General features: G+C 38.7%; 2 protein-coding genes across 8 annotated transcripts; one reads left to right on the top strand and one right to left on the bottom strand.

The window, feature by feature from the left end:
- Positions 1-4851: 4851 nt before the first annotated feature.
- On the bottom strand, positions 4852-17775 carry RNF4 (ring finger protein 4). Of its 4 annotated transcripts, none has more exons than XR_015748919.1 (3): positions 17512-17649; positions 7095-8682; positions 5082-6173 (listed from the first exon to the last, which is right to left on the bottom strand). XR_015748919.1 is itself a non-coding variant. In XM_026692169.2 (2 exons), exon 2 carries the CDS (start codon positions 8633-8635, stop codon positions 7778-7780), a length of 858 nt encoding a protein of 285 aa, XP_026547954.1. In that variant the 5' UTR covers positions 8636-8682; positions 17033-17187; the 3' UTR covers positions 4852-7777. The 4 variants fall into 4 exon arrangements, 2 of the variants coding, with proteins under 2 accessions (XP_026547954.1, XP_026547962.1); XR_015748918.1 differs by lacking the exon at positions 17512-17649 and adding an exon at positions 17033-17187; XM_026692169.2 differs by lacking the exon at positions 17512-17649 and adding an exon at positions 17033-17187 and having other exon boundaries at positions 4852-8682.
- On the top strand, positions 17392-40232 carry YTHDF3 (YTH N6-methyladenosine RNA binding protein F3). Of its 4 annotated transcripts, none has more exons than XM_087961784.1 (6): positions 17392-17686; positions 18863-18887; positions 21747-21778; positions 24346-24431; positions 27448-29052; positions 39070-40232. In XM_087961784.1, the coding sequence occupies exons 3-6, from the start codon at positions 21760-21762 to the stop codon at positions 39091-39093; spliced, it is 1734 nt and encodes a 577-aa protein (XP_087817910.1). In that variant the 5' UTR covers positions 17392-17686; positions 18863-18887; positions 21747-21759; the 3' UTR covers positions 39094-40232. The 4 variants fall into 4 exon arrangements, with proteins under 4 accessions (XP_087817910.1, XP_087817911.1, XP_026547936.1 ...); XM_087961785.1 differs by having other exon boundaries at positions 17392-17464; XM_026692151.2 differs by lacking the exon at positions 21747-21778.
- The last annotated feature ends 31857 nt before the right edge of the window (positions 40233-72089 follow it).

The raw sequence follows: 72089 nt of genomic DNA on the forward strand, positions 1-72089 counted from the left end.
TGAATTTAAGATTATAATGAAAAGTATAGAACCAAACTTGTTGAAGAGTCAGCCACAAGCCCACTTGCTGAACTTACTCAAAAATCAAAAGACTGTTCATCAAGGGTCTTCAAACTTGGCAAGTTTAAGATTTGTGGACTTCAACTCCCAAAATTCTGAGCTAACATGACTGGAGGAGGAATTCTTGAAGTCCACAAGTCTTAAAGCTGTCAAGTTTGAAGACCCCTGTTCTACATGTATGAAAATTGTCAGGGATGAGGTATTTGTGCAGGGACACAGTATTCTGTTCCAGACTGCTATCAATCCTCTTAATGGAGGTAGGTGTTGTGGACTGCCAGCGGCCTGCGGAGCTGGCAGCAAAGTTGGACAGTGGGGAGGAAAATGGGCCAGTTCTGGAGTCTGGGGAGGGCTCGGACGAGGGATCTGCGTCTGACACAGAGATGGGGCCAGGGCCATCTGAGAGTTACGTGCTGACTCCAGAGCCTCCAGAATCTGACATCAGTGAAGGCAGAGGAACAGGGGGACCTGTTCCCAGTGCGCACTTGTGCAGACTTGCCAGAAGGCAAAAACAGTTAAGACATAAGGGGCTTAGAGATGATTGGCCCCTCCCATAAGACATAAAGGAAGAGCAAAGGGACATGAGCCTTTGCAGGAAGCAACTTTGTTCTTTTTTCGGTTTAAAATCTGAAGCTTTGTGTTGACTTTGTGCTCCGTTTGGCCTTGTACAGCTAATTGGCAATTTAGTCGTTGGCAGCATTTCATGGGACATATGGATGGATGCTTATCAGCCTTATCCTGAAAGACTGTGGCAGACGTCTGTTGGACTATTCAAAAACAGTTTGGGACTCATTATGGGATGTGAATGGATATAATTCACAGCTGTTGAAATAATTAAAAAAAAAGGTTTTTGGGAAGAGTGTGTGATTGTTACTGTCTCAGGAAGCCTTGGTCAGAACAGTAGGTGGCACAAGAGGCAAGGTACTACACTCCTAAGTCTTCAGTGCAGAATATTAGTTAATGTCAATCCCCAGCTTCCCAGGGACATGAAAGAATTTTGGCTTTTAGGCATTATGCACTGCCCTCAATATTTTTTCAACTTAAAAAATACTTTATAAGGGTTTTCAAATTCTATGTGTGCTTCTATGTGTGTTTCACAATAGCAATGCACAAGCTCTGCTAAATTCTGGGAGGAGAGCCAAGCCTGCAAGGGAGGATGGCATAAGTCCCAGAGTTCATAATCTCAGTCAGCAATTTCCTACACCGCAGCTCCACCAACTCCAAATTCAGGCCCAGATAAGCACAGGAGATACAACACCTTCAATTTAATTAAAGGGAAGATACATCAGTCAACCTATGAAGAACTAGCTCAGTTGTTTGGAACACAAACTCGAAACAGTTAAATCAATGCTGTGGTCCATGACTGCTGCAACTGAGTTGTCTCTCAACATGTCATCACTGCCCTCCAGTTGTCCTCCTGTTGAAATGCTACATTTTCTGAGTGCTTAACAGCCTCCAAAACAGTAACAAAATATAAGGTTTTCCAATGTAAATTTATTCAAATGAATCAGTTCAATGTAATGCAATCTTTTTTATAACCTTCTAGATGATCAGTTCACAGGAGACAAGCCCTTACAACCGGATTCTCAAGAACCGACTAATCAAAGTGCAGGTCCATTCCCACTGACTTCCCCCTGAATAAATCTTGATTTTATTCATCCAATGACTGCCCCTTTATAATTTGATATTCCTCCTTGCAAGATAATTCTTTCCATAGGACCACTGAACATGGTCAGCTCTCTGAACTCTGACCCCTTATTTGCTCTATCCATGAAACTTATATGGAATTACTCCAGCTTCAGGACACCACCCACCTAAATTGGCAAAAGGAAGCCTAAACTCTCGTCCCCTTCAACAATTTCTTCAAGCCAAGTGTTTTTCCTTCTGAACAATTATTTAGCATCCGAGAAAGCTAGCAAATTGAAACTACATCTTGTTAATGATCTTTCTGCCCTCACTTGGAAAGTATCTGGTTAGGCCCTGAAACAAGTAGACTTTCTATATATATGCAATCCCATCACAGGTCACCCAGACTTGAAACCAGGTTGATATCTTTCTTACTTTTCATTACGTTTCCAGGTACATGTATATTAATAGGTGGGGATTTCAATGCAATAATAGCTTATGATAAAGGTCTTATGAAATGCCTGACTCTCTGAAAAACTGAGCCACCATTTATAAGGAAAGAACAAATAAAAATTCAAATGGATTGCACGGCTGTTTGTTATTTTTTTAAAAAAACCCCTATATCTGTATATTTTCTGCTACTCTAGGACTATGTGCTGAATTTGGCAGTCCTTAGTCTACTCTATAACCTTAAGGATCATACTCAAAATTCTTTGTGTTTTTTTGCAACACTCAGGTTTTTGTTGTTGTTGTTGTTGTATAAGCTGCACCATGTTGACAATATAGATATTAACAGAACTTGGAAGAAAATGATAACATAAATACTGATTTTTGTTTTAAAGATAGTATTGTTCAGTATGTTAATGTGCATATTCTGTTGTAAAAAAACAGCAGCAGAGAAAAAACAGCAAGTAGGTTCATTCCTATGAGCACTGTCAAAATAACATGTTGATTGGATCTCTTCTGGAAATTTTTAACTAGATTGGTAATGTTGGTAAATATAGGTTCATTTGTTTGCTTAACTGAAAAAAGTATTTTAACTATAGCCCATTCTAATCTAAGGTTGGGTTTACAAATATGAAGTCATGATAATTTATGAAATTTTGCACTCAAAACCAAGCAGAACATAATTTATAGCAATTGATGCATTCTGAACTTTGGTTATTAGCCCTTTTCCCAATACTCAATGTTTATAGAAGGGGTGATAGAAGAAGGTAACAACTATTTCAGAAAGTAGGGGATAAAATATTTACTTGGCAAAACTGCATGCATGCACCAGAACACCAGGGATTAAGTTCTAGTTTTCATACCAAACTCCACTATTTTTAAGATATAACAATTGCCTGAAAACCCACCAATTTTAATGGTCTGGCTGAATATTGGGGAGGCCAATTTTATATTCCTTTTATTTATAACAACCTTGTTTTAGTCCTTTCAGATAACTACCTAGAATTCTTTACAATTCTTTGTCCTTTCTCACAAAATTATTCATAGCTTTAACAAGTCTTTTTTATAAATCGAAAATAGCAAAATTATCGAGGTCTTTCTTGGTGTATCATTTGTATTGCCCTTTTAATTAAGCTATCAACTAGTTCCATTTGTATGTCTAGTGTAGCTACTTTTTCTGTATCATTCTTGTAACCTTTCAAGTCCACTTTCAAATCAGTCCGATCTTGTTCCTCTTTCATAACATTTTTGAAACAGTCTATAGACACTCTTAACTTCCAAATGACTTGTTAAGAAGTATCTTTTAATATATTGTGTTAATTTTTTTCCTTCATTCTGAATTAGTACAATTTAAATGCTACCCTTTGCAATCTTTATAGGGAGTCCTTGCCTTATTACCATAATTGGAACTGGAACTTTAGATGCTAAGCTTGAGTTACACCCTATTTTACTCTTTTGCCAAGATATTCATTGGCTAATGGAGTCATAGTGGCAGTGTGTTTAAAATGCAGTATTGCAGGCTAATTCACTGCCAGTAGCTTGATTCTGACTGGCTCAAGGTTGACTCAGACTTCGATCCTTCTGAGGTTGGTAAAATGAGGACCCAGATTGTTTGGGGGGGCAATTTGTTGAGTCTGTAAACCGCTTAGAGACTGAAAAGAACAATGAAGCGATATATAAGTAAGTGAAATTACTAATAACTACTGAAATTCACTTAACAGTGGAAATGCGGAGTGCTTTACATGACATTTGTATTATCTGGACAATACCAAATTGGAGAAAACTAAAGGGTGGACCATTAAATAAACAATTATATTTCAGATGGCACTTGCCCATATCCTTGATTTAGAAGTTATGATAGATTGAGTAGAAATTGAATAGAACTTGAACTTTTTTTTTTAAAAAAAGTCTTTTAGTAGTTATGCACTTTCAATCCCCAGCTTGTACTGCATGGATACTGAATCAATGGTGTAATCCAACAGACAGCTATGGTGACATGAGGAAGGATGCTTCTGGCTAAATAGCTTGTATCTAGATGGGAGAAAACTCCAGAATTCAGTGGGGTTGCGTGTTTACACTCATACAGAATTGCTTTATATCAAGTAACCTTTGCAGTGAACACACTTGAGTAATAAATACAGATGGTCTTTAATTTACAATCACAATTAGGATCTCAACTCCCAATACTAAAATTAAATGAGGCATCATGTGACTGTGCCCAATTTTATAACTTTTTGTTGCAGTTAAGTGGATATGACTTTCCCCATTGATTTTGCTTACTGAAAGCTGTTTGGAAAAGTCACAAGTGGCAACACTGCAACCATCAGAAATACATGACCTTGGGGATGCTGCAACAGTCATGTGTGCATGAACTTGTCATAATCCATTTTTTATGCTGATCCATTATTCTATATATTATAACCAGGTTTAGCAACTTCTTGGAATTGTGAAAGTGACCAAACACTTATTACAGTGATTTTTAAACCTTTACAATCTTCTCAGCTGAAAACTTAACATATTCAAACACCTGCCCTTCTGATGTAGTTTGATGTGGCACCTTATTTTACTGTTTTTGAACTTTGCTTATTTAATTTATAGTCATCATGTACAAAGAAGTCTTTAGTTCTTGATTTGTATCTTTGAAAATTAAACCTTGTCTAAAGACCTGTCAAAGAAACTGGCCGAGTTCTTATTAAAATGTATTCCTCAATCAGCCAAGACTCTTTTTGTGGTGTGCATTTATTCAAATTATGGTGCTTAGTACAATAATTGATTACATGACAGCATTCTTACCATTTTTTTTAATAAATAGCACCTGTTTCATTAAATATTCAGACTCTCCCTATATATGTTCTTGCATAATAAATGTGTGAACGAGTCAAGTATGTAAAAAGCTTTACTTTTATCTATTATAAAATTTGTCTAATATGCTAACACAAACATGATATAGATACATATAAATAAATAAAAAGTATGGATTCTAATATTTAGAGAAGGTATACAGGTATTTGCCATTTTTTAAAATTATGCATATTTGTATAAATCAATATCACCTTGAAAACAAATTCAGAATGGTGTTTAGCTTTTATTTTGAAAATGCTAAAAAGCATAGGCTATAATGTTATGTTTAACCATTTTTTTTGCACTTTCCCTTCCCTAGCAAAAAGACTGATTTTGGGGGAAAAATAGAAGCGAAAGCCTTCAATATAGATTTTAATTGAGAAAGAAATAACACATTCTCTGAGGCTCATGTATGAACTACTGAACAATTGTCTAATATTACATTATAGTTCAAACCTATTTAACAACTGCAACAGTTGATGTGCTTGCTAACTAGAACTTTCAAAAGCTAGCAATAAAAAAATCACTCTAGACCAAGCAGACTTGAATGACAAATTATAATAGAACAATTAACAAATTGTACTGCTTTTTTGTTAGACTAGATTAATTGGTTTGAATTCTGATTGTAACATATTTAATCAAAAGGAATCTGCTGTTTAAAAGCAATGGGTAGAATTCAACCTAACTTTCTTAAAGGGCCTAGATTTTTAATTAGCATTCTAGATTCACCAATATGTGAGCTGAAATATAGGAAACTTTAAAAAGTGCTCCTAGGATAGTGAAATTTTTTACAAGTAAAACTGGATCCGACTAATATAAAAACTTATTTTTATATTAAGTTTCAGCAAATAGCTCTTATTGCATCTAAATGAGCCAATTACATGGATTCAGTTGATTATATAGCAACCTCTAAGCATGTGGGAATTGCTCGTGGATTAGCAGGCCTCTCAACTCCCAAAGGAAATTCCCAATAAGGTTTCATATTTTATGTAAATCATTCTGAAATGGTTGGTCCAAAATGTGTGTCTCTAAACTGAGACACACATTTTATTTGCTGTATACCAAAGAAATGGAGCTACTCCATTTCAAGCAGAAGTGGTTTCAGGAGTGAATATCAGTAGCTGAGAGAAAATAGTGAAAGAAGGTGCCAGGAAGTTTAGGGCGCAGGTCGGCAACGTTTGCTGGATCATCAGCAGTGGTGACTGAAAGGAAGGAGGGAAGAGGAAAGCAGGACATTAGGGCATGTCATTCTGGAATATCAGTAAAGCTGCTGAGAGGGGGGAAAATACAGACTTTTATTTATTCTTTACTGGGAGCTGCAGTGTAGAAACAGAGAAAGGGGCGATATGTACTAATCTTACCCTATTCAGGATTAATCCAAAACCTAGAATAAATAAAGCTAAAGCTGAACTATGAAGGACCTAAGAAAGTTTGCCGGAACCTCCAAAATGAAATGGTTTAATTCTGTGTTGGAAACAAAATATTCTTTCTGATTTATACACATCTCTAATTTTTACTGCCCTAATATAAACAGATAGGGAAATCCATATCATTTTTAACATTTAAAAATGGAAAAATATTCAATTGTATATTGAAATTCCTAATACTGAGATAGATTGTTTCTATGCTGTTTATTTGTAATAATTTATAAATATAACTTTCATTTAGAAGGTAGCTGCTAAGAAACCCTTCATGATTATACAATAAGCAAACATCAGTAATATAGTAATCTATCCAAACTGCATGGCTCACTTCCTTCTACCTATGCAGAAACTATATGGTCTACACTTTTCATCAGTGTAGCATACAGCAAAAATATGAAACTCCAAACTAAAATTCTTAATAACTTACTATTTCATTTTTCATGCTATATCATTCTAATTGTTAATGGGAACCAGGTTAATAAGGGCTTTCTTAGTATTTTCAAAATGCACATATTTAGTTCAATAATGACAGTATAGGGATTAAAAATGTTGTCTGCACTTTATGACTATATGAAGAGAATTGAAAGAACCATTATGACTTCAATACAACAATATGAAAATGTATTTACTGAAAGACAGCATTCATTATCTTCACTCTGTCAAATATTTGATCTATAAGCTTCTTACGCCAGAACTCACATTTCTTTTTGCCTTGTTCTGTGATGGTGATGAAGTAGGTTTCAATTTATTCTTCTGTTAAGTTAGGTGCATGGAGGAAATATTTCTTTATGATTATACTTTAGAGTCAAACCTTTTCTAGTTATGGTCTTACTACTGTCTTCCAGTACTTGCCTCCAAATAAAAGATTTAAACATTTAATGTTAGAAATGTGGTGCACCTTGGCTACAAAATATAGTCTCCTTGGAAATGCAGAAGTTCACGCAAAAGGTAGAATTTAATCAGGAAACAAACATGGGTTCAATTTTTTTGAGAATGAAATGCAAAAAGAAAAATGTAGGCTGTAGACCTACATTATCATAAGCATGACTTGTATCTTCGGCAAATTAAACAGATTTTCATCCTGTCATTTGAAGTAAAAAAAATGTTATCTTGAAGAGGTGTCATTTTTCAAAAAGAGCATGGCAATACCATTTTGCTTTCATTGTAGCTAACTGTCCTTGAAACATCTACATACTTTGGTGGACTATAAAGCCAACTTCATACAATTAACCTTTAAAAAAAAAGAAAGCTAATAAAAGTACATAATGGTCTGCACATTAATTGTTGCATCTGGGAAATAGTATTCTATTGTTGCTGAAAATATAGGTATATGAAGCATTCAGAAGAGTACAGTTTAGATTTTTTATAGAAGGATCTAAGTTTCATATATAAATTGGATGATACTGTTTGTAGCCAAGTTTCTTCCTACAAGTTGGGCAAGAATTAGAATTTCTTAGTGAATCCCGGAGACACTGGCTACAGAAGACATGACCACATTTCGTTGATACAATGAGCCGTCCATTCCGAATAATCTCTGAATAGCCATCCATGCAAATTGGGCAACTCACAGTACCTGAACGGTGTGAACTTGGAACATCATCTTCTAATAATTCCAATTCTTTAGTTAGTGTACTAGTTAAAATCACTTCATCTCTTGGTTCATCATCATCACTGCTTAATATACAGCTGTCAGGGAGTTGATTTCTAAATTCTTGATTTTGTGGTTGACAAACATTTTCTTCAACGATCACAACTGAATCATTGTGTGTCAGATCAACTACTACTGGTTCTGAAGATTCACAAGTCAGGTCAACTACTTCTTCACATGTGTTAACTTCAACGTCAATTGGTTCTTGGGAAGTTGTTTCAGGACCCGTGTTACTAACTGTGTTTCTTTTACAAGTTTGTCTAGAATTAATTGTTCCTCCACAGCGCTTTTTCTGAAACTCGGCCTTCTTCATTCTTTCACTAGGAATCAAGTTGGGAGCTGTGGCAGCTACTGCCAGAAGCCCATTTTCAGTGCTAGAAGAAGCTGTGTTGGTACTGGGAGACTGCAGGAAGGCTACGGTAGAAGTAGATGGGGTTGAGGAGGAGCAAGAGGAGCAGGAAGGGGCAATATTGGAAGATGGTCCTATAGATTTGACCTCAAAGACTCCAGCTAGGTTTGATGGGCTAAGGCCACCTCCTTTTTTATTTTTCCGACGCTTGGTCCCACAGCGCTTGGCATCAGCTGGGCTCATGGTTGGCTATAGGCAGGGAAAACCAAACTTCCAAATAAACAAGTAGTCTAGGAGTAAAAAAAAACATATGAGTAAAACACATGAAAGTAAAAGTCCACTGCATGTGCTTCCAACTGATGAACCACAGAACAAGGAAGAGTGCTAACCACACTGTACTATGCACATTCTTTTTAAACAACACTGATTTTCTTTGGATAATTGTCATAAATTTTATTTTTGTTGTATCTGAAATACACCTTTTGACCAGGAGCAAAGATACTATGTATTGCATGCCCTCCCCCATTTTTCCCCACAATAACAAACTTCTGAGGTAGGCTGAGCCGAGAGATAATGACTGAACCAAAGTTACCCAGTGAGTATTTAAGGCTAAAGTTGGATCTTAACCACCACACTACTGGCTCTAAATTTAGTCAGCTTCTAGTCTATGTTATAGCTAGAAGAGCAGTTCCTATTATTTCCTGGAATGTAAATTGCAGAATACATTTGTTGCCTTAGTGCTTACCTAAATAAGCTTATGTTTAAAGTAGGCTTATTTTCTCAGTGAGTTAACAGTAAGTAAAGTTGAACTCTGCAGATTTATCAACATAAAACTGTGTAAGTCGCCAATTGATCTATATTTAACAAGAACCAGAGAAGACAGGAGGAGTTCCGGTTTACAGGGCTTCGGAGGCAGGCAGGAATCCGCGATCGTGCACGGTTTCTGCCTGGGCTCGCTGCTGGAGCGTCCCGAGCCACTCGGCTTCGGGGCTAAGCCACCCCGTAGAGGTGTGCGAAGAGGGGGGAGATCCCAGCAGGGTCGAGGGAAGCCGCATCTTTCCTCCCCAGCTGGCTAAACTCCCTTTCCCGAAGGCGGTAAGAGCGGCGGTCAGAAATGGCCGCCTCAAAGAAGCACTCATCCGGAAAAGAAAGTGCAGGAGGAAGTTAAGAAGTGAAAGTTTTGGCTGGCCGGGATAAGAAGCAACAACTGAGGTATCCTGGAATTTAAATCTTATAAAAGATACATCGCTCCCAAAGAAGATTCGGAAGCAGCGAATGAAAGTGAAAAGGGAAAGGTTTTTTTGGATTTGGAAATACAGCATTCCCACCACTAAAGAAGTGCAAGACAATCAGCTAGATGAGGGGTCGCCAACCTTTTGGACCTCAGGGACCACCAAACTCATAATTTTAAATCCCAGGGACCACTAACCGGTTCTGTGGGCATGGCCTAATTTGTGGGTGTGTCTTGGTGGTCCTGTGACTCGCTGGGCATGGCTTGTATGTAAATATTATAAATATTTATATAAATATTGATTTTTTTATAAAAAAAGAGCAACTTTTACCCAAAATCATGCAAAGCAGGCAGGCAGATTAAGTTGCTCACAGAATCATTCAGTGATCTATATCTATCTGCCAATGGCTAGCTTAGTCTGTCACATAAAATTTGCTAGCTGTGAGTCTTCACTGAATAATAGAACTTTCAGTCCTAAGGGAAGTTCGACAGTGCTTAAAAGCAGAGACAAGATCTAAAGATTAGCTAGAAAGCAAGAAATCCAACCATTTCCTGCTTCCTAGCTAATCTAAATCTCCCAGCACAGCAGAACAACTGATGGTTGGAAAAAGGAAAAATAGCAACTTAGCAGGCAAGTTTGCCCGGTAAGGAATGAGTGGGCAGGGAAGGTTCCCGTGGGCCATGTGGGCGGTGTAGCCTTGTGTTTCTGCGCAGCCTGGATTAATTGCTTTGGGGGATGCTCTGGGGGTGAGATTTCTCTGCGGCCCACCAAAATTTTCTCGCAGCCCACCAGTTGGTGAACGCTGAGCTAGATGCCATAACAACTAGCACATGAAACTGGACATTCTTTATAATCTTTATAATTCTATACACTAATTTATCAAAACTAAAGTATATTTTCAGTAAGTTCTCCTTTGATAGCAGATTTATCCATCAGATGTCCCAAAGGAAAAATGAAAGTAGAGGCATATTCTCTATCAGATACAATTTTTGCAGCAGTTAGAAAAGAATATGATGCAGGTCTAGATAGATCAGTGGTCAACCTTTTCTTCACCATGGACTCTTCCTTTAAATAACCCAAGACTTAAGATTTACATTATTTATTTAAGCCTTTGTGGATTCCCTGTGATGACATCGCAGTCCCACAGCCGGAATCCACAGACCACAGGTTGAGAACCATTGAGATAGACTATTGATAGAGATCATTAGAAATATTTGCAGTGTGAAGAGAAATTGGCAATTTTGAATATACACTACTCAAAAAAATAAAGGGAACACAAAAATAAGACATCCTAGATCTGAATGAATAAAATATTCTTATTAAATACTTTGTTCATTACATAGTTGAATGTGCTGACAACAAACTCACACAAAAATTATCAATAGAAATCAAATTGAGCAACCCATGGAGGTCTGGATTTGGAGTTACACTCAAAATTAAAGTGGAAAAAAACACTACAGGCTGATCCAACTTTGATGCAATGTCCTTAAAACAAGTCAAAATGAGGCTCAGTAGTGTGTGTGGCCTCGATGTGCCTGTATAACCTCCCTACAATGCCTGGGCATGCTCCTGATGAGGTGGCGGATGGTCTCCTGAGGGATCTCCTCCCACACCTGGACTAAAGCATCTCCCAACTCCTGGACAGTCTGTGGTGCAATGTGGCATTGGTGGATGGAGTGAGACATGATGTCCCAGATGTGCTCAATTGGATTCAGGTCTGGGGAACGGACGGGCCAGTCCATAGCATCAATGCCTTCATCTTGCAGGAACCGTTGACACACTCCAGCCACATGAGGTCTAGCATTGTCTTGCATTAGGAGGAACCCAGGGCCAACCGCACCAACATATGGTCTCACAAGGGGTCTGAGGACCTCATCTCGGTACCTAATGGCAGTCAGGTTACCTCTGGCGAGCACATGGAGGGCTGTGCGGCCCCCTAAAGAAATGCCACCCCACAACATTACTGATCCACTGCCAAACCGGTCATGCTGGAGGATGTTGCAGGCAGCAGAACGTTCCCCACGGCATCTCCAGACCCTGTCACGTCTGTCACATGTGCTCAGTGTGAACCTGCTTTCATCTGTGAAGAGCACAGGGCGCCAATGGCGAATTTGCCAATCTTGGTGTTCTCTGGCAAATGGAGTCTGTTTCTGACCGTTTGAGCAGCCACATGCACATTTGTGGCCAGCTGGAGGTCATTTTGCAGGGCTCTGGCAGTGCTCCTCCTGTCCCTCCTTGCACAAAGGCGGAGGTAGTGGTCCTGATGCTGGGTTGTTGCCCTCCTACAGCCTCCTCCACGTCTCCTGATGTACTGGCCTGTCTCCTGGTAGTGCCTCCATGCTCTGGACACTACGCTGACAGACACCGCAAACCTTCTTGCCATGGTTCGCATTGATGTGCCATCCTGGATGAGCTGCACTACCTGAGCCACTTGTGTGGGTTGTAGACTCCGTCTCATGCTACCACAAGAGTGAAAGTACCCCCAGCATTCAAAAGTGACCAAACCATCAGCCAGAAAGTATAGGAACTGAGAAGTGGTCTATGGTCACCACCTGCAGAACCACTCCTTTATTGGGGATGTCTTGCTAACTGCCTATGCTTTCCACCTGTTGTCTATTCCATTTGCACAATAGCATGTGAAATTGATTGTCAATCAGTGTTGCTACCTAAGTGGACAGTTTGATTTCACAGAAGTGTGATTGACTTGGAGTTACGTTGTGTTGTTTAAGTGTTCCCTTTATTTTTTTGAGCAGTGTATAATTGTCATCTATTCATTATTATCATGAGCATATGAAATAAAAATTACTAAACATTAAACTGGCAAACAAAAAATAGGTTCAATAATACTATTACCAAAATGATTATATAACCATCCTTAGAAAAACAACATACCTGTTTAAAAAAACCAAGATACTTTAATGGCTGTATTTTACAAAACAGCATAGCATCCAATAGGAATAACAAATCCATATAAAAATTTAAATTATTATTGTTAAAATATCAGCACATTTTTTTACTCTAAGAATACTTTCATTTTCTGTTTGTGACAATAAAATCACCTAAAAAGGCAATTGTAAAACACCTAAAGGCAATTGTGAGCTACTCACAATGTAAGACAGCTGCCTCAGAAACAGAAACAAACACTAATTTGCTGTATCTGCTATCTCTATGACTGTTTTCAGTTACTGCCAAATGGTGGTGTCCTGATTTGAGTATACCATAATGTTTCCCCACCACCACATCCAATTTTGTTGTCTTCATTAACCAATAGGCAAAATATCCGTAACAGTTTGCAGAAGGAATCAGGTGGGAGAAGAGGGTAGATTATGGTTTTATAATCCTACATGGATTTTTTTAGGCTAAAAAGTCTTCCCTTCCTAGTATATCTTATTTGCACAGTATAAAAATTAAAATAGAAATATATTGGAAGACACAAGGATAGAACAGCTCCAGAAATGAGGGAGGCAGATTTAGCCATGATGATAATTAGTCATGGAGAATTAAACATGCAAGGTACCTTGCTTGAGAATTAGATCTCTTGCTTAGAATGTGAGAGTAGCAGGATGAGAAGAACAAAATAGACCACAGAAATCCCTTGGGGGGGCAGAAAACTGAAAACAGGAGAAAATGTTTATTAGGCTACAGACCAAAATACAATAGAAATGAAATAATTGCTTTGGCAAATGAAGGGGCTAATAAATTAACTAAACAAGTAAATAAATAATTTATATCTATAATTTACTATAGACTTTAAAAAAAATTAATCTCAGTCATGGTGATTTTTCCCTCAACCAAATTCTTTACTATAAAAACTGGAGGTAGGCCAGGGGTGTCAAACTCATAGCTCATGGGCTGGATGCATCACACGCTGGCCATGCCCAAGCCGTTTAGGAAGAGGGAAAAAAGTTGCGATACATCACATGATGTGACACCATGAGTTTGACACCCCTGAGCTAGGGGCTCCTTTTTGTTGCTATCAATAATCTACATTGGTTTTAATTTTATATCATCCTGTTAATATATATTGAACCAAATCCAATGAATAGGAATAGTAGGAAATTTTCATTTCTTTAACACATACCCTACCAGGGTTTAAAAGAGGGGGGGAGGGTGAAATTTAATATGAAGGTTAGCTGAAGTTAGTTAATAAATCTGTATGTGTTCCTTGTAATCAATCTATGTTAACTTGGTTTGCAGTAGTGAATGCAGAAAGGTATTGTGGTATTCATAACATTTGTAAAAAATGTGATTTTTCTCAGCCTACTTATATAAGAAATTCTAACATCTACCTTTAACTTAATTGAAATAATTTTCTCTTGAGATAATTGAGAAACATTTTAAAGCTAGCGTAAGGTCTTATTTACCGATTAGTTCTGAAGCTACCCAAGAACTGAGCCGGTGACATAAGATATATAATTGATAATAGTTATATTATTTTTCTTCTATTCAATTGTATCCAACTCTCAGATTCTGCCTAGACAAGTCCCTGAGTTTTCTTGGCAAGGTTTTTCAGAAGGGGTCTGCCATTGTCTCCTTCCTAGGGATGAGACAAAATGACTGGCTCAAGATCATCCAACTGCTTTATTCCTCGTGTAGAATTAGAACTGTGTCTCTGATGTCTTAACGTCTACATCAAACTGGCTTTCATATCCCTATATGCAAATTCTTCAGGACAGCAGCCATTGATCTACTCCTTTTAGTTTATTTTACTGGAGATTTTGCTTTGCTAGCATGTCTCTTAAGCTATTTATTGCTTTGTATTTTATGCCTGCTATACTTAACATTTTATCTTAATGGCAGACTCCAGGTCAAAATGAGAAAGTAAGCCACAAGGGATAAAGTCTTATCCTGAAAAATGTTATCTAAAATCTGTGCAGCTATCCTCAGGAACACCTGGGGCAAGTATGCTTTTTCTTGGTCTAAAACAGCACAGCAGTCATTTTGTTTTTTAAACCAACATAAAAACAGCAGAATTGTTGCCTAAAGATCCTTCCCCTTTACTATTGCTAGTATTTAAGTGGGGTTCAGTGGTTAGAATGCAATATTGCAGGCTAATTCTCAGCCTGCAATACTAATTCTGCTGACTGATTCTCATGCTCTCAAGATTGACTCAGCCTTTTCAGGTCAGTAAAATGAGGATCCAGACAGTTGAAGGTAATATGCTGAGTCAGTAAACTGCTTAGAGGGTTGTAAAGCACTGTGTAGCAGTATATAAGTCTAAGTACTAAGTACTATTTTTCTACCTAAAGAATCATTCAATTTGGTGGGAGAGAGTATATTCATTAAAAATTGTTATTCTTTGGAATAAGTAATTAGAATGTGATTCTATGTATTTCTTCAATTGGTTATCTCTCCCATCAATATATTATTTAGTTGTATATTTTGTTCCAGCTTTCAGACTATTTTCTTCAAAAACTTGGTGCAAATTATTAAAAAGCATTTCTAGTTTATCAGTCTGCTTCCAGTTAATTGTACTGTCAACAATTTACTGTGCAGTAACCTTGGAAAATGTAAGATCATGATTTTATCTTGGAATGGCATTTGGCATTCTTCTATGATGTCTAGATGGTTAATATATCTGACCTTTTCCTTTCTGTTTAGTACAAGTCCTCAACTTAAGATCACAACTGAGCCCAAAGCAAGAGTTAGCTTTGCCCCTTTTTACCACTTCCTTGCCACAATTAAGTGAATCACTGCAGCTGTTAAGTTAGTAACACGTTCTTAATTGAATCTGGCTTTCCCATTAACTTTGCTTGTCAGAAGGTCACAAAAAATAATCACATGGCCCTGGGACACTGCAACCGTCATAAATACATGCCAGTTGTCAAGCATCCAAATTCTGATCACATGTGGGTATGCTGCAACAGTTGTATGAAAGAAAACCGGCCATAAGTCACTCTTTTCAATACACTTATAATTCTGAATGGCCACTAAACAAATTGTTGTCAATTGAGGACTACCTTCATTACCGGTAGGCAAAGCAGCATTCAAAATGGAAAAAAGTGGAATTATTTCATTTATATATGGAGATTCATTTTTTAAAACTGTTTTGTTCCGCTAATGAACATTCATAGACTAGGAGTTATTTTGTGATAATTTTTAACTTTTCTACCGTTTCAAATGTCTGGTTCCTATGTTTAAAATTGCTGGCCATTTTAAAAAGTAATTTAAAGGATGTGTCCCATTCTTCTTGGTTGATTGCTTATGAGTGTTCTGGAATAGTAAAAATAATTATTTTAAAAATAAAATAGCAACAATCTGGTAATTTCAGAATACATTAATAGAGCTATTAACCAGTCTTCTCTCCTAAATACTTTAGTAAAGCTGTCCTCTTCTCTAAGCTGTAGAAAGCCTGGAGATGTTGGTGCTAAACAAGAAAGGGGGGTGGAGGTGGAGGAAGAAATGAGTGAAAAAAACAGAATTCGGAAAAACAAAGTGCTGATGAGAGTAAAGGATGAGATTAGTTGGTGATCAGGGAGGAGTTGGCTGGCCATATAAATATATAATCAATTAATAAATACAGATGTTTGCCTCCCAAAATCCAAAACATCTTCAATCGCTCCAACAGTTCATCTGACTTCGGCTCTAAAATAACAAGTAGTAAAGCAAAACAAATTTAACATATCCTGAAGCAATGGTGAGCTTAAGGAGGAAAATAAAACTTGTATAGGGGGGGCCAAGGACAGATATTCTCAGAAAAAAAGATTAAAAATGCAAATGGAAACAGAGCCAACCTTGTTTTTTTCATGCCATGTCATAGTTCAGCAATAAAAAATGAATCCCCAAATAAATGACTCGTGAAATTCAGTTCTCCATTAATCTATGAATAACTAATAATGCTAGTATGAAGGTGAAGACCATATATATGCAAATATTCCCTAACCACTTCCTGCCCCTCCTGAACTACAGCGAGTACCTCCCTTTCATTAAGCCTAAATTAGAGGACCTCCAGACAAAGCCTATTTTTAAGATCCTGGCTATCCGCCCTAATCCCAACTCCATCGTCAATCGGTCCAAATGCCTCTTTTGTCACAGAATCAGTTTTGGGAAGAAGCCTCTGCAGGCTCTCCTGTTCTTACTGTAGGCATGTTGTCCGTACCTCGCTCGCATCCAAGCTCTTTCGTCCGATCTCCTTTCAACAATGGGAGACGGGCCAGAAAAGGCTCGGAATACAAAGCAAGGGCACACCTTCCTTTCCCACCTTCTTTGTCCCACTTCGGCCTTGCCCTGAAGGGCCGCTTCGAAGTCCACAGCCAGACGAGTCACAATCACAACCAGGACAATGTTAGTCCCCAACCCGAACACGCACCCTTTTCTCAAAGGCGACCCCCCCCCCCACCGGCCAGGAAGCTGTACGGCTCCAACCCTTCAACCACACCCTGAAAAAGAGCCCTTGTTCTGTACGTACAGGCGGCTGGCGAACTGAAGGCCGCAGGTGACCCTTCTTCCCAACAGCCTCCCTTCGAAAAGCAACTGCCCAGCTCCTGCCAGCCTCGCAGACGGCTCAAAACCCGAAACGCAAGCCTCACTTCCTCTTCAGTCCAGCCAGCTCTTACTGCGCCTGCGCCAGCGGCCCATTTTCCCCCCCACCCCTAAAGAGGCGCTTCCTCTATACGGGACCTCGAGCGCGCCTTTGACGCACGCGCGAAAATCCGTTCCCTGTTACTTTTCCCCCCCTCACGTGACTTGAAGCGGAAAAGGAAAGGGAAAGGTCAGGCGTCAACGTCGTCAGCAGTGGGGGGGGGGGGGAGGGAAGAACGGAAGGTCAGGGTGCCGCGGAGCGGAAGTAGGAGCCGGAGCGCGTCCGCCATTGTGGGAAAGCCCGGAGCCCGGAGTAGAGGTGGGAAGTCGTGCTGCGACCGGCGGGTGGCTTTGGGAGGCACTGACCAGGACAGGAGGGTCCGGGCTGCGGAGACAATCAGCCAGCGGCGGAGGGGAGAGTAGAGGAGGCGGAAAACAGCGACCACGACGACCTGAGGGAGAGAAGGAGGAGGCCCAAGCGGAGCGGGGTGAGGGGGATTGCGGCTCCCCGTGAAGAATGTCAGCCACCAGCGTCGACCAGGTACCGCCTTCTTGCGGCTTCGTGGTTCCCGAGTGGAGGATCCCCTCGTCCCGCCTTCCTTCCGTTGGTCATAGCGGGGATCCGAGCCCGCTACATCCGAGACCGTGGGACTCCTCCCCTGCTCCCAGGACCGCCCCTTCTGCAGGCCTGGAGGCCGCTTGGCCTGGGGCCTTCCTACCGAGGCTCAACGGTTCCATTGCTTGTGTTCACGGGAGGGCAGCTTATTCGTTAGTCTCCTAACATCTACGAGCTCCGGTCCTTTCCTTGTTCGGCCTGGCCTCTGGCCAAATATTCTGCCCTCCCTGACTGTAGTTGGACGTGGCTCTGAGGAATTCTTAATAGTCGTTGCCGTTTGCTCTCCATTATACAGTATTATCTGCTGACCTTTTGTTGCCCCTCTTCTTTTCTTCTCTCTCTGCCCCCCCCCTCCCCTATTTATTTTTCTTGCTCATTTGTCGCCTTAGGGTGATACCGCTATTTTTGTAGATAGTATGGCTTTGTTTAATAACGGTGCTATGTTTTTCATAACACTGTTTCTTGTTTATTTTTTTTCCTTTCCTAATTTTGTTGTTTTCACTCATATGCTTTTAACATTCCACCTTTTATCTTTATCTTCTTGGGCTGTTCTTCCCATTGTGCTCCTTGCAACCATTTAATGGACTTCTCTCTCCCTCTGTGTACACATTACCTTTTAAAAAAATAATTGATAGTGGAGGTCTGTAATGAATAGCCAATTTAATAGACATCAAAACCAGGCACTCTCAGATTCTGCATTGATTATTTTGCTTCACCAATATAAGAAAATGATTACAATTCCAAAGTCACTAAGTTTAATGGGATAGAGGAGAAAACAGGAATAACATACAGTGGAGTGTTTATAGTCATATTATAGTGGAATGTTAATTTTTAGCTATGCTTTAATGATAAATTTAGCACTTAAATAAAGTTCTAATATGTTTATGTCTTATTGCTTATGCTGCTAATAATGTACGTTTTCTTTTATGTTTAAATATTAAACTGTTATCTTTTAAAGTGTGTAGTTCTTGTGATATTCCACGAACTAACCTGTTTAGAATTCATTAGATGCTTAGGTCTTTGTATTTACCTGTTTTAAAATAAGATGGCTTATTTTATACATTTAATTCATCTATTGTTATTTTATTTCATTGCTAACAGAGACCTAAAGGACAGGGAAATAAAGGTAAGATGATTTTTCTTTTCTTATAATCCCAGTTAAGCAGAGTATAATTAATTAATCTGAAAAAAGACTATAGGGACTGAGGATATTCATTTGTTTGACAACTTTTATTATATAGTATATGATTCATTAGACTACAATGAAATTCTGCAATTTTGTTTGCATTTCTAATAAAATTGAATTACCTGAATATTTTGCCATTTTCTTTATTTCTGCCATCAGAACAAATAGGACTAATCAACTGTTCAAATGACATAGGTTCTTTATTATTTTCTTTTGCTTATTGATTTTCCAGTTCAGATATTAAGTGTCTCAAGTACCATTCAACTTTAATTATATTTGCTATAAATACATATTTTTGCAGTTCATTTTAGCATCTAAAAGTTTATCTTAGATGCTAAAATGGATTAATTTAAGGAAATTCATAAAAAAATATTTTCATTTCCTTTTCATTCCATTCCTTGAAAGCTCAGGAGGAAGGCCTTTAGATTTGAGGTAGAGTTTTTAAATTTCAAAAGAAGTGGGGAAAGTAGCCTGGATACATAGGCTGGATTTCTGCTTGGCTTGGACAATTTTTCTCCAGCATCCCCTTTATTCATTTCACATTGATCAGGATATATCTAAATATGGGTGTTTTGAGGAAAAATGATGGAGTTTTTGTAATGGGAAAGCTGTTTAAATCTATTTTTAAGCTAACTTACAATTAAAAACTTTTGTTTTTAAAAATAGCATTCCAAAGACTTCTCTGGTGATTTGGTACAGTTGTCAATTTTCTCCCTGATAGCTTCTTAAGTAAGCCATTTTTGTTCTTTTTATTTGTTTGCGAATGACCACTGTCAGCTTTTATACCTGGATTCCAGTAACTAAAGCCTGTGCATGGTTTGGCCTTGTGTAGATAAAAAGGAAGGTGTACAAGGCTTGCAAAACCTTGCATCAACATGTAAGATTATATTCACAGTGTACTGTGTTAACAAAAACTGTGTGATATCAGTATCCACATCATTGAAATGATAAATCCAACAGAGTTTGTTATTTGTGACAATTCTTACAGTTCTTTGCCAATAGTTCTTTAGAACAGGGGTCCCCAACCACCGGTCTGTGGACCGGTACCGGTCCGTGGAACAAGTCCTACCGGGCAGCTGGCTTGCTGGGCGCCGCCATCTTGTTTTGATGAAAAAGTGCTTCCGGTGAGCTTTTCCGGGTAGAAAGCTCACCGGAAGCACTTTTCATCAAAACAAGATGGCGGCGCCAGCTGATGTCGGTACCGGGCCGCGCCATAAAAAAGGTTGGGGATACCGGGCCGCGGCGTAAAAAAGGTTGGGGATCACTGCTTTAGAACTATTAAAATTGATAGCATCCATAACAATGAACACTTTCAAGTTTGAAGGATGAAATGAGGAAATGACTGCGATACCTTTTTTCTGGAATATACTCAGTCATCTCAGTTTGGCTTATTTCTCAGCAAAAGGATATATAAATGTATTGTTTAAACATTTCCACATCTGAGAAATATACAGAAATAATTTCTATAAATGCCCTACAGTCCATACTTCTTGTTTTAAAGATTATTCCCCAGAGGATTTACATGTTTAAAAAGCACCATAAAATGTAAAAAAAAACATCATTAAAATAACATCAAATAGTAAGAAAGATGTGATGCCTAAAAGTGTTACAAAACAGACAGTTGAAAGATTTATGAATTTATTTATGCAAAAGATACATATGCTGATAGTATTTTAGGGAATATTTTGGATATGGATTAAACTACAGGGATAGAGGCAATGAGCTGAAAGCAAAGCTGTATTTTCTTTTCAGACGCTGGTCTGAACTTAATAAAGTTAACTTAATAACTTAATAAATTAAAACACTGGTAGTAATATGGTTATACACAGTTCATAATATAAATTAAGATGGCAAATAGTAATGTTCTAGTTTTAATCATTCATGGCTTATGACAAGATCTTGGCAGTTTATTATTATTATGGCTCTAAATGTATGTGTTCAGCTCATTTACAAGTAAAAGATCTAAATATATTAAAATGAGTTACTAGTTTCATTATACTTTATATAATTATTAGTATTTAATAATTGATAAAAATGTATCTATAGAATAAATGTCAGATTGCTCATATTAGAATTCTCAATAAAATCCAAAAGTGTTACTCTGATATTGCATTGCACAGAACATTTTATTTTAATTTTTAAAATAAATTGTTAATAGAAGTAAAGCCCATTATTTATTTAGTATTTATTCAGTTTATAAGCCACTTCAATTATTGAGGTAACTATGGTTGATTACAATATATTAAAGCAATAAATCAAGGAAAAAACAAGATTTTTTAAAAATTATATTTTAATATATGGAAAGAAATACCAAGAACTAAGGAATACACTGTTTTTATTTGTATTTGTAATTCTTTTAAATTATTTTTAAATAGCTATGACCGAACTTCATGATGATAGTTAAAATGTCCTTCAATGAAACAGAGTACCAATCCTTTAAATTCTATATATATTCATTTTTAACCACTGAATATTGAATTAATAGTAATTGTGGTTTCTACTTTGTGGTTTAGATTTATAACAGCTACATTTCAGTTAGGGAGTAAATTAATCTTTTGTTCAAAATTTGTTCTGAGACATAACTGTTATTGATTTGATATTTTTTAAAAATATGTTTTAGTTCTTATGAGCTAGTAGCATATGTTTATGGTCCTGTTCGATGGCATAGTTGATTTCTTGTAAGGTGAATCACAGGATAAACTGCTGTTGTCTTTTTCTGAAATACTTGGTAGAGAATTTTGCCTTTCTCTAAAAATTGTATCGCACATTTACATCTTTTTCTTTTGCTTACTCTGTCAGATATTCTATTAGAATGAATTGTACCAATTTTGGTATGTACTTGTTTTGAATATTATTAATTTTAAAGTTAGTGTTTGCATTTGCAATATTATATGACTTATATTTTTGGCTTGTGGTTTTTAACAAGCCCATTTCTCCCCCCCCCCTCAGTATAGGAGTTGTGCAAAGGGATGTAAATCGTGATAGAAGATTCAATGCTTTGAGCAGAGAAAAAGCTTTTAAAAAGCCTGTAGTTTACAAAAATGTGTGTAGAAAGAATTCAAGAAAAAAGTCCAATGAAGAAAAGATGAAATTGAAAGTATGTTAGAAATAGAATTTTAAAGAAACCAATGAAATGAAAATGTCATTCTTGAGCGTCATATAGGACTGCAATAGAGCTTATTGTGGAATCTTTGGTGCTGTCTGAACTTGGTTGTTTGTTTCATTGCCCAATTGGGTAACACCATCAATGCACTAGGTCAGTGATCCCCAACCTTTTTTACGCCGCGGCCCGGTACCGGCATCAGCTGGGCGCCGCGACCGGTGCCGGCATCAGCTGGGCACCACCATCTTTTTGATGAAAAAGTGCTTCCGGTGACCTCACCGGAAGCACGTTTCATCAAAAAAGATAGCGCAGCGCTCGGTGAGCTTTTCCAGGTAGAAATGGCTTTCTACCGGAAAAGCTCACGAGCTTGCGCCGCTCATCTTTTGATGAAAGCGTGCTTCCGGTGAGCTTTCTACCGGAAAAGCTCACCGGAAGCACTTTTTCATCAAAAAGATGGCGGCGCTTAACAAGCCAGCGGACCGGTAGGAGTTGTTCCGCGGCCCGGTACCGGTCCGCAGACCGGTGGTTGGGGACCCCTGCACTAGGTACTGACACTGATAATGTTGCCTAATTGGTTAATGAAACATCTGCAAACAAACAACCAAGCTCAGAGAGCATTAAAGACTGCAGTTCAACCCTGAGCTACATATATTCTCTTGATATCTGTATTTATATCTATTTTGCAACCCGGATTTTTGGCAAATTTTTCTCTTCTCCAAAATTGACTATTTGTGGCAAAAAGAAAATACTTATCACTGATGTATATTAAATGTTTGAGTAACTATTACAGACCAAAAAGCTTATCAGAACAAAAGGTGAGATACTTTGGATATATAGCTGAACAATCTGCTTTCAATTAGAACAGAGTCTAAATCTCAGCATAATCATTGTAATATAGGGACGCAATACCTAATATGAAAACTAGATGCTCAGTGGAGTTAGAGTTATATATTTGTGAGTTGTTTTATTAGCAAGTTAAATTATAAAGCTTAATATCCATTCTAGTTACCAGGAATGCACCAAGCACTACCCTTTGAAAACATTTATTCCCCCCCCCTTTTTTTTTTTAATTTTAAGATTGGAATTAAAACTTTTTATAAGGATTTGGCAGGTTGCTATCTAATCCCTATCTATACCTTTAGGGTGCATCCAGTGTAATTTCACTTCTTACAAAATTCATTGCTGCTTGTTGCTAGAAGTGGAAACCAAGTAGATCACTTGGAAATATTGTGAATATATGATATATTTGTCTTGAAATTCTTGCTTATGCATTGTGATATCTTTGTAGAGAACAGACAGACATGGAACAATACACAGGCAGATTATAAAAGCCACATTTGTAGGACCAGTTCCTTTTATATTATGGTTTTTATTGGTTGAAATTGGTATTGGCTTTAAAAAAATAATTTTTGTCAGACCCCTGAATCAGGTTAAAAAGCTACATTTGACATAATATGTAGGAGATCTGGCCATTTGTCCATAGGTCAATATTATATCACTGAATTTCAGTTGGAAATTTTTACTAAGTATATTTACATAGTGATTGTGTGATTGAGTCTGAGATTCCTTACATATAAAACAAATAGAAATAACTACTTTTATTTAATACAAGCATTTGCAGATTTCGTTTTTTAAATAAAGCTATTGTAGATATATGTTGGGATGTCACTGTACCAGAAAGAGAATTATAACAGCAAAGCTGGGGTTTTTGCTGTTATTCAATCTGTTTCAGTATAGAAAAATTAAATTGGCCACTTCCAGTAAGCCATTCATCTATTCTCTCTCATGAACTTAAGGGAAAAATTTCTTGTCATGGAATACTATACAAGGTAATTAGATAACTTAGTATACATATAAGGTGCTGTATAACGCTAATAACACTTTAACTGTTTAAAGACAGATCAGTGCTGTATTTGCAGTTCTGTATGAATCCGTTGAAGTTCTCTTGTTCTGATGTACATACTTCTCCAAATTAGTTTGTTTTCATTAGGACCTTCCTACAAATAATGTTTCAGGCTTACCTGTTTTTTTTCTTGCTTTATATTCTAATCTGTGGCCATAGAATGTATAAAGCTCACCCTTCACCTATTTATGTAATATTTTCCCATTTTCATCTCTTTTCTGGATGATCCTTCAAATACAGAGTGCCAATCCTTTGCGGCTTTTTGATTTAAGGATTCCACAATACATGCATGTTACCTATTATGATTTACCTTAAAATGTTATGATTTCCATTAGATGTTCAGAGTCATGCACAATGCTTTTATGTTATTTCTAATTTTAGTTGCATTTCAGTTTCAGTGCAAAACGGTTCGATTCATCAAAAGGATGCAGTAAATGATGATGATTTTGAGCCATATCTGAGTAGCCAGACAAATCAGGCAAGTATTTACAAAGTTATTACATGTTTTTGGTACTCTGTAATAAGTAATAAAATAAATTGCTTTAATTATCCAATAACAAAATACAACCTTTCAAAGATTTCATATCCCATTTACTTATAAAACATTGCTGCCTTTGGAACATGCCAGTGAGTTAACTTTATTTTTCTTAAATTCTTTTGCTTAGGATCTAAATACCAAGGGTATTCACCTTGCAGTGGATATGGATGGGAAATGTTAGCTAACAAGCTTAGTTAATACACATTTCTTGTGGTCATTTTCATTCATTTAATGCTAAGCAGAAGATGTATTTTTAAAGTTATACATTCTCTTTTCAAAGAGCATAATTAAATTAGTTTTTTTAATGAGAAATAAAAACAATGGCAGGGAGGGAAGTTTGAAGCCTTGGTTAATCCTTGCCTGAATTATTAACTAGAGCTGTCTAGCTAGTCTTAATTAATCTCATGGGATGCTTCTGTTCTCTTCTTGCTCTACAATGGTGGCTATTTAACAAAGGCCATAGGCAAAGTTAAGGATAATGAACCAGGATTTGCATATTTATCTCTGTTTAGTTATTCTATTCTAGCTCAACCCTATTGTCAGAAGTTTGGCTGATACAGATTTTTTTTTTCTCAAGCAGCTGCAACAAATTAATTTAAGGCCTTGTTTTTCCCTGAAAAAGTCTTAATTTGCTTCTACTGGGGTTCTGGATGTTTCAATGTGGCAGAAGTCAAGGAAGTTTTTTTCATCCAGGTTTGCTTAAGCAGAGTAGGAGCAAAACTATATGTGTACAATAGAGAATTTGATGGCATTATCCTCTGGATGTCTTCTCCAATTGAGTGGCCTTGGAACTACCAAGATAATTGTGAATGATACACCATTGCTGTGATTGCCTCCACTGCCTTCTGTAGTTTCCAGCTTGGGGTTGCAGTTTGATTGCTTATTATTGCTAGTTGAGCATCATAACAAGCAGAATATATACAATTATTATAGTGACTTTTGAAACTAAACAAGTGCCAAATTAAATGTTATTTAATATGATAGAATATTTCGATAATTCTGACAAACAGAATTAGAATTTTCATCTGATGATGTGATATGTGGGCACTCTTTAAATTGCAGCCAAGTTTTCTGTCAGTAGTTTTTGTATCCAACTTCACCAGGACTTATAGCATGGTATCAGTAATACAGATAGTCCTTACATTTGGGATTGGCAATTTCGTTGCTAAGCAACATGTCATTCAGTGAGACATCACATGACCATGTCTTGCGACTTTACTATTGGTGTCTCTTTTAACTCTGGTTGTCAGAAGCCAGCTGTAAAGCCCCCAAATGGTGATCACATAATTACTGCAATGCTGGTAAACAGCCATTGGTTGTGAAGAACCCATGGTGATCAGATGACCACAGGGATGCTGCAGTGGTCAACTGTAAAGTTAATTTTCAGTGTTGTCGAGATCTATTGGACACAGTTCCCCTCCTCCATTTTTAAATGATACTAGAAATCATACCTGGAATCTTGTGCAACAATGCTGCTATCTCACAAGGGTTTGGTATAACAGCATTTCAGACATTGTGGGAACTTCACATGTCTTGTTGTATGTGATTAACTTTTGGCTTAATGTCTTCCTGGTGAAAGTCATAGTTAAGCTGAAAAATGTTGGAATGTTAAAATATAATGTTGAATTTTTTCAATGCAAAAAAGTTCTTTTGATGTGCGCTTGTGACAAGAGACAACTATATGTGTGTTTCTGCTCAGGGAGTGGGTGATTTTCACGTCGTATTTGCACTAGAAAACAAGATACATAAATTCACTATGATAGTTTTTAATATATAGCAATAGCACTTTAACTTATATACCGCTTTATAGTGCTTTACTGCCCTCTCTAAGCGGTTTACAGAGTCAGCATATTGTCCCCAACAATCTGGGTCCTCATTTTACCCACCTCAGAAGGATGGAAGGCTGAGTCAATCTTGAGCCTGGTGGGATTTGAACTGCCAAACTGTAGGCAGCTGGCTATAGATGTAGCTTGCAGTACTGCACTCTAACCACTGCGCCACAGAAGCTAGCTGTCTGTCTATATATGATAGTTTGAGTAGTCCAATAAAATGGCCTTACATATTATTTCCAATTGAACAAGAATAGTCTAGGCCTGAAATTGCTCCTTCCATCCTAAGATAGATAGCAAGCTAGCTGTGTATAGGTGAGATTATTTATTATTTATACTTCAGTCAATGTTGATTTAGCAAATTTTTAGTTTATACAAATCCCTGCCATATGGGTTCAAAAATGTCTGATTAACACAAATATTACCTTTCCCAATTTGTTTTCCTGTAAGTTGGTAAATATTGAAAATAAAACAGGTAAAATAAACGATTGTGCTTGTTTTATACTTTGTGCCATTCTACAATAAAATATTTAGGTTGAATGAACAGAACAGGGTACATACATTCAGAAGTTTGTGGGTCAATGAAGCTTGAAAAAAATTCTGTCCTGCCTATGCATTTTACTGATGTATGTTCTTGGAGTCTCAAATTTTGTTTCTCCTCAGGATAAGAAATAAACGGTGTTCCATACCTTGATCTCTTATTGCTGTCTTTCCGTAGTGAACTTAGTAGTATCTTGATTCTTGTGTATAGCCTGATTTAAGATGAAGAAAACCACAGGAAGAAGGCAGGAGCCCAGTTAGGAGGAATAAAATAAAATGGCATCTGGAATATTTTTAGATGATTTGAGGCGCATCAGTGTCAGAAGATATGCAAGTTCTTTCTTTAGAAAGCCATCTATGTGTAATTAAAATTGTGCCACTGTGGAGCAGTTTTAAACTATTCAGTGATTATATTAACCACTATTATTTATTTGGTTTTATTCCAGGTCTTTTAATGTTAAAATATTTTTTCTATATTTAAATTTTTGGACATGAATAGTATTAAATATTCTTAAATTTAGATTTGTAACAAATGATTATTATAAATGCAGCATTAAAAGTTAATTATTATTTTTCTTCTTCTGCAGAGTAATAGCTATCCACCAATGTCAGACCCATACATGCCTAGTTATTATGCTCCCTCCATTGGTTTTCCATATTCTCTGGGTGAAGCAGCATGGTCCACAGCTGGAGATCCTCCAATGCCATACTTGACAACTTATGGGCAGATGAGCAATGGTGAACACCACTATATCCCCGATGGTGTATTCAGTCAACCTGGGGCTTTAGGGAATACTCCTCCATTTCTTGGTCAGCACGGATTTAATTTTTTTCCTGGGAATGCAGATTTCTCTACATGGGGGACAAGTGGATCTCAGGGGCAATCAACCCAAAGCTCTGCTTATAGCAGCAGCTATGGCTACCCACCCAGCTCTCTCGGTAGAGCTATAGCCGATGGACAGGCTGGATTTGGCAATGATACTTTAAGCAAGGTACCTGGAATTAGCAGCATTGAACAAGGCATGACTGGATTGAAAATTGGTGGTGAAATGACAGTTGCTGTAACAAAAACAGTTGGATCAGCTCTAACCAGTACAGGTATGACGAGCATTGCAGCAAATAATGTCCCTGCAGTTAGCAGTTCAGCACCTAAACCAACCTCATGGGCTGCCATTGCAAGAAAGCCTGCTAAGCCTCAGCCAAAACTTAAACCTAAAGGTAATGTGGGAATTGGGGGCCCTGCGGTACCACCACCACCTATAAAACATAACATGAATATTGGCACTTGGGATGACAAAGGGTCGGTGGTAAAAGCTCCTCCAACCCAACCAGTACTGCCTCCTCAGACTATAATTCAACAGCCTCAGCCTTTAATTCAGCCACCTCCTATGGTGCAAAGCCAGCTGCCTCAGCAACAGCAGCAACAGCAGCCGCCGCCACAGTCACAACAGCCTCAAGGACCTCAGCAACAGGCTCAGCCTCATCAGCTGCAGCAGCAGCAACAACTGCAAAATCGCTGGGTGGCTCCTCGCAATAGAGGTGTAGGCTTCAATCAGAGCAATGGAGCTGGAAATGAAAACTATGGTATAGGTGTTATACCAGTTAGCTCTTCACCATCTGGTGTAGAAGTACACCCAGTTTTGGAGAAATTAAAGGCCATAAACAACTATAATCCCAAAGACTTTGACTGGAATCTGAAGAATGGTCGCGTGTTTATAATCAAAAGCTATTCAGAGGATGATATACATCGTTCCATTAAATATTCTATCTGGTGTAGTACTGAACATGGTAATAAACGCTTGGATGCTGCATATCGTTCACTGAATGGAAAAGGCCCACTCTATTTACTTTTCAGTGTGAATGGCAGTGGACACTTCTGTGGAGTGGCTGAGATGAAGTCGGTGGTGGACTACAATGCGTATGCTGGAGTCTGGTCTCAGGATAAATGGAAGGGGAAGTTTGATGTTAAATGGATCTTTGTTAAAGACGTTCCGAACAACCAGCTGCGGCACATTCGCTTGGAAAATAATGACAACAAACCAGTTACCAATTCAAGGGACACTCAAGAAGTACCCCTAGAAAAAGCCAAGCAAGTGCTTAAAATAATTGCTACTTTCAAGCATACCACCTCAATCTTTGATGACTTTGCACATTATGAAAAGCGTCAAGAGGAGGAGGAAGCCATGCGTAGGGTAAGATATCATACTATTTTTTCCTGGATTGGAAGCTTGATTACTAAAAATGGCATTGCTTCTGATCGTAACTAATAGAAATCGAGATGTAATACCACCTTACCAGATTTAGGTGAGAGTTATCGAATATTCTGGATAACATGTTTGTTACTGTCTGCATTAAAATTTAAATATCCTAATTTTAATTTAGATCTCTATTAATAAACTGCAAGGTTAAATATTTAATAGTTATGAGGTTCTTCATGTAAAGTATTTAAGTTGTAATAGACACTGAGGTGTGCAAAAAAATAATTCCTTTACCAGCATTATTGCTGGTTAAAAAATAATTCAAAATAAGAATTTATCAGAAAAATCAATAAAACAGTTTGTGTCCAAATTCCAAATTCATTGCAGACCAGGAACGGACAATCTACAGCTCACTAAAGTAATTAATGGAGTCTGAGTTCACGCTGGCAGAATTCAGCAGGCAGTAAGGAAACAATTTTGAGATGCTTAAGGCCCATTTTCATCCTTTAAATGTCTTGAATTACACAAAATCTTGAGATTTAGTTTTGCAAATGGAAGGAAACAAAGAGTTCTGGTGAAATCACACCAGTTGGAGGCAATGTTTGCGAGTTAGAAAACTGTTCTCTTGTGTTTTTCCATTCTTGGATTGTTCTGAGAAGGCTAAAGGAATCAAACTGGGTAAAGCAATAAAAGCCTTTCTTATGATTTGGATTTAAAGCCTCTTAGCCATCCGAATTTAACTTGTTCTTCCTTGGATTATTGTCAAGTAAGAATGTTGCTTCAGACACATGGCTTATTATCAAAACACTTTGTCTTTGTGGAGACAAAAACAGTTTTTTTCTTTTAGTTTCTAAAAAGACTGAACTTCTGTATTCATTTATTTGACAGTAAGCCAAGACTATTTAAAAGGTTATTAAAAAATTCTTAGTCTGTCTTATTTAAAAAGAAAATTCTTGCAGGTTTGTGGACAAAATTTCTCAGATTTGAAAGAAGCTGGATTTCTAGGGCACACTGGTAGTAGAGGTGATTGAAGTCTTGTGAAATGATCTGGGATACTTTTGAGCTTATGTCGCTGGGAAAGCAGATTCTGTACACTAGGGGTGTCAAACTCGATTTCATTGAGGGACACATCAGAGTTGTGTTTGATCTTGGGGAGCTGGGATAGACATGGCCAGTGCGATGTCACTTGTGGCGTTTGTGGTGGCCTGACAAATGTGCTCCTGAGTGCCATTTTTGGCTGTGATGGCCTCCTGAAACCCTCTGCCAGTGAAAACGGAGCACGGGAGGACCACACTTGGCCCTTGTGAGCTCCATTTTCAACTATGATGGCTTTCTGCAACACTGCCAGTGAAAACGCAGCCCTTCCGAGCTCCGTTTCACTGGCAGAGGCATCGCAGGCCAGTCCTTTGCTGTTTCTATGTTGGTCGCACAGGCCAGACCTAAGCACCCTGCGGGCCAGATTAGGCCCGCAGGCCTTGAATTGGGCACCCCTGCTCTGCAGTGTTATTTCCATCACTTTTTAGTAAGAACCCTACTCCTGGTAGTTAAGACTTCCTGTGAAATGGCAGAAAATTTGATCTGGACATGGTTGTAGCATACCTCCTATTCAAGAAACTTTGGCTCAATCCTACTCTATACCTATTTCCCCTAGATAAAAGTGGTGATCTTACAATTTCTCCTAGAGAAAATAGATTATTTATATCTTGGTAGTCAGGATTCACTTTGTGATACAGTAAGTAAATTGCATTGGATATGCTTGCCGATGATGGCTTTTAGAGTGAGTGAATCCTCTGTGTCCTCCTTGAACGTGGGAATTTTGGAGTTTTCCTACCTTCACAATTCTTGCTTGAAGAGCAAGTAGCAGCGGCTTGAAGAGCAAATGCAAGTAGCATAGCTTTTGCACAGTTAAATATTCTGAACTGATTGCAACCGTTCCTAGACTGAGAAGCCCTACTTATATATAGGGGGGTCTACAGGGGGCTACTGTTGTAGAGCATTCAGAGGCAACAGTTAATACAGAATATGGTGGCCCAGCAGTGATGGTATATGCTGGTATACTTCGATAACACTTGTTTCTGGAACTACATTGGTTGCCAATTGGTTCCTGGTCTTCTGTTTACAGTTGGGCCGCAAATTAGATCCAGAGGCCATGTGGCAGCACACCACATCCTTGTGTGGTCTCTGCAGCATCCAAAAAGCACACAAAAGCATGTCCAGTTCTTGTGCATTTTTCAGAGGCTGCAGAAGCTGTGTGAGAATGGAGCATGGTCTCATATGGCTTCCAGATCATCTAGAAATGGTCTTGCTCTTGTGTAGCCTCTGGACTGGAGCTTCTGAAAATCATACAAGAATGAGGGTGTGCTTGCTTGCAGTTTTGGATAGTTCAGAGGCCATGTAAGAGCATGCTCTGAAGCCGCTTCAAGAATAAAGTCTTCGTGTAAGGTGTAGCTGTTACCAGGGCCTATTACAAAAAGAGAATACCATCTGAAGTTAAGAGGCAGATTTTGGGAAGTGTTAGGCTGCAGGGACATCACACCCTTCCCCAAGATGCAAGACTTGCATGCCCTTGAGGTAGTGAGGTGTGGTCTTTTTAGGCCTTAATAGTGGCAACAGTAGGGCTGAAGTAGATACTTGGGGGTTGCTGACAAGTTCTTCAAGGTGGCCTAGATGGGGAGGTAGGCAAGTGGCGGGGGAATTGCAGTATCCCCATGGTTATAAGAGCAGGCTCACTGACAAGCAATCAAATTTTGATCATGTGATTGCATGGACGCCTCAATAGTCATAACTTTAGACACAGTTTGTAACTGTTCAGCGCTTTCACAATTTTGAACAGCTCCTGAACAACCATTCGTTAAGAGAGAACTGGTGTTGTTTTCATCTGCAGCTCCTATATAACTACAGATCGGGTTACCTGGAGTACTGATTTTTCTTGTACTCATCTGTCTATCAAACCAGATGAAATACAATATATTCCCTCCCAGTCCCATCCCTATGAGATTGTCACCTGATGGAGCCTTGGAAATGGGTGTCTTGAATAGTCTAGCCCAGGGGTGTCCAACCTTTCACCTTCCCTGGGCCACATTAGAAGATGAAAATTTGGTTTGGACCGCACATATAATAAATTATTATAAAATAATTATAAAAAATTATATAATAAATTATAAATCATTTTTATTATTTATTATTTATTAAAAATTATTTATTTTTTATTAATTTTAGGGCCAAATTTTGTGGGGTGGGGGGCGGCGGGGGGGCAGGGGGCAGCGGCAGCGGCGGCGGGCAGAAGCAGCGGCGGCGGCGGGGTGGGGGGGCGGCGGTGGGGACAGAAGCGGGGGCTGGGGGTGGGGCGGTGGGGGCAGAAGCAGCAAAGGCGGCGCCCGCCTTTTCTGTTGCTGCTTGGCGTGGCGCTCGCCTTGCACCTGCCTCTCCTCCTCCTCCTCGCTGGCTCTTGCCAGAAGGTTGGGGTGGACACTGGGCCGCATTACGAAGCGACCTGGGCCGCATGCGGCCCACGCGCCACGGGTTGGACAAGCCTGGTCTAGCCTATGCTGTGGAACTCCTTCCCAACAGAGATATGACCCACTTTGTTGCTTTGGGCCTTTAGAAATTTGTAAAGGTCTACCTATTCCATTTTGCACAAGAGGAAGGTACACTGTAATTGAAGGTCGGGTTCATGGATGTATGAAATTTTTATTTTTGAGATTTTATCTTCTTGCCTTTGTATTTTTAAATGTGCTTCAGTGTTATTTATAACTACCTGGAGCCCTTTGGGAATGGATAACATGTAAAAAAATGAATAAGAAATAAACAATTTAGTGGATCTATCTTCTAAATATGTATAATATTTTAAAGTATTAAACTATTAGTAAATTATGTATGCATAAAGTAGTGTAATTGAATTTTGAAGATATAGTTTAAATATTTGCACATTTATGTTAATTGCTACATTGTGAAATATTCCTTATAAAATAAGTTCTGGTGTGATTAAACCAAAGCTTATATTGTGTGTGCTTAATTAAGTCCAACCCAATGCTGGTTCTTATTACATGATGTAACCATTGTAAGCTAGTGTAGAACAAGACTTAATTTTCTGTATTGCGTTTTGCAATGAAAAGTGAGTAAAGGATTGTTGTCCATTAGGAACTTTGAACGAAATTTGAATATAAGCCACAGGTAGGACTTGAATCTTCTTGCCAAACTTGGTATTTCCCCTCCCCCTCCATTTTATATGCTTTTAAAAGCTTGGAAAAATATTAGAGAAATAATAGAGAAATTGTTGAGACTTCATAATGCTTTAACTACTGTAAGTCCGTTTACTACTGAAAAGTAGTGAAGTAGAAAAGTAACAATAATAAGCTAACCTATTGAGAAATATTGTATTCATTAGATGGAAAAATGAGTTTTGAGTTTGGTAATACTAGATAAATATTTAACTGGAATACGTTTCACAAATTTTAGTTAGCTATGACTGGTCATTTTTGGAAGAAAATCTGGAACATCAAGCACACCTGGAAAATATTAGAGTGGGATATTCTCTTAAACTAGGTATAGTTTAAAAGATAAGTATCCCAATTTCTTAGCTAAAAATAGTCACAGCAAGTAGAAGTTCTGAAAAAACCCTATATTGCCTTGTAATTATATTTGTCAGTTGAAAGGCTTGATAGTAGCTATTCACAAGCTGATGGTTATTAACTGGAGTTATTTTACCGAACACCATTATTCACAGGGGAAGTGAGGGAAGTCAAGAATGGCAAGATGATACTAGTAGCAGTGTGATCAAAGCTCTCTTTTGTATGTGTCAGGATTGCATACATGACAAAAGAAAGAGGGACTTCAATTATCCTGCTGCAACTGCTATTAAGCCTGTCTTGATTTGCTGTCTCCTCATGGATACCAGTGATTGCAGATCATCATTGTAAAAGCCAACCACTGTTAAGTTGGGATTCTTATTACTATTCTAAATGAATTAACAATATTAAGTATTTTATTCTTTACCAGATTTTTAGAACAGCCTAATAAAAGCTTGAACTTTTAACTAAATTGTTACTTTTCTTTAGACACTTTCCATATGCATTAGGTAGAATATATACTGTGTTTTATTTGTTAATTTAAACAAATATTTAGTTGTTGAAGTTCAAACCAATCATGTTATCATGTATTTGTTTTTGAAAAATTGACCAGTCTGGTTTATTAGTAGTGGAAACAGAACTTTTTGTAGTTGGTTATGTTAAATACTGTGTTGTAAATAAAAAAAAAGACTGAATCCAGATTTGACATACTGAATTAAAGGGGTCCTTGTACTGGCAGAGGAAATTCCTCATTGTAGATAAGGAGCAGATCACTGATTATTTTTGTGGATTCCTTCTTCTCCATGTACCTTATTTTCATAGATGATCCCTGCATTTCCAGATTTTAGGAGGCTACAGGGGAAGGAGGTTGTTTTGCCTTCCAACTATGAGGTATTTCAGTTTGCAGATAAGTGCTCTGAATAATTTTGATGCATAATGAAAATAAGAATTCAGGGCTCTGAGAAAATAAAACCGATCTTGAAAAGAAATCTTGTGCAAATAGTTTTTTCTGAATACGTGGATGAGATTGGAGTTGCTTTTTCCCATTGTTTTGCAAGCTCACAAATGGCCTTTTGGAATGAGAAGCTTTTTTATAGAATGCCATCTTTTGAATCCCAATTTGTTAACACATATACCTTTTAATAAGCTTCTAAATTGCTATCTAAAAATATTTTATATTTGGTATCGTCTGTATCTGTGTTGCTGAGTAAAAAATTAACAGCGCCATATATATGTATATATAATTGAAATAAACCCATATTCATGATTGAAAAATGTTTAATACAAATTGGTTTCAACTAGATACTTGGTTAACAGTTGCAATCTAGGCAACGTTTACTGAAAAATTATGTATTGACTATGTTTTACGTTCAATATGGGTAAATTATGCAATAAGTAACATAAAATTTGGTTGATCTACTGAAATTATAAATCTAAACAGATTGCACTATGTGAACGTCCATATGAAGATATCGATTTTTATTTGACATTCTGTAACCATGTTTCATATATTTAAATAGAACATAGGATTAGATGTTCACACAGTAGCATACTTGTTTCCCTACTGTATTTTTGCAGCATGTATTAGGATAGAATTTACTATTGAAGGGTTTTTTCCCCTCCAAAAACATTAATGTTATGAAAAACTCTTGACAGTGCTTCATATTATGAATTATGTTGTTAGATATTCAGTATCTACAGGAAACATACTACCCTATTAGAAAGACTTCAAAGTGGTATTTATCACAGAGGGAATCCCAAAGCTTGTCTCTGGAAGTTTCCCCGTTAACTTTGCAACTGAAAAACATGGATTTGTATCTAATAGACTAATTCCATTTACCACAGAATAGATCCTGGTCCCCTCTTACCTTGCTGAATAGCTTTATTTGGGGATTGAATTGGTTCTTTTTATTTATTTAGTCCATTGATATAATTGGTTATCTCACTTTACAAACAGCTTACAATGAAACAAACAAAACCACAAACTATATAATATCACTTAGCAATCAGACATGATTTAAGTTATCATCATTACGACCAGGAGATAGGCTCTAACCCATGCCCAGAAGTCTAGGCTCAGGAGCAAATCCAAGTTTTCAAGGCCTTACAAAAAGCCAACAGGGGATTTTTGTCTATCTTAGGGGGAATGATGTTCCAAAGGGCAAGTTCCCAAAGGGCAGGTGCCACAGCCAAAAAGGTTGTCCTTCTGGGGTCCACATAGCTGACAATATTTTGAGCCAACAGATTCTTCAGACAGAAACAGTGGAAACAATTGGGAAGAGATGGTCTCATAAGTAACCCTAAGTCCTTAGGCATGAAGAGCTTTAAAGGTGATAACCAGAACCTTGGATTGCAAGATCACATTGGAAGCTGATGCAGCTTACAGAGCAATGGTATCACATGTGCCAAGTAACTGATACTAGTAGCTGCCTGTGATGTTGCATTTTGTACCAGTTGAATCTTCCAAATATTCTTCAAAGGCAGTCCCACATTAAACACATTGTAGTAGTCCAATCTGGAGATAAAAACAGCATGAGTGACCATGGGCAGCCACATCTCTGGTGCAGGAATGTGTGCAACTAATAATGACCTTTAAGCTGTGCAAAGGCCCTGTTAACCATGGCTGACTCCTCTTCAAGCAGGAACTGTGAGTCCAGGAGAACCCCCCCCCCCCTTTGGCACAGAACCAAAGATGGAAGGAGATCCAACTAGGAGATCCAAAATATCAGAGCTATTCAGTCTTACTTGAATTAAGCTGAAGCCTGTTGTGTCCCATCCAGACCGCCACATCTTCCAGGCCCTGAGACAGAGCTTCCATGGCACTACCTAGTCATCCTCGGATAGAGATATAAAGCTCATCCGAAACTGTCCGGTGACCTCATCCAGTTTCATAGATGTTAAACAAGAGAAGAGATGGTATCTGAACCCTGAGGTGTTCCACAAAGGAGGGACCACCACCACTGGATCTTTTCCTCCTACCAATATCAACTGAGACTGACCCTGGAGGAAGGAAGAGAACCAACATCTTCCATCTCCTCTGAACTACTAGGATGACCACCAGAAGTGGGTTTCTACCGGTTCTGTCCACCTCTGTAGAACCAGTTGCTCCGAAGAGTTCTATGTCTGCTGCTGTTGTGGCCCACTCCCCTGCCCGGGCTCTTACCTGTCCTTTATTTCCTGCTTTTTCAACTGCAGCTGCTTTGCACGACACAGCTGCAGTTGAAAAAGCTGGAAAAAAGGGCTTTTCCAACCGCTGCGCACTTGCACACAGTGCTGCTCAGCTGTCCGGGCAGCTCAGCAGGTTGTAAATTGCACTCGCGCATGCGCGCAACACTAATAGACAGAACCGGTAGTTATACCAGTCAGATCCCATCCCCGATAACCACTTTCTGTACAACCTTCCCTAGAAAGTGAAGTATGAAAACTAGACAAAAATAATTCAGAATGTGTAGGGTTTAAATACACCCTCCCTTTTAATATAATTTTTTGAAAGTTTTAATACAAATAGAGTAAGAAAAAGAACAAATAAAGAAAGCTAACATGCAAAAAGAAAATACACAAAAGTGTGGAAAAAAGATATAAAATAGTGATTTTCTATTTTCTTTAAAGCAGTTATAAGTATAATTGTAGATTTCCCTCTTTTCTAAGCTTACATCTTGCCTCTTTTCTTTCTATAATCTATTCAAAAACATAGATAACACAAAAGTCCATAAGGGATTTTCAATCTGCAATAAAGATAGGTATTATCTTTTCTCTAATCAAACAGATCAAATTGGCCATCTCAACAAGTTTTTATCATCTTCGCCAACCACTCCTCAACTGTAGGTATTGCCAGATCTTTCCATCTTTGTGTATACAATAAATAATCTTGCTGCGGTTTGGTCTAGTGATGGCCCCTTGAGACAGCAGAACTACCCACCTCCCTCAAAGAGAAATTAACTACTGCCAGAACCCAACCACATGTCCCCTCTCTGGAGGTTGTAACCAACCAAGAGGAACATGGATCTAACACAGAAGTGGTGCATAATAACCCCAAGGACAGTGTCCATTTCCTCAGGCCTAATGTCAGCTCCCACGGGAGGTTGCTGAAATTGGTTCAATAAAACACTATTCACAGTCCTGGTGTAGCAATGTGTGTTTATTTTGGCTTCCTCCAACAGCAGCAACAAACGGTAAGTCGGAGCAAAGCCAGCGCTGAGAGTGTCTGCCTCTCAGTGCTTTATAATCCCTTTCCACCCTCAATCATTAGCTAACACCTGTCCCTGATAACTACCCAACATCCGTCATCCACCTATGGTGCAAAAGCCCCCAGATAACACCTTTACCCCGGGTCTCTCTCTACCCCAATCCCCCATATGACACGCCGACCAGCCGATACTATATTTCGAAATGTTCCCCGGCTGGGCGCGTTGAAAAAAAAGAGAGAGGTGTCTTGCTAAGAGAGTTGCAAAACGCCGAACAGTTGACAAGGCAACCCTGCAGCCGGTCATGCCGAACAGATGATCCATTAGTCTCCTGACCGGTGGCTATGATGACGTATCAAGCTTTGTTTCGTCGGTAGCGTTGGTTACACCCGACGGGGGAAAGAGGTTGCGTTTGGTGTCGTCAGCTGTCATCAACCCGGGGTCGTCAGGAAGGATCACTCACCCCAATCTGGAGAATGTGACTATGTGTTGGGCTTCATTTTGGCAGCAGTGTTGTTGAAGCCCGACACCTAATGAACTCAAATTTGCTTCAGATATTCAAGCTGGACCCAACCGCAATAACTTCCACATTACCTGATGAAGGACAAAAGTCTACCTTAGAGTAGACTCTTAACATTAATAGAAAGAGAAGTACCTTTGGTTAAAATATGCAACCTTATATTGGATTGGTTGAGCCACTGTGTTATATGAAAAAAATAATGTCTGAATTTAAAAGTCCCCTTCACCCAAAAAGAATCAGACTATTAACATAATTAAGATGATTTTGCTATTTTAAGGATTCAGATTAAAATTAATGGTTATAGCAAAGGGTTTTTCCTTGTACTCTGACTTTCTGTTTAAGTTGAAAAAGAACATCAATAAATATTCTATTCATCATATGATTCATGGTCCTACTTTGATGAATAACACTTATAATAATAAATACCATCATGGTCTTAGGCCTATACAGAAAATTAAAGAGATATAAAATATAAATTACTATGAGAGTGTTTATGGCTTTGATAAAATACTATGGCATGCTCATTTTTCTTAAAATACTATGTAGAATTTTCTAAACAACTAATGTAAGTTCAAACTTATGGTTGAGAAATGATTTTTTTACCATGTTTTGATAAAGGTTACATTTTGTTTTTATGAATCACTTATAATTGAAGAGTTGGTGGTATCCTTCACTGCATAGAACTTAAGTATTTTATGACAATGCTTTAATGGTTTTCCTTTTTTTTTCTGTCCTGCAGGAGAGGAATAGAAACAAACAATAACTATATGGAGATGATCCTGCTAGAATTACAACACTAATGATGTAGACTCTGGAAATGCCTAATATGTCTAAGAAGACGTTATTAAAGCTTTGTTCCTGCTTAAGGTGACATCTTTGAACACTTTAACACAAATGACTCTTCTTGTAATGGTTCTCATCAGTGCATCTGCCCTTATACTCTCTCACCAAACACACTTGAGAACTGTAACTTCGTCAAGCACTTTCTGTCCTGAAGCTTTTACCAGTATCTGCTGTCTTTTGTAATTATGCATCCTAGCTAAGGCACAGGAGATGGAACGAATGCAAGGATTCATTAACTCTTTGAATTTGTTAAATACTAACAATTAACCATCATAAGTGGTTCAATGATGTGAGATTCACATTGCTTCAATTTATTTTTCTTTGATGTAGTTTTTTTAATTGTCAGGTTTTTTTTAGCTATTCAGCAGAATTTAAAGCAAAATCATGCCATATTTAGTCCTGGAGTAAAATTCAAGTCTAAATGTTCATGTGAAAATTATTGTAGTAAACTTTTAATATGGCAAAGCAACTTTGAGCTACAGTTTAGCCAAAAGAATTATAACATGAAATTATATTAGAATGTCATTTCCCTTGTTTCAAACTGTTTGGTGTAGAGAATATTAATATATGCAGCTTGGTGGGCCGCACCAGTTAATGCACATTTCTTCTTCTCCCCCCCTCCCCCCCCCCAATAACATGTATACCAGAAGAAGTGTGTTCGTCTGAGGAACTGTATGTTTGCTACACTCAATCTCAATTTTGAGTACATGTACCTCAGTCTAAATCAGACTTTTTATGACCTTTATAACAACACTTAAAATCTTTAATTCCTATTTCTGGGTGTTTGCAAGCCTGAAAAGATTGCTATCATGAAAGTGAAAATTTATTCCTCTTAAGTGATTCACTAGCTAAATAAACATTATTCTTGTTTTAGCAAGCATATATTCAGTTTCTCAGATTTTGTTTGTTCCCAATTCTGAATATAATAGTCTGCTATTTTTTCAGTTCAAAATACTTTGGGAAATAAAACGTTTATTCATGGTTTCAGTTTGTATGCTCTCATGGCTGTGTTTACATGTTACTTATTAGTACTATATAATAAAAGCCTAGGAATCATAATCACCTGAATATTTTCTATGCTACTTTTTAAAATTTATTTTAAAAGTTTACTTGTGCATCAATGTGAATAGTTCTGTTTGAAAACACAATAGCTACCGTATATTTACATAAAAAACAGCTGCAGTATGGCATCAAGCTGTGTTATGTTTTTAGAAGAGTAGAAGTTGAAACAGGTATAGAGGGATCTTTAAAAATCTATTTGTATATTATTATGACCATAAATCATAAATGTTTACATCATCTTTGGAACTCTTCATTAGTTTTAAAACATGCTGTGGTAGTTAGAATTATATTAGAATATTATTTTTGTTCCACACACACACATATATAAGTTGGGTAGATTAAAAAGGCTTTATTTTTGCCCTTTATGCTTGTATAGGTAGTTCTCAGCTTACAACTGTTTATTTAGCAACTGTCTGAAGTTAAAACAGCAGTAAAAAAAGTGACTTACAACCAGTCCTCATACTTACAGCCATTGCAACATTCCCACAGTAACATGACCAAAATCCGGGCATTGGCAACTGCCAGCAGGTATTTTATAACAGTTGCAGTTTCCTGAGGTCGTCATTTGCAACCTCCGACCAGCCTCCGACAGCAAAGTCAATGGGAAACGAGATTAATGAGACCGACCGCTGCATGATTTACTTAACTGCAGTGATTTGCTTAACAACCATGGCCAAAGATCATAAAATCATGTGCAACTCACTTAACAGTTTTCTTGTTCAGCAATAGAAATTATAGTCATAGGTTGCAGACTACTTGTACATATTAAATGTATCATCTGAGTCAATAGCTTTACTAAATTTAGAAGAATCTTACGTAAGAAAGGGAAAGAGAAATCATGTCATTCCAACTGGTTCCTCTCTGCTTAGTGCTGCCAAAGTTTCGGCTGAATTGAGCTTGCCTTAGCAGAAGAAATGATAATTAAGGAAAAAATAAAAAATCACCTGGGATGGCATATATTGGATGGTATATTACATGGGTGAATCTAAAGCTTATTCCAGTGTGCCCCTGACATCACAATTCCTCTGTCACAATCCAAATGGATCCATTCTGAAGAAAACTTCCACCACAACTTCATAGATGAGAACTGCAATATTTTATTGCTCCTAGGATATCTTCCCATGGGATTGTATCTACATGCATGGATTTATAGTAGTTTGAATTCTATGGGACTTCCTTTCTTCTAATAAAGTATATTTAGGAAATTTAGTTGTTAGATATGTATTTCCAAATTTAATTTGAAATAAGTTACATACTCTTTAAATTACATGAATATATTTTAGATGTCTAGTCCAGTGGTTCCCAACCTTTTTGGCACCAGGATCTGGTTTTGTGGAAGACAATTTTTCCACAGACCTGGAGGCAGGGGGAGAGAAGGAGGAGTGTGCAATCTAGATTCAATGCATGTGCAGTTTCACTTCAGGTGTGTGGCCTGGTTCCGAACAGGCCGGGGACCGATACTGGTCCATGGCCTGGGAGTTGGGGACCTCTGGTCTAGTTTACAAAATACATTTAATCATAGTGCAAATTAATTGGTGAACCCAGCCAGTGTAATTGTACTCAGCCTTACTTTATCTTCACATTATGAAGTCTACATTTTTCATTGAACCATGGTTAAAGTTTATTATATGAACAGAGATAATGTTTGCTGCTTGAGTTAGAAAAAACAATGCTTCTGTATTTCTTTTGATATTCCTACAAATGGCTTTTTCCTCATTTTAATAATATTGCAGAATGTGCTGATAGAATCTTGGAGAATCACATTTTTTTGTTTTGCAGTTAACATAGTGACTTTAGAAGACTTACAGTAATTTGAAATGAGCTATCCTAAGCTACAGTGTACAATGTGAATATAGTAACTGTTTTGAATTATGTAAATTACTGTAAAATTATCCAATATTCTCAGCTAAGGGTGTATCAAACAATGAGTGCCTGAAATGGATTGTTCTAATCATTTAAATATTTTTTCTATTCTGGGTTCAGAATACCCCTGTTTTCAGCTTGGAAGTTGGAACAATTTGTTTCAAATTAAAATCAACTTTGGAATTTGAAGCATTTAATATTCCACTTTTATTCACTATTTCATTAGTTGAATATTGGTGTGATTTTGATAAATCTGAAATCAAGTTTCTTAGCCTTATGTAGCAGGACATACAGACCTAAGAGTTTAGATTTTTATCCTTAGAATATGTGTACTGGGTGTGAATTTTAACAAAATCATATACTATAATCACATAGTAAAATCTTCTACCCTTATGCTTAAGACTTAAATTAACCTTTTATAATTAAGGGAGAAATAGCAGAATTTTTTAATGCTGAACTGCATTAGAAAATATGAACACCCCCCCCCCCTTACTAAAACAAAATAAACATGTATTTACCAGCAGATGGCAGTAGAGTAGGGCTTTCGAATTATGTTAACAATAAGGCTGAAATATATATTCAGCATCAGGTAAGCCATTTTGCTGCCACATGTTGTCAAAATTAGCAGTATCTGCAAGACAAAGAAGAAAGCTCCCAACAATTTTTTGAACATCATGGCATTTAAAAGAATTAAATATTCACTGTGGAAGAAATGACACGACTCATATGATGATAGTTAGGCACACACTGTTTCTGAAGAAATCCAAACAGATTTCATAAGCTGCAGAGTTAATTGACCTAGCCAAGTTCTTATTCACTGCCCTTCTTCTGTTTGCTCTTGATACGCCTGTCCATGGATTTGCCCAACTCCCTTTAAAGCTGCCTTTATCTTGTCAAATATCTCAACAATATAAAACTGTCTCGTATCCAACATATTTATCCATCATATAAAACTTGGCATCTTGCTGTGAGTTGTTGGCTGGACGCTTGGAAAGCAACATAGTCAATTTCTTCATGAGTTTACTGTTCTAGTGGTTAAATCGGGAGATATGCTCAAGACTATCTGGTCAGGTTTCTTTGGATGAGTTTCTTATTTTAAGGACTAATGATGTACGTGTAGCTTGGCGAGTACAGCCAACCACATGTGTACTTTCCCCTTGCTCTATTCTTTATTACATCTAATTGGAAGGAATTGTTCAACTGGACCAAAGAGTTCTAGATTTCTCTTTACAAAATGGTATGATCCCATTATCATTAAATAAACCTATATTGAGAACAGTGAGTGTGTGCATGTGTATGTATGTGTGTGTGAGAGAGAGAACTTGACCATAAAATCCAAATACTTCTAGTTCAGAGGTCAACATTTGTTTCAGGTTATATGGCATTCAAGGCTCTGACATTAATAGCTTAGAATTTAAAAGATAAAATAAAAGCACTGGCAAAACAGAACAGTATCTGAAAAACAGACCAACAGAACTATTCCATCTAGGATGAGGCATAGTAGGTGGAGTGGTTGCTTTAGTGGTTACCTCTCGTACATTGGACTCCCCAGTTTTTTTGACCATTGGCAAAGGCATTTTAATTGTTCTCAGACTTTGCAGGAACTGGCAAAATAACATCTCACTATGAATGATTTTAAGTATTTGAGACAGTATATATTACATCCCAGAGTACTAAAGAAATTGAAGAATGTGATTTCAGAATCACTGGTTTCTGAGTATTTCTGGAGTTCATGGAAAATGCAACAAGAGCTAATGTTTTCATTTTTTTAAAAAAAAGAAAAGAATTGACCTAAGAAACTACTGACTAGTCAGCTTGACATTACTATCTGAGAAAAATCCTAGAAAAATAATAATCAAGAACTGGGTGTGCAAGTCCTTGAAAAGGAACAAAATTACCAGAAGCTAGCATGGATTTGTTAAAAATAGGCAATGCAAGATAAATCCACTTTTGGTGGGACTGTGTGACCAAATTAATAGATCAGGGGAATATCATACATATTGTACACTTAGACTTCAATAAGACACGTGTAAAATGGATCATAGCCTCCTTCATAAAGTGGTGTGTTAGTTTTATGGTTTCACTATCAGATGGATTCCCAGCAGGTTCAGTAATCATACCTGATATATACATCTAATGGATATGTGTCTACCTATGGGAATACAATGGAGAACTTTTATTCTTTTCTGTTCAATATTTTAATAAATGACTTAAATATGGGGATAAAATGGATGACACAAAGCGGGGGGGTGTTGCTGAGATGAAAAGCAGAAGAAGAAAAGAGGAAGAAGAAAGATACAATCAAAATATAAAATATAACATTGAGCTCTATTTAACAACAATGAGAAGTGAAAATTATGAACTTAGATAAGGGGCAAAAAATGCAATATTGGGTTGCATTAACAAAGGTAATAGTGTGACATCACTGGAAGCAATATTTTTGCTGTACTCTGCAAAAATTGATCAGACTGTCCCTGGAACAATGTCCAGTACTAGTCACAATATAAGAAGGATACTGACAAGATGGAAAGAGAGAACAACAAAGGTAATGGCTGTAAAACTGGGTAGGTTCAGACTAAAGAGGAGCAGATTAAGAGCAGACATGAGACCTGTCTTTAAAAACTTAAAGGCTTTTAAAACTTAAATGCTGTCAGAAGGTATAGATTTTTCTGCATAGAAATAGGGCAAGAATCAATGGTGGAAGCTCTAAAGAGGGAAAACCAAACTTGGAAATAGGGGGACTTTTTTTATTGGGGTTTTTAATAAAAACAACTATTTTTTTTTTTTTTGTTTGTTTTGGGGGGGGGGGGGGGGGGGAGTTTGGGCAGTTGTGGTGGGGGGGTCTTCTAGGATAAAGGATGGGCCCGGACTCCAAGGTTCCTTCCAGCTCTTTGATTCTGTTATTCAGTTATCCTATCGTCATTTGTAGTGGGGACATCTTTGGCTAATAACATGGGCTATCCTATTAATAAAAAGCTATTTGATGCAGTACACAACCCACACCATCTCCAATCCATGGCTATCCAATCTCAAAAATAGCTTCTGCAAAAGATTTTCCTGCACCTTCCCCTACGATTAAGTCCATTCTACAACCAAATACTTGCTCTTATCCTAATATTTATCTAATATAGGCTTTCTTAGACATTCAATCCCCTTGGAGGAAAACAGACCAGGTCAGCTTATCTTCTGACTAAGCTTTTGTTATGTTTAGGTTGACCTTAACAATCTACTACAGCATAAGTAAATAGTGCTTAATTTGTGTCTCATCTCCCAGAAAAATTATACTCCCACACAAAAAAACAGCGCTTGCCATAAGCACAAAACTTTGATTCCTAGAATACTCCAAACCCTTAGATCTCAAAAGGTATTGAGAAGTGTACCAGAGCCCTATAGCTTTAGATTTTATTAGAGAACAATATAGCTTTAGGAATTATTCTTTTCTACCATACAACAATTGCACTAGCTAGATTGTCCTTTAGATTACTTAGAACAGGGGTCAACCAACCTTTTGGACGTCAGGGACCACCAAATTCATAATTTAAATCCCGTGGACCAGAGGCCCTGGGAAAATCCCCAAAAAAGTCTGCAGAAAAATTCCCCATCCCATTTTCCTACCAATCGATCATTCTTTATTTGAGATTGCAGGATACCGTCTCCAGCTCCCGTCTCAGGGGGAGAGAGAGAGACTTTTGGCTTCGTGCAAGGAAAGCAGCAGAAGCCGCAGAAGCCTTTCCACCAAACTCCGCCAGAAATGAGTCTTTGTGAGACTTGTCACACTGGTGCAGCCCCTTGGAGCAGGATGCCTTGCAGGGTCCCAAAGACTCAGTTCTGGCAGAGTTTGGGGGAGAGAAAGAAAGACTTTGGCTGCTTTCCTTGCGTGCAGCCAAAAGCAGAAGAAGAAAGAAGCGGAAAGAAGCAGCCTGGTGGCCTGACCAGGCACATGGGGCAAGTTGGGCAAGTTACCCTCCTCCGCCCTTTCCCCCCTGCCCTCACTACCTTGTGTTCGCAATGCAAGTGACGCAAGACTTGTGCTCCCATGGGCATATGGGTGGCACAGCCTTGTGTTCCCGCATAGCCTGGATTAATTGCTTTGAGGGTGACATTTCTCTGCAGACCATCAAAATTTTCTTGCGAACCACCAGTGGTCCCCAGCCCACTGGTTGGCGACCATTGACTTAGAAATTCTTTCCTGTCGTTTTAGGCCACTCTGCTATATGATGGGGAAGAATCTCATGATTTCTGATGTCCTATGCAACAAGACTTGAGTTGAATTATTTTGAAGATCACTTCCTCTCCTTCTTCTCCTTTCCCCCCTCCTGCTGCTGCTGCTGCCCTTGTGGTTTTTAAAGTTTTCTAAGTACTGTAAACAACTGAAACAATGAGTACATACCAGAGCAGTATAAAAACCCAGGAAACAAATCTTAGCACCTGAACAAAGACCTTTACATTATTAAAGCAATGTCACCTATACTTGTCCAGGGAGAACAGACTACAGATTTATGCAAGTATTTAATAGTGGCTTGCCAAGAATGTCGGCAAGCTTTTCAAAAGGAATCTTCTTTTGTGTCTTTTGATATTTAAAGAGCTGTAATTACAATGGCATAGCTTTGAATTTTCCTCTTCTTCTTCCCCACCCCCATTCCCCACCCCCATCTCCTTTAGTCCCTTATGCAAATTAATTTATGGACCAATACATGTTACAGACAAGCTAATGAAAGAACTACACATTTCTTTTATATTTTGTTTCTTTGATGGTTTCATTTGTGTGGATAAATGCAAAATAGGGAATGCTATAAATAAGCATAATGAGATATCTTTCTTTCTCCAATTGTTGGTTGTTAGTGCTGAAGTCCTACATAATAGAAAGGGGGGGAAAGAAGAATTTAAATATTCATCTCCATTTTTCATACTTTCATTTCACAACATTAATTTGATCAATGTTAAATTTTACTCTTGGTTTTTTTTCCTCTTGTTCTTTTCCTAAAGACTTATAGCACTTTTTTTGTTCTTCTTGGTAACTTATTAAACACAAACTTATAAAACAGATAACTCTGTTTTTCCCCACTGCAAATTGTGAAACTAGAATACCCTATGTAACATTTTATTGCTACACTGCTTAGGCTGGCCAAGTTTTGACATGGAAAATCAATTCTGTCACAGGAAAGGAATTCCAGTTTTGAAATCATAGATTAGAATATCAACAACTTATTTGATGAAAGTTAATTTTTATCTCATGAACACTTTTTATGGGCTACCTATCTACACATGATTGGATCAACTTACTATTTTTTACTGTAAATGTTTGGCACGTAATTATAGAGAAACCCACTAAAGAGAACCAGATTTGTTTCTAACCTGGATGTTTAAGAATTTGTCATTCTTTTTGGATTAAAAACAATCCTTCCAAAATCTTTTCTGTTAGTATCCTTGTGTGCTTCTATTTTCCCCCTAATAACCATATTGACAACCTCAATATACATGTTTATGTTTATATATACATGCACAGAAAATTGTAATAACAAAGGAGAAATGAATTAAAATCTTTAACAAAGTTATACTATTAAGTCATTTCTTGGATACAGAAATTCACTGGGTTCACACAAAGCAGTAAATGTAAAATATTCTAAATTTCCTAAAAGGGAATTAATATGTCTTCTTTTCATGCAAAGCTAATTCAGATGTCATCTTCACAATGAATTTAACACTAGAATATATTTTTCCTAAATGTACTGTAACCTCTTTCTCCAGGAATGTTGCAATATATACTGTACAGGTACATACTAAATATTGGATAATTATACAGACAGTCCTTGACTTATGACCATTGGTTTAATATGATTGTCTTTAAAAAAGTATGTTTAAGACATGACACAAAGTTATAATTGTCGCTCCATTCCTATGGTCATGGGATCACAATGTAGGCAGTTACCACAATGTGGTAACTGTCTCAGTTTTATGACCAGGTAGAATGTCATACACATAACATGATCACAATTTGCAATTTTCCTAGCTGGTTTCAACAAGCAATATCAATTGGGGATGTCATATTTGCTGAAAGACCACCTGATCTTCAACCAAAATTCCAGTTCCAATTGTCATACATTAAGGACCACCTGTACCTACATACTAGATTAGCTGTTGGAAAGTCCCTTTCACCTATGAAATAAATTGCCCCTCCCCAAGAAGAAACGTTTGAAATGAAGTTTTCATCATTTCAGAGCATGGAGTTACAGGCAATGGCTTCTATAAAAAAATAAACAGCTCATTATTCTTGCATGACACAAAACAAGTTTATTTCTTATCAATATTTTGACCATGCAGACTCTGGATGGTGGGTTAAAGTGCAGCACTTACAGAGGAACACTCTGTAACCAGATGGCAGCTTTAATCTTTTTGCATTCACATGCAACACTCTCTTATATTCTCTAGGTCATGTTGCCCCTTGGATCATTAGATATGGGCTGTAAAAGTCTACATGTTCACTTGATAACACTACAAGATTTAGGTTTTTAATAACTCTTTGTTTCCCTCTAATGATTGAATTTCTGCAGTCCAGAACTGGTAGCCCTTATATTATATTACACATGACTTTCAAATAAGCAAAAGGAGGGTGAAGAAAGTAATTGAGATCTTCATAATGCCTCTTTATTCAGGGTCAGAACTAGAAGCCAGGGAAACCAGGAAAGTTGCTTGAGACTCTCTTGGTTGAATAGCAGGATTTCCTATGCAGCTTTACTTCAGTTGTCCTTTTTATGGACAGAGCTATAGATGAAGTCATCCAGTTGCTGAGGAAAATTATAAGTTCTAATGTGCAACTGGGGAAGCCTCAGCCCACCTGCATACTTAATAACTGTATTGCTTACCAAAGTATGACTAATTTTAGAAGGTCTAAAAAGCAGTTTGTATTGCTTTTCATGCCATGCATTGACTGAGTTGCTGAATTTTTTTTTTTTCAGGTTAATGGATGGAATCTTATCCACCAGCCTATTTGCTGTTGCAGATTTAAATAATTCTGTAATAGTTCAATTGATCTGAGCATTGGTGTTTACAAATTCCTTGAGATTGGTCTCATCACCCAGTTGCCCATATGTTGGAAGATTTGTTTCAGGGATCTTCCTCATAGTTTCATTAAGGTCCACTCCTTGAGTTGCCAGTGAAACATGTATTCTGGCATAAATTATTTTCTGCTGAGAGAGTTCATGAATCATTCCGCAGAGTGGTGCTGTCCAGAATGGAGTTTTAATGTGAAGTCAATTAAATAACATAAGTGGTAGAGGCCCATAGCTTTGTTTCTCCTCGCAATGGCATCTTCCAGCAGGAAAAATTAACACCAATTTCTCTACTGGATGTGTGGTGAGATGGGATTGGGTGAGAATTTGCAGGTGTTTTGGAAAGAGGCTTGGGCTTTTCAAATTGCCCTAGTGATCAGTTGTGGGTGTGGTAAAGGTCTGTCATGTCTGACACCTATCAATCACATTATTTTTGGACATGCCCTATAGTGCTTTTCTGGAAAATCATTAGAGCTGTGTTCAAAAACAGCCTGACTGACAAGTCCCAGGCCTGGGGCTAAAAGGGGAAACAGAAATCTGGTTAATTTTCCTCTGGATCCTTTCCCTGGACTCCTCCTGCACTCATTAGAATCATTGCAAGGACCTACAAGAAAAATCAGAGATGGGAGAGTGACTCAGGGGTAATATTTCAGATGGAATTAACTGAGATTCCAAAACAAATGAAGCTGGAAAGCAGTATGAGTAGCAGGTTCTGCAAGTGAAAGGCAGGGCTGGTGTTGTAGTTAGCCGGCAGCAGGTGCAGATGGCTGAGGAGAGCGAGGACTCAGATGAGGGCCAGGACCATTAAGGAGTGGACTGCTGCCTTCAGAGATTGTGGGGGCTGGCAGCAGCGATGAGGAGGTTCCCTAGGAGCCTGTGCCAAGTGCATGTGCGCGAAGGATTGCTCGGAGGAAAGAGCAGTTACAACAGCACAGGTGACTTGGGAGTAAGTCTGCAAGGTAATGGCCCCTCCTTCAAGAAGATAAAAGCCAGCTGTGAAATGAACATACTTTGCAGAAGGAAAGACATTTTGAACTCAGCCTCAGGACATTCCAGTTGGTATTTGAAGACTCTTGTATTGTAAACTATTTCTTATCTGTTGTTTTTTGGCAGACTAGAAAAAACTTGGCAAGGCTCTTTCTTGTCGGAGCTAATTAGTTGGAAGCAGCCTTTTATCTGTGAAGAAACAGGATTCTTAGCTGAAACATAAAAAGATTGTATTGCTGCCTTTGTCTTGTGTTTGCTCTCTTGGGATCAGGTTTGGGTCAGAACAGTTGGCAAGCAAATGGTAGGGGCGGGCAGCATCCAGAGGAGGCCAAGGAGTAGCAAATTGTGCTGCACCTGCCCTACTGGTAATAAAATCAGGAATCCATATGGCCATACCAAACATAAATTTTTGGATAGAACTAACAATAAACAGCTGGTAGAACCTCCTTTTTCCTAGGCTATGAGTGTCAAACAGGTCTAGAGCTTTGTTTTTAAAAAGTTACAGCCATTTGAAAATTTGGGCTAGTACTCATTCCACGGAGGACTAAACATATGCCTAGAAGAATCCCTCTATGGAAGCCAGGTGTTTGGTCTGTTTGGCCCCTGAAGCCAAAAGAGCCAGGGAGTGCAGGGCCCAGGAAATGGAAGAGATGTTCCAAAGTGGCCTAATCAGTGGTGGTATTCAAATTTTTTTTACTACCGGTTCTGTGGGTGTGGCTTGGTGGGCATGGCTTGGTGGGCATGGCAGGGGAAGATTACTGCAGTACTAGAGTCTCCCTCCTCACCCCACTAACCTGCTTTCCAGCTCTGTTCTCCTATGCAGGGCAACAAAATAAGACTCAGCCAATCAGCTGGGACTCGGGAAGCAGACAATAGATGGGGGTGGGGCCAGTCAGAGGTGGTATTTGCCGGTTCTGTGAACTACTCAAAATTTCCACTACTGGGTTCTCCAGAACTGGTCAGAACCTTCTGAATACCACCTCTGGTCCTAATGTGTCCAGCAGAAACTGAGATGAGTCCACCCACAGTCATATCTATAACCATATTACTAAGGACTATAAATCATGTCCATGGGATAAATTGTTGTGAGAAATAGGGAAGCACTATTTCCAAAGCGGAAGAGCAAAATATGCCTTTAAACTGTCTGTGCTCTGGGCTGGGGATTAGATGAGCAAATGTAGTTCACAAATTATGCCATATTTAGAAGGGAGAATAAGGTGAGTCCTGAGAAGGCATTTGGAACATACAATAGTAGGCTTGGAAGGGACGTTCCAAAACAACAGTAGAGTTGGAAGTCTTATTTTTGTGCATTCACAAAAGTAGCTGCCTGTTCATGAAATGGCTGCTACCATTTGTTCATTCATTCATTTTCTACAGCACCCATCTCAGTCAATGGCTCTAGGTGGCTTACAGTTCAAAAAAGATATTACAGATAAAAACAGTAAAAACATTTTAAAATAATAAAAATACTGGACTGGGAAACATCCAGCTTAAATATACATAGGAGCAAGATACTGGGTATGGCCAATCACAAAACACACATTTACCAATAGGCAAATAGCTTCTTCTGTTTGATTCCACTGGGCCTTTAGTGTGGGGTTAAAGCAAATAAATAATAGAACTATCAAGTCTGTATGTCTATGGAGATTTTCAATTATCCAGGCCATGGTTGTCCCAAAGATGCTGTTCAAAAGGCAACTGGACCTTGTTTTCAATTTGAAAATGTTTCACTTCTCATCAAAGAAGCTTCTTCAGTTCTGATGAGTTCTTTTGGGAGTACAAAGGCCGCCTTGCAAAATGCATATGACCACTAGATGGCAGAAGAGAGTTACCTGCAACTCTGGTGGTATTTTAGGGTTATCCAGATATAGCAGTCAGGAAAGCTGTTGTTTAATTGAGTTAAAAGTGATCAAACACGATCTATACCACATACATCTTAACTAGATAAAGATGTCATGTTATATTCTTTAGAGTACAATTTTATCTTCAATCCAGTACTAGAATAATTATTTTTCTTTGCTTAAAATAATCAGCCTATAGTTTCAGCATTTTAAAAGTCTTTGATTAATTAGCAATAGCTCAATATTGCACTTCAAATGAAAGATTTTCAGGTGGATTCTATTCTGCAGTTTCTAGAAGTAATAAGGATTTATTTATTTATTATCATTATAAAATATAAGATCTCAGTAAAATATACAAAAATATAATGTGCATAGTTTTGCACAAAAACATAAGAATAAAATATAATATTTCAGGCCATAAAACTGAATTACAAAGTATTTAAAGCAATTCCTAAATGACATTTTCTTAGATCTAATTATGTAATTACTTCTAGAAAGCTGTACTGTATTTTAGTATAACTAATACAATATTTGATTGATTGATTGATTATGTAGCATCAAGTAGGTGACAACTCTTACTGACTACTAAGATGTCAATGTATAGTTCATTCATTTCATCATTCACTAAGTTGAGTTTCCCCATGTTCATCCATTTTATGTTTCAAATTCCCATGCTAATTTCGTCTTCGCAGGTTTGAATTTCCTTTTCCTGCATGGCAACTTCAGCAACTAGATTTCTGAACGTTTTAATATATTTGGGTGACAAACATCATTGGTACTTACAAATATCATTACATCTTCCTTGGTAGCATGTTGAGTGCCATCCAACCTGAGGGGTTTTCTTAATGCATATATAGGGATGGTATACTGTTGCCTTCTCCTGTGCAATATGAAATTATGGCTTTGCCCTTGTCACCAAAGTGATCTTCTACCTTGAACAATTTCCTTTACTGCTGCTGCCTCTTTCCTTTAGCTAGACAGCTGAGACCTTCAGACCTTCTCTTTTGGGAATATATTCACTTGGTCTACATTCCTAGTATTCTTTGTTTATCCCTCCCAGGTACTCTCTGCTGCCATGATAAAGATTTAGAAGGACTACAACAATTAATTAATTAATGGAATCACACAATAAATATTAAAATGATTTAATTGACATTTAATTAACAGATAATAGTATTTATTACCTATAAATTATCATAAAATGAAATACAAAACCTTGAAGGATACTTTAGCGTTTAGAAATTAAATAGAAAGTTTGATAACTCAGCAGTCAGTCAGATAAACTTTTACCCATATATCATGCTTGGGAATTCTCCATCTCTTGAATAACCTCTTGATTAAAGATCATCTAGATCATTTTGCTTATTACTTTTTCATATCAGTTATTCAGAATTTGTTATGGTTGCTTTGCAACTTTATCTTTGATCTTTGGCCTCTTTAACAGAACCAGTTGATCAGAATCACATTTTTCAAAATATTATTTCCTAGTATGGATTTTCCATTATCAGGCTAGGTCCTTAGGTAGTTTCTTAACAATTCTAATAAAGCTGAGATTGTTGATTTAAAAGTCAAGAATTGATAAGAATCAATTCTTTATATCTAGTTCCTTTTAATCAAGGCATGAAAGAAATGTAGTACAGGCATGATATTATGAAAAGTTAAATGCATATCATTTTTCTCAACCACTACATTGATGTGTAATTATGTAATTGGTTTATGCGGGGAAAACTTATTTTTTATAACCTTTTTTCTAACATTAGTGATAGGTTTCATGTGGTATCATATGATAGAGTGTTTAGTTTCATGATATCACATAAAATATTTTATTGCAACATAATTTTTTTCTGAGTTTTTAATAATTTTTAAACTGCCCAGAATTTTTTTAAAATTGAAGTTGTATATAACACATAAAGAAATATCCTTTTTAAAAGTGTCCACTTAGTTGTGAGTGAAATAATTCTCTGCCAACTTTGTTATTTCTTTGTTAGGTAGTATTAGTATTTTCATTACTATAAATTAGCATTTCAAAGGTCTTATTATTACAACTGAACAGTTTCAGCTTTGAAACAATCAGAAAGAAATATCTTAATTCTACTATTCAGAGTCCTCATTTCTGGTACAAAATGTAAGAAATGGAGAATAGTAAATAACAAAAGACACAAGGCAGACAAATTGCCTTATATTGAATCAGGCTTCCATATCTGAGGCAGTGATGTTCCTTTTTTATCACCCACAAGGATGTTATGCAGCTATTCCAACTATAGGTGGCACTGTGGCTCAACTGAGGCAAGATAGAGTATCCTTTCAGACCATCAGGCTTCAATCTTGTGTCTCTTAAGTGTACGTACGCCATTTGCTCATGAACCAGTTTCCGGCTTAGCATTATGTGAAGATGTTTTGTTTATATAGTTCTTTTACTGAAGGATAGATGTATGTAGGACACTACACGGGTCAGAGGGCTTGAATTGTCCTCTCAGATACTACACTTCATTTCCAAATTGTTTTCTTCTCAGAACATGGGAAAGCTCTAATCACAAATCCTATTATAGATTCTGACACATCCAAGTCCAATCAATAATTTACTTCTTTGTGATGGTGATAATAAATGAATCATCATCAGTTCTGAGTTCCTTCTTTTTCTTTTTAAAAAAGATTTATATGCAAGACATCCTTTTTCCCCCTCGTCTAGTTTAGAACCCATCAGAACCCACCCAAGTTTAAAACAAGGCTTCTAAGCTACTTTTATGATCTTTATTTTGAATCTTTTCCAATGTGACAATATTGTAATTGAGCTGTGGTGGCATAAAATGTGGTCTTTAAAGGTGCAAAGTGTAAAACTTTTATCTCCCACAAATATTGTTGCTAGAACACAACATGACCTTACAAAACTATCATAAGAGTTCATTTATTTATTTATATGATTTATATGGCCACCCATTTTAGTACTACTCTGGGTGGCTTAAAACAACCATAAACCCGATAAATAGAACAATAGTAAAAACAATAAAACAATAAACAAAAACCCTGTGCCATAATCTCCTTGCGATGCCCCACAGCAGACTCAGTTACCCTCCTTCCATGTCTTCTACCTTACAATAGCAATAGCACTTAGTTTTATATACCACTTCACAGTGCTTTATAGCCCTCTCTAAGCAGTTTACAGAGTCAGCATATTGCTCCTAACAATCTGGATCCTCATTTTACCAACCTTGGAAGGCTGGAAAGCTGAGTCAACCTTGAGCCGGTGAGAATCGAACTATCAGCAGAAGAAGCCTGTAGTACTGCATTTGAGCCACTGTGCCACCATGCCTCATGCTAGTGCTTCAGTAAAAAGCCAGGTTTTAATGGCCTTCTAAAAGGGGTACCAAACTCGATTTCATTGAGTTGCATTGGGCTGCACCAGGGTTGACCTCAGGGGGACAGAGTAAGTGAGGCCAGAATGGGTGTGGAAAAATTGACGTCACTCATGTTGGGGGTACCTGTGATGGCCCGAGCACTCTACCAGCAAAAATGGGCTCATGAGCTCCTTTTTTGGCCAGGATGGCCTCCCGCAAACCTCTGCCAGAAAAAATGGAGCTTGGGAGGGCTGCACATGGCCCTCTTCAGCTCCATTTTCACTGACAGCGGCATTGTGAGGCACCTGCTGTTTCCAGGTGGCTGTCGGGCTCCATTAGTGCTGATAGATAAACTGAGCCCATCAGCACTTTTGCAAGAGCCACTGAAGCATGACACTATATACTTCCGGGATTGTTTAGCTGTGACAGACGCATCCTCGGCAGAGCGGGATGGTCGATGGTGATGAGAGGGGGAATCCAGGAACCCCCCTGTCCTTATGTGAGGGAGGAGGGTCCCTCCTCATCAGTAGTGGGATTCAATTTTTTTACTACTGGTTCTATGGGCGTGGCTTTGTGGGCATGGCACTAGGACTGTAAAATTTCCAGTCAGAGGTGGTATTTGCTGGTTCTCCGAATAACTCAAAATTTCTGCTACTGGTTCTCCACAACTGGTCAGAACCTGCTGAATACTACCTCTGCTCTTCATGATAGATAAATATGGGAAATGGCAGAGTTTCTGTTTCAAATAACATCTGTGTCATTCCCAAGCCGTAACTACTTACTTTTTAAACATTGCTGGGCCTGCCTAACTCACCCAAACCACAGCAGCCACAAGTGCCAAGTTAAGACACATTGTGTCTACCATGCACAGGATTATATTTTCCTCTGAATTACTTGGTGGTAGTGGAAACTTTCTTAGTGTCTGAGTTTGATTGTTTATATATGTATGGGTAGTACATATAAAGGAAATCAAATACTATATCTGTCTCTTTTTGCCTGCCAGTAAGAAGATCTTTCGTATTGCACACTCCATACACAAATGTACTAGAAATAGGCAGATAAACACATATACATATACACTATACGGAGTGGAGATAGAGAGAAAGATATTTGGATTCTCTTGGTTAGATTTTTCTATAATTTATTTTCTCCCCTCTGTTTTGGAAATAATTTCAGTGAAAAAGAATTAAGAACTCTCGAAATCAGTTTTGATAAAGACCTATGATTTGCCTCATCTTGAATTTTGACTAGAATATAAAGCTGCTTAAGTGGGAACAGAGTGACAGCTGAAATCTGACCAAACGTTTTAGTGAGGTCATTGAAATGTACACTTTCTATTCATCTTTTAAGGACTAAAGAGAGATATGTTTATTGTCAATAATTAGAAGTGAAGTGATTACCATTTCAAGATAATTTCATACTTCTGATTGAAATTTAAATTAATTTTAGAATGGCATTCTGGAATTCCTGAAGATCTTTGTTTGCTATGAAATATTGCCCTGCGAGAGTGTTGTAAACAACCACGTACATCTTCAATGTGTGAACTTCTCAATTTCCTACAGCCGATGGTCCTTTACATTCATAATGGGGTATTCATTGTGTGAGCAATAAATGAGACAGTTTGAAATAATTTAGGAAAGCATCATTAGCTGTGTAAGATAGATGGCCACGTCAGGCCCAGCAGACTCCTTGAAAACAGTATCTGTTGAAGCAGGACTTACTGTGAACCACTACTTGCAGTTAGCTTGAAACTCAAATCCAGTTGTTCAGTTCAAGAGCAAAGTACTGCATTGCAGCTCTCTCTGCTTTGTACAAATTGTTGTTGGCACTGACCATCCAGAGCAAGCTATTTTCAGCTTCTTCATGCAATTCTATTATCAACTCTTTTTAAAATAATAAATGAATAAACAAATATATATCAACAACTTCCTTTTGGAAATTAAAGCTACCAGATGGCTCATGTGTTGAATTCCTATTGTCCTCAAAGCTCCCAATTGGGTAGTATTTACTTTTTACATAAGTGTAATGCTTTCTGACATAGATGTTTCTTAATTTGAAAAAATGCCTACCTTTAGTCTTTAGTTCTGGACTCCACTGAAGCTTTATGCAGAGTTTGAGATGAAGGAATAGAAGGATATGTTGGAATTGTTTGGCTGAAGGATGTCATTGAGATTCACTTGACTATAATATTCTGAGAAGATGAGAATGTGTTAAAGGAATTTGTGACCTTGAGAAATGTTTGACATTTCACTGTTAGACAACCATGGAGACATTTGTTCTGTTTTTATATACAAAATAAAAAGAGGATTTTGCAGCAAAATATCATTCCTTTCTATATATCTATGTGCTTTTATTTTTCTTTTTTATTATATATTTTGTGCTTTTACTAATTCTATTGTAATCTACCTAGGGTCACACAAAAGTAAGATGGGCAGCTATATAAACTGAGTCAGCAAATAAATAAATAATAGCCAGCCAGTCAGCCAGCCGCCAACTAGCCATCATACATTCTTCAAGAATGTTTTTCAATCTCAGTATTACGCAACTAGTATAAATCTATGGACAGTTGGGAATGAAACTATGATAACACATTGCCTCCCATTCCCAACCCTTTGAATTACAAAGAATTACATTAAAAATGTCACGGGTCACTAAGAATAGAATAATCTCTATATTAGCAGTTTTTTCATGTCTTATGTACATATAGAGCACTGCAGCTGCAATCAACTCGTCTCTGTGACTACAGAGGTGGTATTCAGCAGGTTCTGACCAGTTCTACAGAACTGGTAGCGGAAATTTTGAGTAATTCGCAGAACCGGCAAATACTACCTCTGACTGGAGATTTTACAGCACCCTTCCCCTGCCACACCCACCAAGCCACGCCCACAGAACCGGAAGTAAAAAAAATTGAATCCCACCACAGTGTGGCTACCTTCTTATCTGCAATATAGTTTCTAATCTGCAGTTGAGTTGGAGTCTTCTGCCAAAAGGACAGTTGAATTTAGGGTTGAATGTTTGGAGATTGTGATTTGCTTCTCTACCTAAGTGTGAGTTCAAATTTGTATTTTAAGTCTAACACTGAATCTATTTCAAAAAATCTTCAGTGGTTTTGTTCTAAAAACCAGGCATTTAAAAAAAAAGATGATACCCATCTATATTATTTACAGATGTTAACATTGTTTTAATTAAGCAAATTGTCTTCAGGTTTGACAAAAAATCATTTTGACAATGATTTTATACATTGTTGATATTTCCAGGATAGGAGAGGGGGGGTTTTTTTTTTTTTTTATTTAATTATGGGGGGGGGTTTTTTTTTTTTTTTTTATATATTTTTTTTTTTTTTTTTTTATTAAATTTTTTTTTTTTTTAATTTAAGGGGGGGTGTTTTTAAAAGGGGTGGTATATAATAAACTATAGTTATTCCCGTTTATATTCAGATAATATTGGCAGGTTCAATATTTCCCTTGCAACCTTGATCTAAAGGAAATAGCGAACACTATACGAATCTTAGTATTCTAAGAAATGGTGCTGTAGTGGAAATACTCTCTTCTGGACAGTTAATTATCTGAAGATTCAAGTAAGTCAAGGAACACAGGAAGTTGCTTTACGGTTTGTCAGCCTCCCCCACCCCATTTTGGCTGGTAAGCTGCTGCAGGAGGCCATCCAGGTCAAAAATGAAGCATGCGGGGGCTGCCCCAGCACACCCTGTTTTGGCCAGCAGAGTGTTGCATAAGGCTGTCCAGCCTGAAAATGAGACATGGGGGACCACGTGTGGCCCCCATGGTCTGTTTTGGCTGCCAGAGGCATCACGGACTGGTCCTTTACTATTTCCAGACCAGCCCCATGGGCCAGATCTAAGCACCCTGCGGGCCAGATCCGGCCCATGGGCCTTGAGTTTGACACCCCTGATCTAGTCCAATATTTTTAATTCAGTTTCTCCCTGTTGATTAGTGGCCTGCACAGTTAAATAGTAGTCAAAACTTGCAACAAGATAATGGTTAGTCTAAATCTGTCTGGATATAGTTCTTCTAGGGAAACTGTAAGTTTCCTGGAGGGACAGGTAAAAAAAAGTGCCTGACCACTTGCAAATAACTACACCCTGACCTCTTCTTCAGTTGTAAAATAAAGAAATGCATGTATTGTAATTCCAGGTGAGGATTTTTTTAAAAACTGTGATTGCATGATTTATTGATTGATTGGTAAAATTGATACAGAAGCAAATCAAAAAGGACTTGACACAGACTGATTCCAGGAAAGTTGGGCTATTTCCAGAGTCAAAGATGTGATAATAATAATTTGGGCAGTTTCCCTCACAGCTCTAGCTCTGATATCTGACTATGGGTTAGTTGTATTCATTTAGTATTTAAGATAATAGCTACACTGAAGTGTTCAATATTCTTACAGAACCTCCCATGAGAGAGTTGTGGTTTGTCTGATGATTTAGCATATTCTTCTAGGATACGAAAAAGCCCCCACAAGCCTAACATGCTCCTTATTCTGTTTGTTAAAGGTTTTCCTCAGTCTTCTGCATGAATTTGCCAATTACTTATACAGCACTGAGCATTTGCATTCCAATAGCTTTAATTAAGTCATCTGTTCATATTACCAATTTGTTAACACTAGAAAGGCAAGGTTTTGCTGATGTAGATGCTGGTATGCTGAGCAACATGGTAATTAGTGGATGCTCTAAGGTCACAGGGAAATGATGCAACGGACCTATAGATTTCCAATAGTTAGTATTCTATGGCGACCCTTGAGACAGCTATATTTATAAAAATGCAGGTACTAGCCTTATATATTGAAAGAATTTGGAGCATTCACATGGGGGAGAGAATGGCTTATACAGTATGTATTTAGTGATATTCAAAGGAATACTTTCCTTATGTAATACAGCTAGTCCTTGACTTACAATAGCAATAGTTTAGACGTATATACTGCTTCATGGTGCTTTACAGCCCAATCTAAGCAGTTTACAGAGTCAGATTGCCCAAAACCATCTGGGTCCTCATTTTACCTCATTTTGGAAGGATGGAATTGAGACCAAAATTTCTGTTGTTAAGTGAAACAGTTGTTGTGAAATTTTCCAATTTTATGACCTTTCTTGTCAGAGTTATTAAGTGAATCGATGATGTTGTTAGGTTGATAACATGGTTGTTAAATGAATCTGGCTTCCCCATTAAATTTTCTTATCAGAAGACCACAAAAGATGATCACGAGTTTCTGGGATGCTACAATTTTCCTGGATATAAGTCAAGAGTCTGAATTTTGTTCATGTGACCATAGAGATGCTGCATGGTCATAAGTGTGAAATGGTCATAAATCACTTTTTTCAGTACCATTGTAACTTTGAATGGTCACTAACTAAACTGTTGTAAATCAAGGACTACCTGTGCTTGTATACTAATCCTTTAGCTAATGAATTCTTGGGTGAGTCATCAGCATATTGTTAACTTACATATAATTTCATCTTCAAGTAATGAAAAAGCTTTTAGATGCCTATATTTACCCAGAGTTCAGTTTACTTGGAAGGTGATCACTTGAAAGTCAGGACAATTCTATGCCATGAACTTTGCTTTACTGGGTGGGATGCTGCTGGTGTAACAACCGGTTCAATGATCGCGTGCTTTGCTGTGTGTGCATGAACAGCTTTCAGAAAAAAACTTACCTGCTATGTTACTACTGGGGAGTAACACAGCTGAGGATCAGCAATCCACTCTGCCGCATGAGTCAGCTGAGAGGATATAGGTAAACCCAGCACAGGGGTGGGTGGGCGGCTGAGTCCACATGATCGTCGGAGCGAACCGGTTTTCTGCTAGCTGATCATCGGAGCTAGGGGTTCGCCCGAACTGGTCCAAACAGGGAGAATTCCCACCCCTGTTTACTGGCATATACAAGCTGAACATCTGATCATGGTTTATAGTCAAGAGACTACCATCAGATCTCTATGTTTTTAGTCTAAAATAGTTTCACAGACTAACTTATTTCTTCTTCTTCTTCTTCTTCTTCTTCTTCTTCTTCTTCTTCTTCTTCTTCTTCTTCTTCTTCTTCTTCTTCTTCTTCTTCTTCTTCTTCTTCTTCTTCTTCTTCTTCTTCTTCTTCTTCTTCTTCTTCTTCTTCTTCTTCTTCTTCTTCTTCTTCTTCTTCTTCTTCTTCTTCTTCTTCTTCTTCTTCCACATCCTTGATTGGATTGACTGACAGGAGAAAAGATGACAGAACCACCAGTTATGTTTCTAGAGTCATCCTGGTTCTCATTAAAGCACATAGGCAGAATTCTACTGGCTATCTCATGTTGAAACCAGCACAGGAGGGGAATTAAGGGGAAATAGTCCTCTATTGGCACTAATGCGTATTTTTTTAATTATTGCTGTTATGCAGAGATATTTTTTAAAAAATCAAGACATAAATGGTTAGAAGCAGTCTCCCCATCTCTGACTGTAGTACTCACAGTTCAGAATAGGCCACTATCTGCTTATAGTTGACTAAAAAAATATGTATAATTTAGTTTCCATTCCTATTAAACCGGGACATTTGAAATATGGCTCAACACATATCTAGCATATCTATAGTCAATCACTTCCCAATAATTACAGAATTAGAGAATAACAGAATTGGAAGGGACCTTGGAGGTCCTCTAGTCTAGACCCTGCTCACTTAATGACAATATATTCATTAAATATATATATTAAATATATTTACATGATTATCATTACATGATTAGCTTAACAACCACAGCAAAAAAGTTCATAAAATTGAGTGTGACTCACTCATGATCACATCACTTAGCAACAAAAAATCTGGTTCAAGTTATGATTGTAAGTCAAGGACTACCTATAGTTGTAACTAATAGGATGGTGGGCTGATCTTCATGAAAAACTTCATGATGGATTTTAAATCAGGGAAAGAATAGGTTACAAACATCCATTCCATCCTGGGTCAGTGATTCAGATTATCTCAGATTTAGACTTCTCAATTTAGAGCATTAGAGCAGGATATTTTTAGGCCTTGACTTCATTTGCAGTTTGATAGCAGTTGATGAAAAATGTGTTGTAAAAAGGTAACTGCATTCAATAAAATACATTAAGGTGGTATTTAATGGTGGCATCCTACTTGTGGGAAAGCTTTGATCAAGACAATGTCTCTACTAAGAGAAGAAGCAATTTTTGCAGATTCTTCTGTTTTTTAAATAAATTTCTTATGCCATGATAACAGTGTTGCAGAGAGTTGGAGAAACTAAGAAGAGGAAGAGAAGAGGAAATCACAGAACACTGTATCATCTTTATATAACTTCCTTCACATCCTCCTTTGTGTACCCTGTCCAAGCCTCTCTGAGCTTGTGTCACACCTTTCCCGCCAGAGGTGGTATTCAGCAGATTCTAACCAGTTCTGGAGAACCGGTCGCGGAAATTTTGAGTAGTTCGGAGAAGCAGCAAATACCACCTCTGACTGTGCCCGCCCCCATCTATTCTCTGCCTCCCGAGTCCCAGCTGATCAGCTGGGTCTTCTTTTGTTGCCCTGAACAGGAGAACGGAGCTGGAAAGCAGGTTAGTGGGGTGGGGAGGGAATGGGATTTTGCAGTAACCTTCCCCCAGGAGTGGGGAGGGAATGGAGATTTTGCAGTATATCCTTTCCCTGCCACACCCACCAAGTCACATCCACCATGCCATGCCATGCCCACCAAGCCAGGCCCACAGAACCGGTAGTAAAGAAATTTGAATCCCACCACTGTTCCCCACCTTCTTTGGGTTGATACCATAACTTTGTTTCTGCATACAGTGTTGTTAATGGTTTGATTGTTAAACTATTGACAAGTCAAACAAACTGCAGCTTAATTCAAAGAAAGACGTGATTTCTGGCTGTTAAATGGGAAAAAAAGAAAACAGAGATTGGCAGTCATGGGTTCACACTTGAACTAATTAATATGAGCTCGGGCTAATGAACAAGGTACATCCATTTCTGAAGACTTTGGAACTAGCTAGGCAACCTGCCATAGTGTATTTTGAGTGGATATTAAGATACTTTAAATGTGTTTTCCTTTCAAAGTGGGGCCTTGTCGGCATCCCAAAAAGTAGCTTTGCTATTGACTAGAATGAATTGTAGACTAATCTTGTTAACATGGCTCCACTTATAAGGCTTCCTGGTACTGAAGACAATTTAAAATAGTTGTGGCCTATATGTCCCCCATCATTTGAAAGCTGAAGGGCTGAAAGAGCAAATTCGCCTCTACTTGTCTGCCCAGATTCTTAGTTGGAGGCGCCTGACATCTGAAATGAATACAAGAGAAGGTCTTCTCAGTGGCTGCACCAAGAATGGAGAATTTCCTGACAAAATGGGTCCCTCTATTCTTAATCTATTACCAGGTTAAAAAAAAATAGTTTTCTTAAGCTGGACAACAATTCATTTATTTCTGAGCCAAGAAGACGCAGTTTCATTATTGATTTTTAAATTATGTTTTAATAGAGTCTTCAATTTGTTGAGGCTTTTATTTTTCCTTTTTAATTATTAGTCATACTGAGTGCTACTCTTACAGTAAGTAGAAAGATGTGTTATGGTATAAAATAAATAAGGAACACTTTCATTAAGAAGCATTAAATAATAAAAGCAGACAGTTTAGTGTGAATGGAAATGGGAACAGCCAAGTCTCAGGCTTTGAACTTTATAGTAATTTCAAATGGTCATTCTAAAACTCAGACTCTAACTGCATTATCCACAGACTGACACAAGGGGGAGACTCCAGAATGCTATCTATTTAGAAACTAGACTTATTTGGGCATCTTTATAAACAAACCAGAGGAGTCATACATTGGATCACCAATAACAAATATCCTTCACAAGAACGTGCATGCTGTGGAAATGGAAAGAAGGGAGGGAGGGAGGAGTTGGCATTTTTTAGATTTGTTGGGAATTGATTTCGTCATGCTGGCTGAAAATTGTAGGAGTATAAATTTCAACATTTCTAGAGGATGTCCAGTGGAGAAAGAATGGCATAGTGATATTAGGTGATATTTTGTTTTTGCCTTAGAAGACCCCAGTTATACAATTAATAAAGATTTTTTAAAATGGTCCCTATATTCAGGGGTGGATGCTACCGGTTCTACCCGGTTCTATAGAACCAGTAGCTCTGAAGAGCAGCAGACACTGAACCAGTTCTGTGTTTGCTGCTGTTTGGACCACCTGCCTGCCCGGGCTCTTACTTGTCCTTTATTTCCTGCTTTTTCAACCTCAACTGTTTTGTGCAGCAAAACTGAGGTTGAAAAAGCAGGAAAAAAGAGGCTTTTCAAATGCTGCGCCTCTGCACGGAACACTTTTCAGCTGTCTGGGCGGCACAGCTGATTTTTTTTTTACACATGCGTGTAAAAAAAGCATGTAGAATGTAGTTACAAAACCAGTAGTAACACAGATTGAATCCCACCCCTGCCTATATTTATATCAGCCTCTCCGAGCATTGTGATGAGTCAGGATTGTGGTGAGGTAGGTAGTTCATGGGTGTGACTCACAAAGGTATTTGCTTTCATTAGGCAAATTTTGCTGCCTTTCCCCCTCAGCCCCCAGAGTTGCTTAGTTAGGTATCGGTAAAAGAAAACTACATATTGGTGAGGATTAAATGTCTAGCAGATATTGATGGCCTGCAAGGACAAAAGACAAAATTACTTGGTTGGGACTTCAATAGAAAATGTGTTATCTTACAACTTGCAAGAATAAATAGGAAGAGCTAGCCTCTCTTTTAAGTGATAATTTAAAAATGTGGGTTAATCACAGAACATTCTCTTCCTGACAACATTAGAACCTGACGTCATAATTTTAAACTAAATGAAGTGAGATTTTATTTCTCAGGTTAACCATTTTGTTTCACACAGTGTATATTTACAAACCTCTACTCCAAGAGTCCTCATTTCCCGTCTTGCAACTCCAGCACTCATAGCTGTTTTTTTCTAGGTTTTTTGGGGTGGGGTGGGTGGATGAGGTGGTAGGACTTCAATTATAATATATAGCCCTTGGATTCATTGCAATTTTCTATCCAAGCATTGCTTAGCTTTCAAGATCAGCCAAGACCAGTTATATCTCTCTATCTACCATTGGCTATATGTTATTATTATGTAATTATTATAATATACTGTATGGCCTATATGGCCCATATAGCCTAAGGCAATTTCCTTGTCCACACATTTTGGTCTAAACTACCTGGAATAACTAGATAGCTTCCTTTTGAATATACTGCTATCAGAATCGATAGAGTTAAATAAATATAGCTATTTATTTATCAGATTTTTATGGTAGCTCAGTTGTATTTGGCTTAATTATCTCCATAATTGCCTCCAAGAGGTGATTCCAGGTAGCAATGTGTTGTCATATGGAATTGATGGAATTGTCAGAATTGTCAGAATGAAAAGCAGCACTGAGGTATTGAGTTACAAACTCCATCCCTTTGGGCATGAGTTCTACATGGGACTTGCATGTTCTTTCCTCAGTCATTCCTCCCTTGTCTCTGCATGCACACCACTATACCCACATATTGTTTTTTCCTTACTATTTTAAAAAGATCTGCTAACCTAGATATTGGCTATTTAGTGAGAATTTATAAATTAAATGGGGATGCGGTGGCACAGAGACTTAATGATGCTGGATGTGCAAGCAATTGCCGACACTCCAGTGGTTCAAGTCCAGCTTTGCAGAAGAGGGTGAGCTCCCATGTCTTGTGTCTAGCTCCTGACTACCTAGCAATTTGAAAGCATTGTTTGTGAGTAGATAAATAGGTACCACCATTTTAGTTCATGTGTTCTGCCTGAGGAACTGGAACCATTGCTGTATTTAGCCGGATGTGATTAGTGGAGGAATGGTGGAAGAAAGTCCAGGATGAGCCAACTTCATATGAGAACACTGCAGGCAGCCGATTTGAAGCAAGTTAGCCTCTTGTGGTATACCAGTGCAACAAACAGACTAGCGACTGTTGGCTTCAAGAACTTCTACTCTGGGCATAACATTGTAGCCTCCCTGGCCTTGTATGCCACGCACTAAATAAATAAATAAATAAAAATTAAATATTTTGCTTACATTGCAAATTTCAGGTATGTTCTGTGAGACATGGGCATCCTATAAAAATGCACATTTTGCATGAGGTTATATTCAGATTTGTTTGTTTATGTTACAAACTAAATAAACTCATTCGTCAATAACTATACTAGCTTAATTCAGCAGCAGGCTTGTAATCCTGCACTTCTCATTGGCCCGCGGATAAGCGAATCGTGATTGGCTGATTCTGGCTGACCTGATTGGCTGACAACGAGTCGTCGCTGATTGGACGCTTTTAGAGCGGTTACTTCAATTTCATTGGTTGTTGTGACAGCAGCCAGCTCTATAAAAGAGCTGCTGCTGCCCTAGTTGTTGCTATTAAAGAGTTGAGTTGAGTCACTATAGATGCCTCGTCTCCGTTATTGCGCCCACTCCTCCAGATCTAACACTGGCGACGAGGATGGGATGCGGAGACGATAGAGCTGACTGAGCACTCGCTGAGTACCGAACAGAGCACGTGGCTAAGAGCGCGCCAACAACGGCAAGATGGCCAGTGGCGCCATACCACCTGCTCCATTTGACCCAGCTAACGAAGACTGGGACTCGTATATAGACAGGTTCCAGATGTTCCTGGAGACCAACAATCTGAAAGACGCTGTGCCTGTCAAGAAACGAGAGATCTTCCTGACCCATTGCGGGCCTGCTGTTTTTAAAATGGCTAAGGCACTTGCTAAACCAGTGGAAGTTAAGACAATGGATTGGGATACCCTTGCACCGATCCTCCGAGCCCATTATGCACCAGCGGTACCAACGCTTATCCGAAGGCACGAATTTTACCAGAGGGACCAACGGAAAAACGAGAGCGTTGGGGACTTCATCGCGGACCTCCGGAACCTGGGAGGCCTCTGTGGTTTCGCAAACCTCGAGGAAGCCATGAGAGACCGCATAGTTCTGGGATTAGATGACCACACTGTGCAGAGCAAGATCATGGCTAAAGGGGACATCAACCTCGCAGATGTCATCGCCGACGCTACTGCAACAGAAGCAACCAGGAAGTCGGCCGCTCGAATGCACCGTACCAACGCACCGCTCCGCCAACTCGCCAGTGATACTATGCCTTTTTCTGAGAGGCACTCAACAACGGCTCACCATGAAGACCTCGAATCCTCGTCTGATAGTAAGGAAGAAGAGATCAACCGACTCAGGTCAGAGCGACCAGCGAGACCAGAAGAGCCAGAAACCTGCACGTCAATGCGCCGGTTGCGGGGCCAATCACCCGCGATCGGACTGCAACTTCCTCGACGCGCACTCTGCCGTTCCTGTGGAAAGAGGGGCCACATCGCAGGTTTGCAGAAGCAAGCGGCGTCAAGCCCAATCCGAAGAACAACGGGCAGCCCACCTGTAAATCGGGACCGTTTGAATCACCAATGGAACCACTATCACTACAGAAATCGAGCGCCTGCTGCGTCAGCTAGGCGAGAAGAGGCGCATCAAACCATTACCATTGGTCACGCATTATCCTTGGATGCAAGAAAGATCCGAGTGAAGGTCGCCATTGAGAATCGTCCATGCGTAATGGAAGTAGACTCAGGATCATCCCTATCAATGGTCTCGTGGAAAACCTTCAAACAGCTGATCCCTGACATCTGTCGCCAGGACCTCAGCACCCAAAAAATCATATTAAGGGACTACCAGGGAAACAGGATTCCCGTTGCCGGTTCCCGCCACGTCCAGGTGTCCTTCAGGGACCACACTGCAACTCTGCCTATTACCATCGTCGATCGAGACCGACCCAGCTTGTTGGGGTTACGGTGGTTCGCTCCACTGCGAATTGAACTAGCTGGCATTCACCAGACCGGGAACAGCAATTGAGAAGCGGCCCTCGTCCAGGAATTCCAGGACGTGTTCACCGAGAAGCTAGGCAAGTACAAGGGATCCCCCATATCGTTTAGCCTCAACCCCGATGTTGCGCCCATCCGCCTTAAGCCTCGTCGAGTGCCTTTCTCACTCAAGCCAAAAATTGATGAACAATTGGACAAATTAATAGCTCAGGGGGTGCTAGAACCGATCGATCACGCCCGTTGGGAAACCCCAATTGTAACTCCCATAAAGCCTGATGGATCGATAAGAATTTGTGGGGATTACCGGGCCACCCTAAATCACACGCTTCAGCAGAGCGCTTACCCGGTACCTGTGGTCCAACATCTTCTTCACTCCCTGGGTGGCGGAAAAATATTTGCAAAATTGGACCTCGCCCTGGCATACCAGCAACTACCCGTAGATGCAGAAACTGCTGAGGCCCAGACTATAGTCATGCACAGAGGTGCGTTTAAATGTAATAGACTCCAGTTCGGAGTGAGTGTAGCACCAGGCATTTTCCAAAGCCTGATGGAGAGACTGCTACAAGGCATAAAAGGAGTTGTGCCTTATTTCGATGACGTATTGATAGCTGCCCCCACTAAAGACGTATTAGAGAAACGACTCAGAACGGTTCTTCAGAAATTCAAAAACGCCGGTTTGAAAGTAAAAAAAGACAAGTGTCAACTTTGTACTGAGAGGGTTGAATTCCTGGGGTACCTTCTTGACAAAAAGGGAATCCATCCCACTGAAAAAAAAGTAACTGCAATAAAAAACGCCCCAAGACCCAGGAATAAAACAGACCTCCAAGCCTTCCTAGGACTCATTAACTTTTATAACATCTTCTTGCCCCAAAAGGCGACTGTAGTTGAGCCCCTACATAGACTACTCGACAAGAAGGCTTCCTGGGTCTGGGGACATCGGGAAGAACGAGCATTCCAGCAAGTAAAAGATCTCTTAACCTCAGATTCTGTATTAATGCAGTATAACAAGACTTTGCCTTTAACTGTCACCTACGACGCTTCACCGTTTGGGGTAGGAGCCATCTTAAGTCATGTCCTACCAAACGGAAATGAAGCACCTATTGCTTTCTTTTCACGAACTTTATCGAAGACTGAAAGAAACTACAGCCAACTCGATAAAGAAGCTCTTGCTATTGTATCCGCTATTAAACGCTTCCATGAATATGTATATGGCAGACCGTTTACCATAATAACCGATCACAAGCCATTGCTTGGCATTTTAGCGGGAGACAAACCAACTCCCCACATCTTATCACCCAGAATGACCCGTTGGTCAGAGTTTCTAGCCACATACGATTATCAACTGCAACACCGCTCGGGGAAAGCCATTCCCCACACTGACGCCTTGAGTCGTTCTCCGCCACTGGAAGCCATAGATGATCCAGCTCCAACTTTAACTGCACTCCAAATTGAAACTCTCCCTGCACCACCCCTGACTGCACGAGACATCGCTGCGGAAACAAAAAAGGATCCTGTATTCACTCGAGTCCTCAGCTGGGTGGAACGAGGTTGGGCTGACAATGAACCCAACGACACCTTCGTGCCTTTCAAACACCGACAGACAGAACTGTTTTCCCAGAAGGGCTGCATCTTGTGGGAAGACAGAGTCGTCATTCCAGAAAAATTACAACATACAGTTCTAAAACTGTTGCACGATGGTCATCCAGGCATCGTGTGAATGAAGGCATTGGCAAGAAGTTACGCGTGGTGGCCAGGTATCGATAAACAAATAGAAGCCTGGGTGGCCACATGCAACAAATGCCAGGAAATCCGCGCTGCCCCACCGAAGGCACCTCCAACTGAATGGGATGCACCTCGTGGTCCCTGGTCCCGTATCCACATTGACTTTGCGGGACCCACCAAGGGACACACTTTTCTCATAACTGTGGATGCCTATTCCAACTGGCTCGAATTCCACAAAATGAAGAGCACCACCACAGAAGCCATCGTTAAAAAATTAAATAGACTATTCGCTACGCACGGATTGCCTGATGTTTTAGTCTCGGATAACGGTCCCCAATTCACTGCCCTAGCTTTTGAACAGTACCTAGCCGACCGGGGCATCCGCCATGCCTTAATCTCGCCGGCTCACCCTGCGGCCAATGGCAGGGCTGAGCGCATGGTCCAATTCATAAAAAAGACCTTGCACAAGATGGAACATGGAGACATTGACGACAAAGTAACCAGAATGCTTCTCCTCCAACACATCACCCCGCACAGCATCACAAACAGAACCCCGGCCGAACTTTTGATGGGCGGAAACTTCGCTCACACCTCGATCGCCTACACCCAACCTACACGCCAGAAAAACCTTGCGGTTCCAGCAGCAAGTGTCGTGCGTTCAAGGTAGGTGACTTAGTCTTTGCGAAAAACTTCTCGGGTGATCCATTCTGGGTCCCCGCTACTATAACTCAAATTACGGGGCCCAGATCTTACCATCTACAAACTAGCGATGGGAAATTATGGAAGCGCTATATAGACCAACTTCGTTCCCGATTGGCACCTAACCCTACCTCAACCCCTGAATCTCAAACTGGGGGGGGGGGAGGGAAATCAAGGGGGCCGAAATAGAAATAGCAGACGACCCACTAACTGACGCCCAGCAGTCTGCACAACCAACCATGGGATACTCACCTTCCGGAGGTGGACCGAGCCGGGTGATTGTTTCGCCACAAAGCAACCCGGCCATAGAAGCAAGTCCAGGGAACCCGGATGACAACAGAGAGGACAGCCCTGAGTCCTCGAGCGGAATAGTGGAACCGTTTTCACCACCCGGTTCTACAAACAGCCCACCGGAGCCAGCGCCAGAGCAGAGACCGGTGGAACAGCGAAAATCGAATAGACAGGTGAAACGGCCTGCCTACTTACGAGAATATGTCACCCCACCCCTCAGACGGAACCTAGGGGGGAGGGGTGTTACGAACTAAATAAACTAATTCGTCAATAACTATACTAGCTTAATTCAGCAGCAGGCTTGTAATCCTGCACTTCTGATTGGCCCGCGGATAAGCGAATCGTGATTGGCCGATTCTGGCTGACCTGATTGGCTGACAACGGGTCATCGCTGATTGGATGCTTTTAGAGCGGTTACTTCAATTTCATTGGTTGTTGTGACAGCAGCCAGCTGTATAAAAGAGCTGCTGCTGCCCTAGTTGTTGCTCTGTTCTGAAGTCACTATTAAAGAGTTGAGTTGAGTTACTATAGATGCCTCGTCTCCATTATTGCGCCCACTCCTCCAGATCTAACAGTTTAGACAGTTTAATAGCAAAATAAATTAGTGTTTACTACTTTTTGCTTTTCTTGACAGGTAGAGATAAATGATGCTCTGCTTCAACATCTTTGTATCAAGGTACTCCTGTACCAAATCGTGTTTTTTGACTCTCCTTGTGGCAGAGAGACATTGTGAGGAAATGCTGATGATCCATTATTTGTATTTGAATAGAAAATCCAATTTAGCCCATTAGAGTGGGGAATTTTTCACCATAATTGCTCAATGAAGCATTAATTTGTCATTGAATTGCAACAGCACTTGGTTTTCTCAGAGGTTCTCTCTCAAGCCCTGTTCAGGCATTTATTAAATGGAGAATAAATATACTGAATAAGGGGAGAAAAAAGTGTCGTATTTACTAATCCAATCTGTGATTGTCAAGCCTTTAAAGCCATTGTGTCCATAAGGCCTATAAATATGAAACTCTAAACATAGGGATATTCTTGGGGGTGCATTTTCTCTAAAACAGGGGTGGGGAATGATGGCCCTTTTATGCCTTGTGGACTTCAATTTCCAGGATTCTTGAGGCAGCTTAAGCCAGCCTGGTTCCTCACCTCTGTTCTAGAAGATAGATGTTCCTCTAGAGCTTTTGAATATTTCCATTTTGTCATTATATCACACTGC

The sequence above is a fragment of the Notechis scutatus genome, chromosome 3 (genome assembly GCF_049901735.1).
Source record: "Notechis scutatus isolate UNSWTSFEM ecotype Mainland chromosome 3, rNotScu1.2, whole genome shotgun sequence".
Lineage (NCBI taxonomy): Eukaryota > Metazoa > Chordata > Lepidosauria > Squamata > Elapidae > Notechis > Notechis scutatus.

Excerpts from the sequence above, each read along its gene's own strand:
- RNF4 (XM_026692169.2), bottom strand. The coding sequence starts at position 8,635 with ATGAGCCCAGCTGATGCCAAGCGCTGTGGGACCAAGCGTCGGAAAAAT.
- YTHDF3 (XM_026692151.2), top strand. The coding sequence starts at position 17,663 with ATGTCAGCCACCAGCGTCGACCAG. Across the intron at positions 17,687-18,862 it reads CAGCCACCAGCGTCGACCAG|AGACCTAAAGGACAGGGAAA; the intron begins GTACCGCCTTCT and ends CATTGCTAACAG. Across the intron at positions 18,888-24,345 it reads TAAAGGACAGGGAAATAAAG|TTTCAGTGCAAAACGGTTCG; the intron begins GTAAGATGATTT and ends GTTGCATTTCAG.